At 35.6% G+C, this 52,340-nt stretch overlaps 6 protein-coding genes, 1 non-coding gene and 1 pseudogene across 11 annotated transcripts; 1 reads left to right on the top strand and 7 right to left on the bottom strand.

The window, feature by feature from the left end:
- Positions 1 to 204: 204 nt before the first annotated feature.
- Positions 205 to 2,058, bottom strand: LOC147541707 (transcription factor DIVARICATA-like). Its single transcript, XM_086632246.1, has 3 exons — positions 1,323 to 2,058; positions 534 to 952; positions 205 to 292 (listed from the first exon to the last, which is right to left on the bottom strand). Exons 1-3 carry the CDS (start codon positions 1,694 to 1,696, stop codon positions 258 to 260), a joined length of 828 nt encoding a protein of 275 aa, XP_086488372.1. The 5' UTR covers positions 1,697 to 2,058; the 3' UTR covers positions 205 to 257.
- Positions 2,059 to 4,769: 2,711 nt separating this feature from the next.
- On the bottom strand, positions 4,770 to 8,855 carry LOC147541706 (protein OCTOPUS-like). The gene is made up of 2 exons (XM_086632245.1): positions 6,246 to 8,855; positions 4,770 to 5,674 (listed from the first exon to the last, which is right to left on the bottom strand). The coding sequence occupies exon 1, from the start codon at positions 8,351 to 8,353 to the stop codon at positions 6,251 to 6,253; it is 2,103 nt and encodes a 700-aa protein (XP_086488371.1). The 5' UTR covers positions 8,354 to 8,855; the 3' UTR covers positions 4,770 to 5,674; positions 6,246 to 6,250.
- A 4,268-nt stretch (positions 8,856 to 13,123) lies between these two features.
- SBPASE (sedoheptulose-bisphosphatase) lies at positions 13,124 to 15,598 on the bottom strand. Its single transcript, XM_086638624.1, has 8 exons — positions 15,356 to 15,598; positions 15,140 to 15,265; positions 14,730 to 14,915; positions 14,523 to 14,604; positions 14,016 to 14,237; positions 13,826 to 13,926; positions 13,663 to 13,734; positions 13,124 to 13,554 (listed from the first exon to the last, which is right to left on the bottom strand). The coding sequence occupies exons 1-8, from the start codon at positions 15,473 to 15,475 to the stop codon at positions 13,273 to 13,275; spliced, it is 1,191 nt and encodes a 396-aa protein (XP_086494750.1). The 5' UTR covers positions 15,476 to 15,598; the 3' UTR covers positions 13,124 to 13,272.
- A 360-nt stretch (positions 15,599 to 15,958) lies between these two features.
- Positions 15,959 to 19,350, bottom strand: LOC147541704 (uncharacterized). Of its 4 annotated transcripts, XR_015224392.1 has the most exons (4): positions 18,316 to 19,350; positions 18,063 to 18,160; positions 16,457 to 16,657; positions 16,147 to 16,182 (listed from the first exon to the last, which is right to left on the bottom strand). XR_015224392.1 is itself a non-coding variant. In XM_086638621.1 (3 exons), the coding sequence occupies exons 1-2, from the start codon at positions 19,222 to 19,224 to the stop codon at positions 18,098 to 18,100; spliced, it is 972 nt and encodes a 323-aa protein (XP_086494747.1). In that variant the 5' UTR covers positions 19,225 to 19,319; the 3' UTR covers positions 16,228 to 16,657; positions 18,063 to 18,097. The 4 variants fall into 4 exon arrangements, 2 of the variants coding, with proteins under 2 accessions (XP_086494747.1, XP_086494746.1); XR_015224391.1 differs by having other exon boundaries at positions 15,959 to 16,182; positions 18,063 to 19,319; XM_086638621.1 differs by lacking the exon at positions 16,147 to 16,182 and having other exon boundaries at positions 16,228 to 16,657; positions 18,316 to 19,319.
- Positions 19,351 to 20,542: 1,192 nt separating this feature from the next.
- On the bottom strand, positions 20,543 to 22,938 carry LOC147541703 (ubiquitin-conjugating enzyme E2 variant 1D). Its single transcript, XM_086638623.1, has 4 exons — positions 22,595 to 22,938; positions 21,946 to 22,085; positions 21,116 to 21,241; positions 20,543 to 20,938 (listed from the first exon to the last, which is right to left on the bottom strand). Exons 1-4 carry the CDS (start codon positions 22,626 to 22,628, stop codon positions 20,798 to 20,800), a joined length of 441 nt encoding a protein of 146 aa, XP_086494749.1. The 5' UTR covers positions 22,629 to 22,938; the 3' UTR covers positions 20,543 to 20,797.
- Positions 22,939 to 30,663: 7,725 nt separating this feature from the next.
- TRNAV-UAC (transfer RNA valine (anticodon UAC)) lies at positions 30,664 to 30,737 on the bottom strand. Its single transcript has one exon. It is a non-coding gene; the product is annotated as a tRNA-Val (tRNA).
- A 1,775-nt stretch (positions 30,738 to 32,512) lies between these two features.
- LOC147541701 (protein S40-7-like) lies at positions 32,513 to 33,397 on the bottom strand. The gene has a single exon (XM_086638619.1). It carries the CDS (start codon positions 33,329 to 33,331, stop codon positions 32,657 to 32,659), a length of 675 nt encoding a protein of 224 aa, XP_086494745.1. The 5' UTR covers positions 33,332 to 33,397; the 3' UTR covers positions 32,513 to 32,656.
- A 2,540-nt stretch (positions 33,398 to 35,937) lies between these two features.
- Positions 35,938 to 41,609, top strand: LOC147541700 (sorting nexin 1-like; annotated as a pseudogene). The gene is made up of 11 exons (XR_015223977.1): positions 35,938 to 36,135; positions 36,238 to 36,375; positions 37,627 to 37,762; positions 38,740 to 38,872; positions 39,299 to 39,373; positions 39,740 to 39,899; positions 40,022 to 40,151; positions 40,234 to 40,302; positions 40,532 to 40,611; positions 40,895 to 40,955; positions 41,066 to 41,609. The product of XR_015223977.1 is annotated as a sorting nexin 1-like (transcript).
- The last annotated feature ends 10,731 nt before the right edge of the window (positions 41,610 to 52,340 follow it).

The following is a 52,340-nucleotide window of genomic DNA, read 5'->3' as shown; positions in this document are numbered from 1 at the left end:
ACATAAGAAGACTAAATGGGATGAATAGATAACAGAGAGTGTTCTATAAGTTGGCAAGTGTGACATGCCATCCGATGACCTAGCGCTTTCGTCTAATTCGAGTAACAGGGATTGCCTCTAGTTAATACTTTTTAAACATTTTACAAGTTCATATCGATACTCTAAGGCCGACAAATACTAAAATTTTCGTAAGTAAATCATGTTACCTTGTTCTATATTTCGCCGGTTAGTTGGAGATAGTAATGTTCCAATTAGATTCATGAGATCGTCTTTTTTATATCTTCACCAATCCCTTCATAGTCATAATGGAAAACTAAATCAAGGAGAAAATTTCAAATTCTATTTCATAACCACGGGCAATTTTCAAAGCAAATGACAACCAAAATATAAGAAAGAAACTCCCATGTGAAATATGGTTTAAGAGAACCTCCCATTTCCAATATATTCACAGAAAAATGATAGATAAAACATGGACATAACAATCTTGATAACATTCAATCGTCGTTATCCAATATGAGATCCATTAAAAGTACCTCTGTGAAGATTTTGTCCCTGCGGTTTTATATCGTATGAACCGATCCCATATGGGGGTGGCACAAATGGGTTTTGATTTGTTTGACTGAAATTCATGTTTCCATTGTTATTGGGTTGATTCCAATCAAATAATGCTTTTGGTGAGATACCCATATTAGGTTGAGAAAGAAGGAGATTTGGTTGATCAATAGAATGAGATCTATTTTTGTTGTCTGACTGAGGAGTTGTTTCTATGGAATTTACAATTGTGATATCATGAATACTGGATCTTCTCTTATCTTTCCCTCCTGAAAGTTGCCGGAGAAAGTACTTTTGAGCATGGCTTGCCACTTGAGTTGGTGTCCTAGAGACAACGTAATTCCTCGATATGTTTCTCCAATCTCCTTTACCGTACTTCTTTAGACCCAACAAAAACAACCTGCAATATAATATCCCAAACCCATGTCACAAATTTACGAGAAACCACACTATCCAAAATGGAGCCATAGTTGGCTAACCCGTGCTTTAGCCAGGTCGCCCTACCGATAGTATCATTTAACCAGACTACTCGATAGAAAATGCATGGTTCCACCTCTGTTTTACTATCACTAGATACCGAACACCACTCGGCTATAGTTGAACTTCAATTCAACATCCTTGGAGGCTGGGACCAAACTAATTGCCAAAAGCCTCATGGGTGTCGATAATTGTTTGATGAAGAATCAAGTTTAGATGTTAACATACATTTTTCGACATTAAGAGATACTACAAATTCACAAAGATAAACATGGTTTCTAGGGGAATGTTACCTATGTTCTTCCTCTGTCCATGGAACCCCTTTCTTTCTCTCTTGATCAGAAGCTCTACCCGAAGAAGGTCTCTTCCCACTGGAGCCGAATCCCCACTCTAACGTAAATGAGGAGGTCTTATATCCAGGAATTCGGATCAAACCTGCTTCTATTTGGCTAACATCATATTCTAATTCTTTATATTGTTTTATAACATCTACCACAGACTTTCCGGGGATCATATCTGCAATTTTTTGCCATCGATCCGGAGTATCTTTATCATGTAAAGCTAAAGCACTTTCAAAGAGTTTGTTCTCTTCATGAGACCATCTTGTATTGTTGTTGGTTCCTTCAAGAAACCAATTGGAATAGGATGATGCCATTTCCAACCTCATCTAATTCAAATTACAAATCAAAATCACATGGAAGAAACAGATATGAGTTTACAGTTTGGATATCCATTCACCTCTCTCTCTATATATATGTGTGTGTGTGTGGGTTTGCAATTCAGATATGGAGAGTTGGTTGAAGAGAGAGAGAGAGGGTGGTATGGGTTCTACTAGATTATCACAGGCATTAAATTAAAAACCATTATCAAGGGATCAGAATATCTTTGAAAAGAAGTAGAGGAAGAAACTAGAAGTGACCCACTTTTCCAAAATCAAAGAAAATCTAGTAAAAGAAAGAAGAAGAGATATTTCTTCTCAAAGATTAAAAGCTGAACTCCATATCAGATCTTCAAACAACCATAAAGAAGAATAAATTAAAGCAAAACCCACACAAGTCCTCAGTAAAAATGAATGTTAACTGAAAAGAAAAGAAAAAAAGCAAGAACTAAGAGACCCAAATGGAAAAATGAGAAGGAAGAGATGTCTGTTTTTTTTTCTTTTTACTAAATGAGGATGGAGCAAAGCTGGATGAGAACAGATTAATTCAAATTCTATAACTCTATTCCTTCAAGCTGAAAAAGAGAGATTCTGGGAAGGTGGAGGAGGAAGAATGGCAGACCAAAGAAAGGGGTTGAAAGTGGGGATTTGTGATTGGATGTTATGGTGTTTGTAGGGGCTGCAAGCCTGCAACTCAAGTAAATGCTTTGAATAAATCAGGGGTCACAATCCCACTATAGGCCGGGTGACGATCATTTTTGGCTCAAATGTCCAATTAAGACTTCACCCAATAAGTTCAGTGAAGTTTATTTTGACCACAACCGAGGTAAAAGTTCTCTCTATCGATGTTGCTATAGAACACATCATCACTATTAAACTAATGGTTTGTTATGCATATATCAAACAGATAATGTGTTCAAATTGTACTTAATGTACCAAAGCGAGAGAATCCTCCGTCATAATCAACATCCTCTCAACATTAAGTAAAATTGGGTGGTAATTGTTCGTAAAACAGACCACAAATTAGATAGTTTAGTTCATACAGAGATCCTTGCAACAAAAAAAGAAAATCTTATAGAGATAAATTTACTACACCATATTCTTGTAAAATTATTGACACCCATGTGGTTTTTGGCAATTAGTTTGGCCCCAGCCTCCTAGGATGTTTGAATTATCACAAACCAACCCCAGAGAAGGTGATGGATGGTGAGGGACCTACCACCACTAGGTCCACTGCAACGGCCCCTATTCTAGAGAGGGTGCCTCTAAAGGTCGCCTGCCTTTTTAGCTAAGGCTCGTGTTTCTTCCTGTCACTCTTAACTAGGGATGTCAACGGGGCGGATTTGGGACGGGTTATCTCTTTCCCAAGTCCGCCCCGTTAGTAAACGGGTTTTACCATTCCCGTCCCAATAGCTAATCGGGGTGGGTATTTAATTACCATACCCGTTCCGATTAGAAATTACTTAACCATTACCGACCCGCCCCGCCCCGTTTAACATGAAACGGTGCGCGGCGGGTCGGATTTAAACATAAATTTCATATTTTTATTTCAAATAAGTTAGATTAATCAAAATAATATAAATATTATAAACAAAATTTTATAACATTTTGGTTTTATCAACTATAAACACTACAACTTATTACATAATATAAAATATAAAATAGTTAAATTGATGATATAAGATAAAAAGTTTTAGAAACCTATTGTATATATAATACATAACATATATAATCGGGGCGGGGCGGGTTTTACTACCTAATCCCAAACCCGCCCCGACCCCGGTAAATGGTTTTATCTTCATACCATTACCGTCCCATTTAATAAACGGGGCGGTAAAACCCGTTCCATTAGGGGCGGGTTCGGGAAAAAACCCACCGGTTCGGATCAAATTGCCACCCCTACTCTTAACTTGAGTCCGTGTTGTTCAAGTCGAACACGAATTACACCCAGTCAGAATGCCTTTGGACTTGTCTAGTCTGTTGGAGCACGATGAGTGAAAGTGGACTTGAGTAAAAAGGCGGGGTGTGAAGGCAGGCAACCCCGACGTGTCGTCAGTCTCCCTCTAGTCTTTAGCTCTCTTTCTCAAAGGTAGAAAATTGAAGCACGTTTCCTTTTTGTTACTAAAACACCCTTGAATTTGGTATTATGTATTTGTATAAAACCTATACTGGTAGTGGTCCCGGAACTTTTAACTGTTTACATACATTTTTTAGTTTGTGGAATTCGTCCTACTCCCTTGGATATTGCCTATTGGGAAATGTGCCCTTGCTCTATGATTGGCTATCTAGATTTAATAAAGGAGGTAGGTTTAGGTGGAGTATTTATTTTCCCAAATCCGCCTCATACACAAGCAATTCATTTCAAAATTAACTTCATTCTATAGTAAGGTTTAGATTGGGAAACTGACTTGAATCCACCTTCCATCTTGATTTCCCTCCAAATTAGAATTCAATTCTACTGCAAGTGAATCGAGATAGCATTAATATTAAAGTAAAATCATATGTTTCTAACGAAAGCGCAATTGAGAAGTGTATGTTTAATAGTTTCAATTTGGTTGCACCGATGTATTTACCAATAAGATTTTTAAGTGCGAGCTCTTTAGTACGACATTTCCATAAAATAAAGCAATATGAATATGTTTGAGCCTTTGTGGATTTCAGAAAGAGACGGAAGAGAGTGTTCATATTCTGCCTAATTGGCTTTCCATATCCATGAGTGATTGGACCTAGCAGAACCTGGATGGGCGTGCGACGAAAATTATTTTGCTCTAAGAAATTTTGGGCCATATTTCATGAGATAAACTATTTCACTTCTTTGATATGTATACACATTCGCCACTTGTAGAGAATACGTACCGCCTCTGGAACTACCCTTGAATCAAAACTTTAAGTACTTGATATTTTCTCATGAAGATTGGTAGAAATTACAAGAATTTGGATGTGCTTGTAGGTACCCACATAGCCAACTTCATGGTGCCCATAGGATTTCTAATTTCTACACGCACAACTCCAACTGCTAAGCTCAAACACAGAACTGCCCAAACATTTATACCAAGTAATGCAACAACCACAGCTAACTCCATAAAATAAACATAAATCATTGCCAATTTACTACCACCTAATTTTTCTTATACAATTTTATAGTAGAACCTATTTGCCCCTCAAGCCTCCATCGAATGCAAATAAAATAAACAGAAAGCTTAAAATCTTCCTATTTATAAAGTCCATTATGTCAAGCCCACACCAAGAAAAGATGGACAACTACAAAAAAAAAAGAAGCAAAGCACAGGAACTTCCTCTAACTTGCTACTTTGAGGTGAGAAAAGCTCTTTTCATGCCCTGAATTTTGAAATGCCAATGGCCACAACTTGTACCGGGCAATTGAGAAGCCACCACCAGATGCATCTCTAGTGGCGGTGGTGTCAATTAGTCTGGCCCTGGCAAGCCTTTCTCATGCATCCCCCCAAGGTGCGCCATAGGCCCACCAGGCACGACGCGCAAAACAAACAAGCAAGGTTCGCCCTGGGGCGCCCAAAGGACAAACCTGGCCTGGCCACATTGATGATAGCTAGGTATCTCTGACCTTGTGCTGATGAATCTACACCCTATTATTCTTAGCATCATTCATAATATTATTCTAGTTCACAAGTCTCTTCTTCAAAATTCAGAGTTTCTTCTTACCCAGTTTCTTGTCCTTGACAAAAATTTTAGGTAATCTCGGGCAATAACCATGAGCTTTTCAAGCTATGCAATGGAATGCAGTATATCAACATGCGAATAACTCTGCCATGAATTCTTCAACTACAAACATCCTTAACCTACTTGTCTTTTCGAAGAGCATTTCTTCCTTTCTTTTTGGCTTTAACACCCCCCAACCTGAGAGCAGACTGAAACCCATTTTTAAACTGAAGTAACTCCAGCGACAAAAATGTTGGGGAATTTCAAGCTCCAAAAACCCTCAACCTGAAATGAACTGATGGAGATTTCCTGAAATATGAAGGAAAAGAAGAAGATAAGGACAGGGCGAGGCTGGAAATTTTGAACATTATAACGTAAGTATTTGAACAAATTCGTCTCTTCCTTCAGGACAAATAACTTTTACTTAAAACGACAAAATAGGATTAGGACAAGAAGTAAGAACCCCATAATAGTCATTAAAACAAATCTTTAATTTAAATCAAATAGATTATGATAGATTATGCTGAGTCTGATAAGGCAATTATCGGTAAGGAAATCAAGTAATGTCAATTCAAATTTAAGTCAACGATTTATTAAGAATTTCAACTATTTAAGTTTTCGTTATTTGGAATTGTCCAACTACATGAATATGATCGACACAAACTAATTAATGACATCAACGATGATATAATGTAGGCAATTAAGTATCGAAGGTTTTTATTATTTAACGGGGAATACATGATTAACGTAGCATTCATGATATCATACGCGAGGTAGTAATACGATGTGGTTTTATCCAACCAATAGCAAGTAAATCAATTGAATATATATGTTTAGATAATAGAAATGGAAATCAAAACTTGGTAATATCAAAGAATACCTAATTTAGGCTTTCTCGGTTGAGTATAGCCGAAATACACTCCTCGCGATTGAATGTGAAGTCTTTAGCTTATTCTTTCCCGAGTCACTTCTCCTACTGTTCCTCAATGGGGTTAGGTAAAACTTTAACAAGCCATTATCAAGATTGTTTGGAGAATATCTTGCGCTTCGATTTCTTTCTAATGTGATTTCCTCTCTTCTCTTCTTACTTTGCTCATTTATTTCTCCATTGCTCCTCCTCCTACTCCCAAACAAACCACTATTACTAGATGGACTCCTCCAACTAACACTACTATTACTCCGAAAGACATTTCGATTAAAACCCACTTTTGGATCTCCATTAATCTCCCTAAGCTCAGGCCAAGTCTCTGAGAATGAACGGTCGATCACATTCCCTCTATAATATCTTTCTTCATCGTCTTTGTTACTTGGCCGTCTATGTATAAACCCCCAAATGCTCCAAGCCTTACTCCACCTTCGAGATTTTCTAGACCCTTTTCTATCTCCGCCATCACAATCTCTAAAAACTGAATCGAAGCTCTCAGACCGATCATCTCTGAGTGGATTCGAGGAGTTAGAAATCCTCGAGGATCGGTTAAGGTTATCAATAGTAGTAGGAGAAACCTTTGAATTTGAAACAAATTTCATTTCATTGAGATCTGCATGAATTGTTCGAAGTGAATTCGATCGATCCAAACTCTTTCTATTTATTGAATCTGGGTTGAAATCATTAGTCTGAAGTGACCCACCAGAGAGAGATGTGATAGTAACATTCTCATTGATGGGTTCTTCAACTGGAATTAGATTATCGATTCGTCGAAGAGGTACAGAACCATCTTCAACAACTGAAACCATTGAGGGAATCCTTGGAAACATTTTCCCAATAAGATATCCATCCCAAGAAGCTCTTGGTTCATCCCATGAACCGGGATCGTCGAATGACATTCTACCCACATCAACTGACATTCTACCTACATCAACTGAAGTTCTACCAGCGTCAATGGACATCCTACTGGTATCAATGGACATTCGACTAGCATCAATGGACATTCGACCAGCATCAAGTGAGAACCTTGGATCAGTATCACAAGATCTTCTACCAAACCCATAATCAGCAACCTCTGACTGTGTTTCCCTGAAGTATCTACCAGTTCTTTTCTCGCTCGGCATTTTCCCACCATTTTCTCGCTTCTTCACTTTCTGTTTTTTCCTCCATTTTTGTAGTTTCTTGCTGAAAACTGCAGCTGCTACCCAAAAATTTCCTGCAATTTCCTTCAAATCCCTTCCTCCTCCTCCTGCCATAGGCTTCTGGCATTGGGATTCTAGATCTATATGATCCTTTATTGTCATGATCTCTTGTTTTTCAACTAATATTTCTTCTTCTACTTCTTCAATCTCTTCAACTATCTCTTCGGTAATCTCTTCTTCCACCCTCTCCTCTTCAACTAGGTGTCCAAGTGATGGAACTGGAACAACAATATCATCAGAAGAAACCCTAATATCTTCCTTACTTTCTTCTTCTTCTTCTTCATCCACCACCATCTGTTCTCCCCCTTCTTCTTCTTCTTCCTCCTCCCTTTCTTCCTTCAATTCAAATACAGTAGTACCTTCAACATCTGAAAACCCTAAATTTGTGGTTTCAATTTCTTCAATCTCACCCAAAACTTCATTTGATGATTCTCCTTTCTTATCAGCATCAATACTGAAAAGATTACAAAGAGTAACACTTCTAGCCCTAACATCACAAGACTTCCTCTGAGGTTCTAAAAAACCAGAAAAACCCTCACCTCTTCCACCAGAGAATGACTTGCTCCGCCGAAGCTCAGAAAAAAACGAAGTAGAAGAAGAAGAAGAAGAGGGTTTGTTCTTTCTATTGTTATAACTACTTTCTCTTACTCCATTAGAGCCTCTGAAGATAGCTTTAAGAGCAGAAGAAGCAGTTGAAGATTTTAAGCGAGTTGGGTTTGGGTTGGGTTGATCTAATCCGGCGAGGCGTTCTCTTAAACAAGAAGCACAAAATCCGGTGACTGGTTGGTCGGGGTGACGATCACAGACGGAGAAACTTTGAGGAGGAATAACTGGTTGTGGTGGTATTTCAAGATTATCCATCTCTTTTAACAAATGAAATGAAATGAAATGAAAAACCCTCTTATTACCCAGTTCAATGCTTTACTCACACTTCATGTTCAGATAAAACCCTTAAAAAAAGAGAGAGAGAGAGAGAAGGGGAGTTGGTGGTATAAACCTCAGAAAAACCCTGAAGAGTCTAGTCTGGCAAGGACAATTGATACACACTTCCTTTTCTCTCTCTGGATAGAAAGAAGGAAACAGAGAAGAGTATTGAAATGGATCTTTGGTTCTATCCTTTTCTGTTCTTGGTGATTGATTGATTTTCTTCTTTCTCTTTGTTTTTTATCAATAAGAATTTTGTTTTAAAAAAATTTGGTTTTCTTTTCAATTCTCTCTCACCATTCAAAGATTCCTCCAAAGCAAAAAAAGACCAAAAAGCAAAAGCAATAACAAAACACTCTGCCCCACTACTTCCCAAGTGTTGCTTATCTGCCCGGCCGGCCCCGCCGGGCACAGGAAAGAGCTTGCTCGGCCGGGTTTTGGACCCAGTCCCTGCCAATCCGGATTGAAATAGCGTCGGCCGATCTGGAAATTGGACTCAAATGTTTTGGTTAGGTTAGCAACATCAACATGATCGATCTTCATAATGTTGTTGGCCTTTAGGGCATGTTCTAGTTGGGCTATAGGCCCGGTCCTGTTAGTGTTTGAGTAGGCGGTTATCGAGCTTATCACATCTATGATGTATCAAGTGCCACATGTAACGACATACGTAGATCGTAGTCGACTTCCAAAAAAAAAAAAAAAAAAAAAAAAACATGATCGATCTTCAAAACATTTTTAACTTTGTAATTGATATATATGAACATGATCTTCAGAAGATTTTTAATTTTGTATTTGGTTAGATGCATGTTAGCCATAGTAAGGTTATAATGGGTCGACTTCACCAGATTTTTTGAAACAACTACGAGGAATATCTATTCAGGCATATAAGGGACTTGTTACAAAAGGTTATCTAGAATTAAGTCTAGTTGTGCTTCTTTTGATGTTGTTATTTGTTAAGTTCGTGTACATAGAGAGACTATTTAACATTGTTAACTCACTCACTAATTAATAAGCTAAGCTAGGTTTAAGAGAACCACCTCGGTTGCACGAGAATGGTGTAATGGTCTTCTAGCGCCGTTAGTGGTAAATTGCTCTATACGTTCACTTGAATATTTTGAGTATGAGTTCACAGTTTTATAAAAACCTAGTTGCTATACATATAAATTTGATTATTTTAGAATATAGTGCAGATTAATTTTCAAATTTGTAGTTATGCAAGTGAGATTGTGGATGTATTAATATAATTAAAAAAAGAGTTAATTCCTATTTGGCCCCCTACTTTGTGACCAGCTTCCTTTATAGCCAGCCCCCTTTTTTCCGTAAATTCAAATATGGCCCCCTTTTCTTAACACCGTCAGTCAACTTTTGTGGTCAATACCTTTTTTTCCATATTTACCCTTCTTATTAGAATGATTTCTAAATTCCAAATTGACCCCCTTTTGAATTTGGGTCAATTTCAAAAAAATTATAACAACTTTGGAAGAAACAAGGGGGCTAAAATAGAATATATATAAAAAAACAAAAACACCTCATCCCACCCTCTCTCTCTCCTCCATCTCACCTCCACATCATGTATCTCGCCACCTCATCATCTTCTCCGAATGAAGGTCGCCGGCCGGCCAAATTTTCCGGCGACCTTCCATTTTTTTTCATCTTCTCTCTCTATTCTTCCTCTTATCTCCCTCTCTCTCTCTCTAATCTCTCTCTCTCTCATTTCTCTCTCTCTTTATCACATTTCTCTCTCATTCTCAAAAAAAAAAAAACTCCCTCTCTCTCATCTCTCTATATTCCGGCGAAGGGGAGGAACCCCTTCGCCGGAATAACCAGACCTTGAAGGTCTGGTTTTAGAGGTAAACCAGACCTTCAAGGTCTGGTTAATACCAGACTCGGTCTGGTTTCAAACCAGACCGAGATCTGGCTTCTTCAACCAGATCTCGGTCTGGTTTGAAACCAGGTCGGGATCTGGTTGAAGCCAGATCTCGGCCTGGTTAAACCAGACCGAGTCTGGTATTAACCAGACCTTGAAGGTCTGGTTTACCTCTAAAACCAGACCTTCAAGGTCTGGTTATTCCGGCGAAGGGGCTCCTCCCCTTCGCCGGAATATAGAGAGATGAGAGAGAGAGAGAGTTTTTTTTTTTTTTTTTAGAATGAGAGAGAAATGTGATAAAAAGAGAGAAATGAGAGAGAGAGATTAGAGAGAGAGGGAGATAAGAGAAAGAATAGAGAGAGAAGATGAAAAAAAAAAAATGGAAGGTCGCCGGAAAATTTGGCCGGCCGGCGACCTTCATTCGGAGAAGATGATGAGGTGGCGAGATACATGATGTGGAGGTGAGATGGAGGAGAGAGAGAGGGTGGGACGAGGTGTTTTTGTTTTTTTTATATGTATTCTATTTTAGGCCCCTTGTTTCTTCTAAAGTTGTTATAATTTTTTTGAAATTGACTCAAATTCTAAAGGGGGTCAATTTTGAATTTATTAATCATTCTAATAAGAAGGGTAAACATGGAAAAGAAAGTATTGACCATAAAAGTTGACTGACGGTGTTAAGAAAAGGGGGCCATATTTGAATTTACGGAAAAAAGGGGGCCATAAAGGAAGTTGGTCACAAAGTAGGGGGCCAAATAGGAATTAACTCTTAAAAAAATACCTTTGTTTGGATTTGATGATTTGATTAGACTAACCCACCTTATTAAGCACTAATTATTGTCGGCACACTAACCTATTTTTCCATATTGACATAAAATAATCACATTAGCCTGATAATTAGTCTTACATGCCTACTATTATGCATATCTTTAGGTTTCCATTTACAAAATTTTATCATTAAAGACAAAAATCTTGTAAAATAAATTTAATAATATCTTATAAATATAATATACAAATGAACCCACATCGGTTTATAATAGTTTTTCGTTTACATACTCACATACCCGTACATACCTTAACAACGGTTAAAGTAGTAACTAGATAGGTGTCCAAGTGTTTGATAGTGTTGATTGTTGACATAAACTCTAATGACTAAGAACATCTCCAATGCAAAACTCAAAAAAATCTCTATTCGTCCTATTTGTCGAGTTCCAATTGAGATTTTCACTCATGGGTGTCGAAAATAGAGATCCTCAATTCTTGTATGTCTCCAATGCAACACTCTAAACTCTTTTATTTTACTTACGTGTCATGGTTATTTTTGTAAAAAAGTAATTAGTTATTTTGAAAATATACGAAGACTTAATTTATATTGGTTGAAATTTAAATATTGATGAGTTGGACAATTAGAGGTATCTCAAGAGGACACTCTGAAAATAGAGTGTCCTCTTGAGATATCTCTATTCCACTCTCGACACATCATCTTTGAGATTTTAGTTGAGTTTTGCATTGGAGATGATTTTTTAAGAAAAACTCAGAAAATCCTATGTGACACTCCGAATTTCTAAGATTGAGTTTTGCATTGAAGATGCTCTAATATAGATCAGAATCAATTTCCAAAATAAAGTCAGGTTTTATTTCTTTCTTGTTTTTTTTAAAGAGGGTGTCATGTTACCCTAGGGTTGAACATGTTTGGTGGTAGTGAATAGTGTGGGGATCCCAAAGCTGAAGGAGAGATCAGAGAGCTTCTTGTCTTCCAATAAAGCTTTTTCAGTCTATTATTGTCTTTATTTTCTTTCAATCTGCTTTCACCAGAAGAAGATATAAAGTTAAATCCTAGTCTTTCAGAGCATGCACTTACCAACTAAATATGTTGGTGAGCACAACTAAATATGTTGGTGAACTTTTAGGGCAATTTGGTTTCCTTTTATTTTTTAAATTCTCTCATCTTTCTTCTTTCTCTATCCTCTCCTCAATAGATTCCTTTAGTCAGAATTAGTTTGTCTCTCAATGAGGTTGGTAGGCTTTAACATTGTGGTGGAGTTTTCCCTTTTCTATTTTTAATTGGGAGCGTCTATACATACCCTTCTTTTTTACTCTTGCCCTCGCTGTTACTCTTAACGCCTCCACGGATTGGAGTAGTCCCAAGGCTCTCAGATTGGGACGACCTCAAAACTTTAAGATTGGGTTTAGTCTGTGTTAGATTTGAACAGTCCAAACTATGCCTGATCCGACTGCTCTCGGCCTGCCTTGTCCGTCGGCCGTGCCAAGAGAGGAGTGGGCCAAGAATAAACATATCGGGGGCGTCCATGGAAAAGTTGGGCCAATTCTATATTTTTAATTTTGTGTTCCCAACCTCTCCACCAACATTTTTTCACCACTTTACAAACGGCCATTCAATTGTTTTTCGAATTGTTTGTTCTTCTCCTAGTCCGACCACCACCTCCCACCACCAAAATTTCTCTCTCCTCCCTGCTCCCTCTCTATATATACATGTGGAAAGAAGGAGAGAGATGGGGAGGAGGAAACATAAATGGTGGTATATTGGTAGTGGTGGTGGTGGGAGGAAGAAGTAATGGAGGAGAGAGAGAGAGGAAGGAAATGGAGGAGAGAGAGAGAGAGAGAGAGAGGATGGAAATGGCGGTAGGCCCATATTTCTTATTTACTTTAAAGTTACAACCATGGTTACATAAAACAAAGTTAACCCCCCAATTTGATGTGGGTGGATATGAAAGAAATGGTGAGTGCATTTAACATTTTCCATTACAAACGGGTTTGGGAGTTAGAACATAAATGTGAGCTTCAAGACAGGCCCATTAAGAGCCCAAGGAAAAACAGAAATGTTGTTGGAAAAAGATAAGATGTAGCTTCATTCATCAAATGAACATGAACTTTAAAGGTTTGACAAGGAAACTCTTACAAACAAAGGACTAATACATACTCTTCATATATATATATAGATATATAGAAAGAGAGTGAGCTAGAAAGAAGTTTAAGCAGAAGCTCCAACAGGTGTACCAGTCTTTAGCCTAGAAGACCCATAAAGAGTTTCTTCGAATCGAATGATCTCATTCTTTGATCCATAAGCAACTTGGGTTCTATCGTCAAGGTTAACAACCACCTGATCTAGTACAGATTTGGTTCCATCACTACTAAATCCACCGGCATTTTCGATCAACAAACCCAATGGCGCTACCTCGAATAACAACCTCAGCTTAGCTTTTGAAGTTGGTGATATCACATTTGTGAATATTCCTTTCTCTTTCACAATGATCTGCCATAACAAGAACCAAAAAAAAAAAAAAAAAGATCAATCCTCATAACAGAGTTTCAATAAGTTATCCAAAGTTGAGTAATTCAAGCGGATAAAGTTGATGTAGACCTGGTTTACGTCTGGAACCATTCCTCCGGTGTACCTCAATGTGTACTTCTCTCTTACATAGTAATTGATCAACTGTTCAGAGAGAGACATTTCAAAATTAGATCAAAATGTAAACAACTTGGATAAGCTGATTTAAGAAAGAGAGAGAAACCAAGAACAAGACCTTATCATATTCAGGATTGTCAAATGTGGCTCTCAAATTTCCAGGAGAGAATAGCTTCCCTTCTGCGATTTCGGTTGTTTCTTTAACATGTTGCCATTTACCTAACAACTCAAACATAAAAGGGGACGAACAATTAAGTTTATAGCAATGGGTAAAGGAAAAATTGTAGTTCGAGAAGAGTTCAATAGACCTTCATCAAGAAGTAGGAATTCATGGGTCCCTGGGAAGCCTTTGATAGCGATAACGTAAGTAGTTCTTGGGCCATAAATACCCATGGCAGCTGCAACTTGATCTCTTCCAGTTACACCGATTAACTTATCTCCGGGCCATACTCCAAATATGGTACCAACTGTGAAATTAGTGTCGACGATACTCGACCCATCCAAAGGATCAAATGCAACACTAAACCCACCTGTTATTTTTCCAATAAACCATCATTAATGATAATTCAAAATAATAGAGTCCAGACTGAAGTGATGAGCTTAGATAGTGTTTTCTCCAAGTCGGGTCTGAAATCTGACTCGGGGTTTGAACGGACCAAAGTCAGATTTTAGAGTGTTTGGTTTTGTCTGACTCGTCTAAATGGTTTGATTCAGATTGATTTTGGGTTTATTTGATTGAGTCGGATCCAGACAATGAAAAAGAAAATATAAAACTTGAGTTTATTTTTTTTTAAGGTTTTTGAAGATCAACTAACCTTCAACTGGACCTCCCATATCTTGAAGTTCGGGAACTTCTTCGGAGCAAGCGTATTTGCAGAAGTGAGAGTAAGTTAAGGCCTAGCTAAGCATCAAAGTAGAAGATAAAGTGAGCTTAATTGTTAGTAACAATGCAATCTTGAAAACAAACAAACTCAAACAAGATCAAAAGACACATAAATAAGGAAGAGTCGGTGTCTACTGACATCGAAAAGTAGCTGATTCGCAAGCATATCAACAGCAAGTTGCTCATCGCCGAATGAATTCACACAGGCAGTTCCACCACAAGATGCAGTCCTAACTTTGAAGGCTATAGTCCTCATTGCTTCACCCATACACATCAATACCCTTATCAACCCCTTGTCTTGTGTTGCCTTTGCTAGGAACTCCTCCTATAATATACACATTCCAATCACAATTTGTCCTTCAATGACAGAGTTAACTAGCTTGAACTAATTAAAGTCCTAAGAATCTAAAGCAACTAAGATTTCTTCGAAAACTAGATAGAAATGTGTACAAATTGATTGAATTATGTAAAAACTAAAGGAAGTTTAAATAGAAACTTAGTACTAAATCTACATCATTTTCATTCTTAACACATAATTGGACAATTTACCAGGCTATCTCCGATTTCGCACTTTGTGACAAGTGAAGTATAACTCCTCCCTTTCGTGAACTTGACCGACGATTTCAACATAGTACTTTGCAAAGATTCACCAAAGATAGAACTTGATCTCAATTTCTGCAAAGAATGTCATTTACATATTCTAGTCTCTAGTCAAAACTAATAACATTATACATGAAAAAGAGACAACAATTTAAAGTTGTGTACCCGGGCCGAATTGAATGTTGATCTAGAGACTGAAGTCGGAGACATCATTGCAGTAGATCTCTGTGCCGTCACCTCCGGCAGAAAAGCTCCACGACCCGAAAACATAATTCCTGTCTCCATTGCTAAGAAAAAAAATGTATTGGTAAGAGCTTTTCTTCCTCCTAGCTTGTGAGTTATGTTTTGAGAGTATTAACTAGTAGGAGATAAGCTGCTAAATGAGTTTCTGCCACGTGGCAGCCATTCAGATAGGATGTCATTGGAATCTGTGGTTATAATTTCTCTCCTATGAGATACTTGGCGGGTCCCATTTGGTTTTCCTTGACGTATGCTTTAACGGTCATTTTATTGTGTGTGCCTTCCCTTGTATTCATTTCTTATCCCTTTATCTCTTCTGTTATGCAAGAGTTAACTGAAGAGATAGTTTTAGAAGTTCATTTTGAGATGAGCTGAACCATAGTCGAATAAACCGTAAAATAGAAGGGAGAGGTTTTCTTTTTCTAAATGATGTGAAATATGATTCCTAGTCTTGATTGATCCGAGTTAAATATCAAATATTTGTCTGATTCATAATGTCTAACTCGTCTAAAAAACGATTCAAGTTACTTTTAGATTTATTTGAGACAGACCATTCAAAGTCCAACAAGGAGAAAAATAACTGCCATATGGAGAAGATTAAAAGCTTTGTTCTTTTCCCCTAATAAATAAAAATAGCCGATCAAATTTTGAACTCAACCCCTCTTGAACCTTTTTACTCTCTTGAAGAAAAAAAACAAAGGAAGTGAATAGCTTACCTTTAGTCATCAAAATGATGTCCATTTGCAGTAACCCTGTCAACCAAATACCTAAAACTGTAAGCTCCATCTTAAGAGGAATTCACAGAAGTCTTGCAAATTACTCATTGAATTTTCACACAATCTAATATTTTTTTATGAATAGTGGACTTATGTTATCTTAGCAACAAAAATCGTATCGCTTATACAAAATTGTTTTCGTGAAGTAAAACAATTGAAGAAGCCACAATTTGCATACAATTTGCATACACGTGCACATGCATGTAACGAGCTGCATAACAATCTTCAATAGCACGGAAACTGCACGTACTTTCATAAGCTCGGACGAATTATTCCTTGGAAGGCCATATCAGTGGTGTAGGAGTTCGTTGTTGGACTGTTTTAACCCAGTTTTGATACCTTTTCAACTTGTCATGTCGAAAGGTCGGTCAATCAAGCAGCTTACACTTTGTTGAAATGTGATCTGACTCAGAAAGTGATTCATCTTGATATATGTCAGCTTCTAGATGACCTGAAGAAAATCATTGAAGAGGATGAAAACCGCAAGTCATAAAGCTGAGAGGTCTTCACGCCACATTTACATTTTAAAGTGAATCAAGTAAATAATCAAAAATGATTCAAACAATAACTTGGTTGCAGGACATAATGGGTTTACTTTTCCCGAGGAACGAGCGTATCACGAATTATAGAAGTAAACGCAATAAAAAACGTTAAAGGGAAAGAACTTGGTGCCTAATTATATCTCTATACTTAATTGAAGATTGAACAACTCTTGCTATTGGCTCTATTGACTCGTAAACTAAAGCCATTTTCTTAACATGCATTCCAATAACTATTTTTTTCTCCTTACCTTGATATTATCTCCACGCTTACCTTACACCTACGTTCGCTTCCACATAAACATGACCCAAATAGTTGATTCTATGTGCGTGTAATCTCCTCACTGGTATATATCATGCCAAACCGAAAATACATTGTTTCTATTTATATCTCACTTATCTATACTTCATTGGCCTACTCTTGATATTTACTCTATATTGACTCGTAAATCGATCTTCTTATCTTATGAATTGTATTTTAAAAACTGTTTTTTCTTCTTCTCATTTCCTTTATGTCATCTTACGCCTGCCTTATACCTAAGTTCATGCTAACGGTCAACAACCTTTGGTTGGAGTTGTTACCAAGTGGGCTTCCACCCTCTAGGTCAAGGGTTCGAGACACGGAGTCATACCCCTCAAAGAATGCTGATCTCTCAAAAAAAAAAATTCATGCTAACGAAAATAACCCAAACTGGTGATTCTATGTGGGTGTACTCCCCTCATTTGTATATATCATGCCAAACCGTCTAAAATCTCCATTTGAATCTTGCATTACGGTCTAAACGAATTATGCTTAGGTTGAAACTAGAAGAGAGGCTGAAAAGTTGGTGATTTTGTTCTGATATCACAACACTAACACATGACGCACATCGTTAAATTTGTGGTCATCCAACTCAAAACCACTTGGTAATGAGGAGATGACCTAAACATTATATTATTGGTTACTAGAGTACCATTTCCCAACGTAAGACTATTCTCACACGCCTCCTCACGTGTAACGTTCTTTAAGCCTAACACATGTCATTTTTTGGATAACGCGGAGCACATGTGGCTTTTAAACCTACCGCGCGTGGGCCTAGTCTGATACCATGTGAAACTTGTGGCAACTAAAAAGCAATTGGTAATACACAAACTGAAAAAACCAATCACATTTCATATCTACAAATCAAAAATTCCCTTCACATTCTCAAGCCAAATAATCTCAGACATGATTTTGAAGAAAATGTTAAATGCCATCAAACTTGTTGCAGATCTTGACAGAGAATGCAAAGTACTTGACAAAGAATGTAAAGTTCTAAGGAAAGTAATAGAACTAACCTTGGTATGCCTCCAATAATAGAGGAATTTCCTTCTCATACTTGTTCACATAAATCTCCAAGAATAACTTCTTTGTTTTTGATACTACTGTGGATATGCTAATATTTTCCGAAATTAGACAATTGGTTACTAGAATATGAATAACCCTAAACCTAGGAATAGTCCTCTTCTCCAAGCTATACATGAACACATGTGGGTGTCTAGCTAAACAAGATGAATTATAACCCATTTGTTTGACAAAAAAATCTAGTACCTTAATGATCTTCTTCACCGATACCCTCATAAACCATGGTTGTTTCTTGAATGCTGTTAAAATGTCATCCTCAGACCAACCCCATTCCCTAAAAACATTCAATTTTTGTTCCCAATTAGGTTTACTTATAGCAGCCAATGCATGGATTGCTTGAAGATATGCACATTTTGAAGGATCAAAACCCATTCCTTTAATTTCCTCCACAATCTCTTTAAATTTTTCAGAATTTACTGAAACTAGACATGGTTGCAACATTAGGTAAGTGGAGATTAGGGTTTCAGGAACAGATTGAAGTCGCAAAAGCTCAATGTTAGACACAAGTTCTGTTGGTTGAACAAGTTTTAGAAATCTTGAAGAACTTTTAATAGCAGTAACAACTTTTTCATCAGATTGAAGAATACTCTTGTAGAAATCAAAAGTAGGGATAATTTGTTTATCAAAACTTGCTCTAATAAGAAGAAAAGGATCTTTAGAAAGAACAGTAACGAGATCAAGTCCAGAAAGACCCACAGAGTTGAAAAAATCGAATTTGGGTTTTAGGGTTTTTTGGGGATCGGTTGAAAGTAGTAATGGACATTTGGTAATGATTTTGGCAATGTAGGGTTTAGTAAAACCTCTGGTTTGAAGAAATATGAGAACTGAGTCTGGTTTTGATGAGGTTTTGAAATGGAGTTTTTTAGATGCAGAAATGGCTTTATCATTTTGTAACCCACATGAATTCACTAGATAAGAGACTACAAAAGAAGAGATATTGAGATTCTTGGTAGAGATTTCAAAGGAAGAGGAGGAGATCAATCTAAACCTAATCAATGGAAAAGATAATGGATTTTGAACAAGACTAGAGAGAAGATGATAAGTTGTTGAATGATTTCCGTTAGGGTTTTTTGTCGGAAAATTTGAACGGAACATCGGAGAAAGGTGGAGAAACAACACTCACTAGAAGAGCCGATGAACCATCAGTATACGTAACACTTAAACTGCGTGTTAGTTTAAGTTCTGAATTTTGTGGTGAAGGAAAGTTTTAACAACGCCCCCTATCAATGTTACAGGCGCCTCACTCAAGGCAAATTTGAGAGAGAGAGAGAGTTTGTCGAAGAGGGAGGCGCCTCTAATACTTATAGTCGGTTTCTATAAAACTTCCCAAAGTGAAAGGACATGTACTACCATTAACGACCAATTGAACCAGTGTGTATCAAGTAAATTCATTAGCATGTTCAACAACAAAAAAAGAAAAAGTAAATTCATTAGCATCTTCCACTCCTTTTTTTAGTGTAATAGTTGGACTGTCACTACGTGATCTTGAAACTTTTAAGTCTATTCTACGAGAGTGAGTGAAAACCCGTGTGTCTTTACTATACTAGCTCAAAAATGTAACTGTAATCATTTCTTTTGAAATTGACATCTAATGCCTCCTGAAATAAATGTTTTCTTATATTTGTCTGACATGTTCTTGTGATCGAGACAATTATCAGTGATGGAGAAGAGTTTGTTATCGAGACAATTTAGATAACAGAAAAAGACAACTTGGTCATAAGAGTTGGAGGAAGATCAAGATGATGCTAGCTTCTCTTCCGTTTGGTTTTAGCGGACGTATATCGGATATTTACACGAGTCAGGCAGAGTAAAAATCACTAAACAGAATCGCGAACATTCTTGAAAACCTAACTTCAAGCAATTCAGATTTCAAAGAATAATATTTTTGTTTCTTGGTGTCAAAGTTGACCATAAATTTACCCAACTCCTGCATCATCCATGGTTGTGAAAAGATCAGTATAGGAGTTCTAAAGGGGGTAGAAATTAGGATTTTGCTGCATCTCTTAACTGAGGTAGTTTGTGTTTTCTTCCTCAGTTAGATTCGAAATCTGACCTTGAGATGTCTGACTCACTGAGTAGCGGATTTTGGGTCCATTTGAGCAAACAATTCAAATTTAAATGAGTCAGTGAGATAAAAAAAAAAAAAAACTCTTAAAATTTGAGCCATCGGGAGCGAAGTCCAGTCGTATTCATACACCAAATACCGGTCTAGAATAAGTATCAGCCCAAGAAATACATTTGAGTATGGCTCAAGAGTGAGATGGGTCAGTCTGCTTAATTAATTAATTAATTAATTTTCTTCATCAATCATCATAATATACATACACCAAATACTGGTCCAGAATCACCCAAAAACTCATCGGAATTGAGGTAAAAGCAAAGACAAGAATATACATGTATCAACAGGGAAAGATAGCACAATAACTCGCACTGAGATTAGGACATTAAAAACATAATTCAATTTTCACCTTATAGCATACCTAAAATACAGTTAACACAGAAGTCCAAGAAAATGGAAATGAAACCCAAGGATGTGCAGGTATTTAAACCTGAAATTGTGCTTTTTGGGCTTTAATTTTCATAGGATCCAAACCAACACAGTATACAAACCCGATTATAATATACTAAACTCATTAGTTCATGCAATCAATCTGATCTTCTTGTTTTACTAGAAGCATGTACCTTCAGGTGGCTGGACCAGTTTCCGGTTTTGTGGTGCCGACATCTCCTTCTTCAATTGTACCAATATGTCCTCCATTGTGTAATCCCTTTGCCAATTTGCCAACATTCCGAACTTCTTTGGTTCTACCTGCATAAATTAAGAATGGTACCAAAAGTGCTTTGTCACGATCTGGTCAGTGTTCCAAGGAAAAGAAAATCCACGAGGTTTGGACTATGCTTGTTAATGGAAAGTCTAAAATTTGAATTTGATTTCAATTTGCATCCAAAAATTCGATAAAGTAGGCCTTAGATTTGACAACATTACCACTCCAGTCTCATGGTTCACGCAAGCCATGTTGATCCGTGAATGGAAACGAACACTTGGAGGCTTTTCTGGGTAGTCTTTGTCACAGAACAGCTTCAATTGATATATTCGACCTTCATGCACAGACTGAAATGCAAATATCAGCTCATATATCATCTTAGACAAAGAAAAAGAAGGAAGGGGGCCATGGTTTATAAATCTATCACGAAGTTCCCATATATGAATAGCATAATGAAACTCCGGCTATAATGGAACGAGTGAGGGAATGAATACAACTATTACTAACAAAATGTGTCTTGTCTGACTTGATCTTATGTAAACAAATAAATTTGAGAATAGAATATAATAGACACCAAGGACAAAAATAACCGAAAAATGTAAGCACCTTCTTCCAACTACAGGTGATTTTCTACTAAGTGCTCATTACAAGAGCATACTCAAATCAAACTGTCTTTGATGGTCCACCAGAATGTTTTTAACTTCAAATGAAGGGAGAAAGACCATTTTGATGAACCATCGGTAACAATTAAAGATATATCTTCAAATGATCCTCTAGACTCGGGATCATCAAAATGTTTTCTTTTCTTTTCCCTTGTATCCCATATTCTACTACTTATAATCTAGTTCCTATTGATTAATAAAGAATAGCCTAAATATAAGTTTACAAACTACAGTACATTAAAGGAAATCGAGAAATGACAAAAGTGAGAAACAACAAATAAGAAAACCAGTTAGTTGTTCATACATAATAGCATCACGCTAAAACGAGGCAATGGGGAACTCGAAACAAGCATAGAGAAATCAAAAAGGAAAAGGGGTATTAGTGTTACATTATGGGGACCGATGATGGTACCCGTCCAAGACCGCATATAAGTGTCATCACCATCATCCATTCCATAGCTAACGGTGCCATCTCCAATACCCTTCTCTCCACGTTCAAGCTCTTCTAGCAATCTAAAATTTCGAGGAACTGCAAAGTAATAGAATGACATCCATTCAATAGACTTTTTTCGAGTACATACTTATTAAAATAATGTGCTTCTTCCTAGGGAATCTCTTTTGACAAGTGAGAGCAGAAGGTTAGAACCAATGGATTAGGCAAAGATGGTTGGAAATGAAAAAAGAAAATCGAAATGAAACTTGGAACCATCACTACTAGAGGACTCTGTCTTAAAAGATTAATGGCTCTGAAGGTAAAATGATAAGCATGAACTAAAACCCTAATTCCTAAAAGTGACTCACAAGGCAGCAAATAATCCATATGAGGAAATACCAACGAACTCGTCATCAAAACATCAAAAACCCAAAACCAGGAAAATCCATCACATCCAGTTCAAAATTAAACAAACCCAATTAGGAATTAAGCATAAAAAGAGATGTATAATAACTAAAACAAATGAGATCTAAATTAAAAGAAAACATTAGAATGATCGAGCCGAAGAGAAATCAAAGAAATGGGGTTAGGGATTAGATTCTCACCCACAACACTCGATCCTCCTGAACCAAGCGTCATTCGTGATTGAGGGTATTTAGTAGTTGCTTTTGTTGTTGTCGTCGTCGATCTGATCGGTCTAGAGATATTCTGGAGCTCAAACGGGAAGAGAGATGACTCTTTTTCTTTGATAGGATGAAGAGAGATGACTCGCAAAATATAAAAGGGAAGTTTTAGAGGGGGCCATTCTTGTCAATAGACCCCTCTTTGTGAATTTGGTTCGAGCCCTCCGAATTCACAAGAGCCCATTGGGTATGAATCCACCGAAATTCACTTCAGTAGACTATTTTTGTGAATTCTGTGGACTCGTATCAAATTGTCAATTCAGTGGACTCGCACCGAATTCACAAGAGTGGTCTTTTAACAAGATTGAGGCCTATAAAACTTCTCAATATAAAAAGCTGTATAGAGAGACTATACTAGTAGATAAGAATAAAAGAGGGATAATTTTTCCTTATAATAGGATCCAATTGGGAGTTTAGATTTAGGATTCAACCCTAACAATTTTATAACATGATTTTGTTACAAGAGAAGGTGATTGTATTTGTATCAATGAGGGATAATTTTTCCTTATAATAGGACCCAATTGGGAGTTTAGATTTAGGATTCAACCCTCACAATTTTGTAGCATGATTTTGTTATAAGAGAAGGTGATTGTACCAAATTGGTCGAAATATATACAATAAAGATAGATTGTCCATTTATTGAGAGAAAATATGTGTGGAATTGGATTACATTGTCCTCAAATCTATTTCTCTCCTCTCGTCCTAATATACAGACGGTCAAGTCGGGAATCAAGTAAACAGACGATCAAAAGTGTGCATTGTTGATCTAATATATATTACATAGTTTCTTAGTCTTTTATAGAGTGATCCCTGTAGTCTTTAGAGCGTGCGTAGTATGTAGAATTTGTAAATGATATAATCGATCTATAGGTGATGCTTACTGAGCCATTTTCGGTGGTGCTTCTGCGTCCACTTTGAACGAAACTTTGTAGGCATTTTATATTCTTCAGACACCTTTGATCTGATGGATGATAGATTAATTTGGTGTGTGTTTTTTATAGACACTTTTGGTTTTACCTTATTTTTGATATTTCTTATCTGATGCATCTTTGAGGGCCTTTTTTAGGGCATTTGTTGGCAATGCTTTTACACCATCTTTTACCATTTTTTTATGCTTCTTTTGCAAGACCAATTCAGTGGGACGTCTACATGCAAATTTTTATAAACATTTCATGCGACACATTTGGGAGTAGTGTTGACAATTATTTTGTCGACACGTTGAAGGTCACTTCCTCTACATTTTATGTGATGTTTTTGCAAGTTCTTCTGTATCCTCTTTGTAGGTATTTATAGTGTGACCTTTCCTTTCATGAACTTATAGGTATAGCGTTTATGGGTACTTTTTTCATACACTTTTTGCGACGTTTTTGTGGGGAATACTTTAGGTGACACTGCTACACCATTTTCATTCACCCTAGTCTCATTTTTCAACTACATTATTCTTTTCATGGCAAAATAGTATCATTATTTTTTTTTTTGAGAAAGAATAGTATCATTAGTTACAATTGAATAAGGTTATACTACTCCGTATTAGTTTACAAGGATTAAGGAATTCATAGAAGTGTCCATTAAGTGTTTGATGAATAGTCTCATGAATGTCTTGAAGCTAAAAGTTTGTTCTGAATCCATTTTTTTTTTCTTGATCATTATTCACTAGCACCCATTATTTGGATTTTTAGCATCATTTTATGAGAGTTGAGATTTGATTCATAGACAACCCATTTTTCATTTGAGTTCTATCTAGCCAGCCAGGTAACCATTTCTTATGAGAGAACATTTGGATGAGATTTGATTCCTACACAAATTGGTATAGTTCAATATGAGAGATGATGGTGGGAGTGAGAGAGTTTTAGTTTATGCTCAATATTAATGATAGAATTATATATATATATATATATATATATATATATATAGAGAGAGAGAGAGAGAGAGAGAGAGAGAGAGAGAGAGTAGTACAATATCAATGTATTAATGTAGTGGAATCAAAATAAAAGATGGCATTTAGTGATACAGAGAGAGGTATTGAAGAAAATGGAAGAGGAAGGAGGGAATTGTGATTACTCTCATTATGTATTCACAACTGTCTCAATTACTCTTTGCATTTAATTATTTATTTTTGCTAGAATATAACTCCAATTCAGAATTGCTTCTTCATTTCAATGCATGAACCTACCCTTCCATACCCAATTAAACAAACATCTATTTCCCTCCCTAAACTACTCTCTCTCCTTCTCTCTCTCTCTCATCTTTAGTTTTAATCAATTCCAATTGAACCATCCATCAACTTTTTCTTAATAGCTAGCTCATAAATAATGACACCCTTGTTGTTCTCCTAATTTGATGCCAGTTTTTAATTTTCTCTGTTTTTGTTTTACCAAGACAAAAGTTGGGTTTGATTGACCATTTTTTTTTTTGGGAAAATAGAAAGGGTATTTATGGGTATATAGCCCAAAATAATGTTCAAAAAAGGTTTATGGTTCAATCTTCTCAAAAATAGGTTTTTAGTCTTTTTGTTTTTTGGACTAAAAAGTAAAAACCCTTAGTATGTCAGGCAAAATACCTTATCCCTAAACAAATTTCACAGGATTTTTAACGTGGGGCCAGACCGAATTCAAACGACATATTGTACCGTGATTCTAGGTTAAAAAAAGAAAAAATGATACTCCCTCCGTCTCAAATTAAGAGACGCACTTTCCCTTTTGATTTGTCTCAAAATAAAAGACTCATTTCTTCTTTTATCATATAAAAGTCTCTTATTGTTTTGGAAACAAATTAACACTAGTTGTGACTAAACAAAATGACAGACAATAAGTCAACACTGGAATGCTGCTCACTTGAAAGCAGACTGTAATGCAATCTCGACCTTAAAATAGAAGAGAATAAGCGAATGACTTTGAATGAATAAGTTTCTGGTTTTAGTGGGTATTCCTAGGTGGTGAAAGGGTGAGTTTCGGGGTGTGTCACGTGGCGCACTCGCGTTCCATCATGCTAACACAGTCCTGTTCTCCCTAGGCGACCCTTGACTTGACCAACCACACACCGTGATGCTTGACACATCGCATTTCAATTCGCCATTGGATCTATACACATGTACAAACACAGTAAGGCTCCAAGTGCAAGATGCGAACATGCAAAGTGAGGCATTACAACGCCCTAAACACTCAGTCGTGCACACGTGTACATGTGGTGCAAAACACGCGAAGCACCTTATCATTCTCTTAGTCACTACTCTAATAACGGATGGGTTGTTTACTTAAGGGAACTCTAACTTCTTATAAGATGTGAGAGTATCTACTAGCTCACTTATTTTGAGCTAGTACTACATAGTCTAACATTTATATCCAATTTTAAATCTTGATAACTCATTTCAATTGGAGTTGAAATTAGGTGAACTGTGAGTCTAAATTCAAAAACTCGACAAGATGAATCCAGCGAGCCAAGCAACTCTAGATTTTAGCGTATTTATGTCCCTTAAAAGAGAGAGAAAAATCTAGCTAAGAATCCAGCCTCAACAACCTTTCATATTTGTTATATCTTCAAGATTTATTAAAGTGGATCACTTTCTGTTATCCACGATTAAATACATTGCAATAACTTTATAGGCAAAGAGAGAACAAAAATGATAAGAGAACCTCCTTGCCGCCTACGTAGCGAATAAGACACAGTTATTTTGGTCTTTTCACACTGTGACCAAGGCAATCATCTAGGAGGTGCTTGTATCGGGTTTGGAGAGAGAATGGTCAAAGATCGCTTTCGAAATTTACGTAAATACTTTTCTATGAATCTCTTATATCATATTCCCCACAAGAAAAAAATGTGACAATTACAAAAAAGAAAATGAACTCCCTAATCACAATATGTAAATTTAGTGTTCAAATGCTTAGGACTATGATTGGTATAGATTGTTATGAGAGAACAGGCTGGCCTCTCGTTTAGAATTCCTCTCTTAGGAGGAGTCATTTTCTATTGGAAATGTGATTCTGATACATTTGTACGTACCAAACACCATTTTAAAATACTGAGTCTCCGTAATTTAATTTCATTACGGCGAAGTAAACATGTTGGTAGCCATCAACCCAATACCCATGTAGTCCCATTCAACATTTCACACTTTCTTGTTTTATTATTACTTCATTTATAATTACTTCATTTCCTTTCTTCTTCCTTTTGTTTTAAAATAAAATCTAATACTATAACATAATTTGTAATAGAGAGAAAGTAAATCCATACTCCAAACTTTCATAGGCAGTTTAGGACTCACTTCATTCTACACATGTTTACAGATAATGTGAAACAAAGAAGTAAATCAAAACCCCACTAAGTACTAACAATATTTGATTAATATTATGATATATCATTAGAACTTAAACATCAAAATTAAGCAAACACATAAAAATTCTCCCCCAGCCCAAAATCCCAAAAAGAAAGGTTTTCAACTAAAACCCATAAAAAAAAGTAGAGAGAAGAGAGAGAGAGTAGTAATTGATGGATGGGTTTAGCTAGCTAATTGTTCTTCCTGGTTTTCTTGGTGGTATTATCATGGAGGAAATCAAGCAAAACAGTACTTTTGCATTTAGGGCATTTAGGATCTTCTTCAGATAACATGACATACATAAGACATCTTGAACAACCAACTAAAACCATTGATGTTGCTTCAGGACTACTTGAATATCTAAGAATTTCATCTGTACTATTGTTATTATTCTCTGATGAAACACATGAACTTGGTATTGATATTGGTGATGAATTACCTGAACTATTACTTGGTGATGATAAAACAATTCCTGGGTTATTATTATAATTATAATTATAATTGTTGTTGTTGTTGTCATAAACCCTTGGTTGTGATAAATTCAATTTCAAATCTAGTTTAGGATTCTTCCTCTGTCTACTCATGATTTCTCTCTCCTCTATTAGTAGATTTCTGCATTGCCCAAACACACAAACATAACTCAAATTAGAACAATAATACTAGAGAGAGAGAGAGAGAGAGAGAGAGAGAGAGAGAGAGAGAGAGAGAGAGAGAGAGAGAGAGAGAGTACCTTGAGATGGAAGGGATAGTGGCAGAGATGACAGTAGTAAAAGAACAGGAACTTAGTGGTTGTGGTGAAGTTGTTAGTTCATTTATATAAGGGTATGAAGGGGAAGGAGAGAGATGGGTATTCTTTAAAGCCTAATTTAATTTATGGGGAGAGGTGGAAGATATAAAGAAGTAGAGAGAGAAAGGGTTAGAGAGGATTGAATGGAATTGAAGGATTGGTGGAAGATGAGTTTAAATTGAGGGCAGAAATTGTATTAACTATGGGAACAAATCACAAGATATTGCAGGAGAAAGAAATTTGTTATAGTAGTAAATTTTGCAATTAACAAGTGCAAACTTTTCATTCATTGCTTTGAGAAAGATAGAGATTCAGAGAGAATCAAAACCAAAATAGGCACTACAAAAAAAAAAAAAAAACTTAAATTATGTTTTAGCCCCTAGATATGACTAACTAAACATTTAAACCCCCAAAGTTATAATTACTTGGGAGATTTTATAGGGTCCCCTCATTTTTGTTAAAAGGCCTCCCCTCAGTGATAATTTAGCAAGTAAAATGGTTCATGGGGAGGCCTTTTAACAAAATTGGGGAGGTCTTATAAAACTTCCCTAATTACTTTAGGAGTTGCTTGGGGAGGAAATGCTGCATATGTGATCTACCCTCATACATTTGGTAGGACAATACGATCTTTGAACTTATTAGATTTAGATTTCTTCGTTTTGATTAGCTAAATTTACAAGTCCAACATAATTATCAAAGACGATACAACATATTTAAACGTTTGAATTTTTAAATAAATTTATTTAAGAAAGTGGCGTTGAAATCCTCTCAACCTCCCAATTCGCATGAGGTTTCCCATCTTCCCCGTTAAGAATTGGGGAAGACAAAATCGTCCTCGTTCTACTCTGTTTACACTTCTAAATGAGTTGAACAAACAACGATGATGGTTTAAATGTGTGTTTAATGGTATAGGTGATCGTGGTGCAATTGAATGGTAGAAGTCAATGTATAGAGCTATGCAATTTAAAGGAAAATCTATTATAATCTCCCAACCACCCATCACGATTTTGAACTAAATACCCTAATTTAATACAATATGTCTATTCTAATGCAATAAATCCCAATAGAATAATACAAGCACATTATCTTAGGCTAATCCGAGTGTTTCTACTATTATATAAGAGAACAATGTGAAACAAGAGCCGTTGGATCTTTCTAAAAAAAAAGTTCTAAACATTTTTTAAACCACAGAAGATCGTATGATCAGAAAGACGAAGATAGACGGTAGAGAAGTAATTTCAATTTTGTACTATTAAGAAGGGTTTCTTAATGAGATGTTTAATGGCGATTAATGACAAGATTACTTAATTGACTTTCATTTATACTTAGTGGTTGATACGTGCCATACTAGGTGCTTAGGTACATAATCGAGCAAGCGGCCATTTATGTCAGCCTTAAATTCAGTTTTTAAGAATTATAAGTCTGATTCCAAATAGCCCCCTCATTTATGGCAGCTTCCTTCTTGACTCCATATGTTTTGCAAAATTCAAATTTAGTCCAAAGATTTTGTTACTTAAAGATACCAAGGGATTGTTTGAGATTAACCCTAAAGTATATTAGTGGGTTTGCACTTTTTAATTGTCAGGGTTATCCAATTTTTTTTTTCTTTTAAGCCTTCTAAATTGTGAAGTAGACCAACTTTTATACAGCCGGTTGTCTGACCTTTAATTCGGTTGAGATTTTACTTTAAAGTTAAAATGATCTGAGATGGTTTTTCTTGTGAATAACATTGTAATCTCCAACTTACCAAATTTCTACTGTGCCCTAACTCAACAGGAACACTCAACCAAGCCTTAATAGAATAAAAAATCCAACTTACATTTTTCTTGCACATCCAAAAGTACTTCTAATTCTATACTGCACATTAAGTCATTTTCAATCTCCTTCATAAAAAAAAAAGTCATTTTCAATCGTGTATCCTCTTTCCGCTCTCCGTTTTCTGCCCCTCTAACACACGTAACAGCGACCAAAATCCAAACACGGGGTGAACTCGCAATATAAGTAGCATATTGACATGAATTTCATTGAACAAAGGTAATAGTCATATATATTATATATATATATATATATATAGGTTTGAGATGAAGCAATTGACTGGATAGAGAAAGTAAGAATTTTCTACTCCCATTACATATCAACAAAATTACAGCACTGTAAACAACATACCTGCTCAATTTTCCAAGATCAGTTGCGGGTCGAGCTCGTTTACATTTTCCGCCATTGAATGGGTAGTGCCGTTATCGTATGGTTATTCCCTCCCCATTGTAGCAATTGCTTTCGAAGATTTCTGACAAGTTTGTTCACATAACCTGTCAAATTGTTTATGGGTATGAAAAAATCTTCGAAAGCAGTTGGTACAATGCCCAGGGAATAACATTTCGGCTAAAAAAACTCTAAGGCATGCCCGTAAAAGGCCTAAACCCCCATCCACTGATCCACTACTTGTTTTAGTTCCTTTCCCAAAATAACTCTTGTATATTTCTCCCTGGAACCGACCGACCGACTCCGCATTCACTGGAGTGAGAAAATCAAGATTTTGTTTGGTTGTCAAAATTTATTTAGTATCGACAAATTCCCAATCCATCACCGATATCCATAATGAATAGATCTGACTTCTAAAATGTCTTCTCCATTTTCCTACTTTCTTCTTACTATTATCTTCAAATTTCTAACTAAGTTTCAAAAATTCTCAACAAAAAAAAAAACAAAGAGTTAATTAACATAGTAGTGAGATTTCACTAATTATTGATGGAATATTTTCATGAATTGTTCCTTCATTAATCAAAAAATAAAAGATGAATTGGGTCTAGATAAAGTTCGTGGAACATTGAAAAGTATGAACTCTTGTGCTAGTGATTTCATGTCAATTAGTAAAAAGTTATTTTGGAGAGCTGGTGCTGCCCAGGCTCGAACTGGGGACCTTTAGTGTGTAAGACTAACGTGATAACCGACTACACCACAGCACCTTGGTGACAATATTTCTGTTTCTTTTTATCTAATGCAAAGTACTACGAAAATGTTGGAATCTCACTTGATATACAGGAACACCACGGCCTATACCTTTGATTTTGGAATTTGTAAGAAACATTGATGAGAGAATGTGGTAAGGGAGTAAGACTCTAGGAGAAAGTAACATTTATATCTCTCGCTTTCTCTTGTACATCAGTCGCTCAAAGGAGGAGCTATTACGACCTAGGCGAGAGGGCATTGGTATTCCAATGTGATACAATCTTGCCATAGGATGATAGGAGAAACTATTACGACCTAGGTGAAAGGCCATTGGTATTCCAGTGTGATACAAAATCACAAATCACAAATAGGCCTAATTCTATGGCAGAGTATTCACTTCTAGATATAATATACAAGCAAATGCAGAAAAGTACCTTACTTTAAGAATTCATATTAGAGAAGTTCATAAATGAATTTCAGTGGGGGTAAAGAACAAAAGGTTATGTAACAAGAACACGAGCATCTTGGTTTCATTTCTCACACTCAACTCCCTTCCACTGTACTAAGAAGTCTAACTAGTTTTTTGTCATTGGATGTTCGGTCGAACTCGTAAGGATTTTATTTATCTTAATCAAATGAATCCAAAATCAACCCAAATAGTCATTCATGCGAGTCAAATATCACTAGTTAGACAAAAGCAAACTGTCTGGACTCTAGCTCGTGTCAATTCAGACCTCGAGTCAAATTTCAGACTTGGAAAACAAGTACTATCCTAATACTCTGAATCGACAACCAAGATTTCTTTATCTCTCTCACTCCAATATTGATCAATTTAAAATCGAAACAGGTAATAGCAAACGACACTGTAAGAAAATAATGTTCCCACCATCCCAGTAGGACAACTGCTCCACGAGAAGAATTGACAACAGAGTCGAGAACATCCCTCTGAGCTGCCACCAACAACATTTGTTTCAACTTTCATATAGCAAATTACCTTTTATTCAACCACCAGGATTCAACCTAATCCCTCACTTATCCTTATCACAAATCGACCTCTCAATAGTTCACGGCTTCACACCCTTTAGCGAGGCTGCAAGAGAACCGTTTCTACTACCTTCGATAACTAAAAACAATTCTAGAAATGGTTTTTCTACACACTAACGGATTTGGGCGAACATTTCATGATGATTGTTTCCAGAGATGCATAGACAAACAAACATATAAAAGTTATATTACTTCATTTTTCAATAATCAGAGGAAGCAGGGACTTAATTTCTTCCAAATCTCTAACTACAAACCAAAACTTTCCCGTTCTCTAACCTCATTATAGTTCTTACCACATCTTATTTGTCTACTATGTATAAAAGAATTGCTAATAGAAACATCAATACGTATACCAAATACACTTCGATTAATGCTCGGTTCCTTGCTAGCCTATTTCTATGTGTGAATCTGATTCGTGTCAATGTCAAACATTAAGTTGATCCATTTTCTAGAATCATAGCCGAAACTTTAGTTTGATCACTTAGTATCTCAGACATACCCAATTTGAGCTTCCCACCTGTTGCATTTCTTCGCCTACTAGTGGAAACAAATCTTGAATCCATACAACCATAGCCCATTCAAGAATGTTTTGTTTACTAGTTTACCATACGCAACAACCACGGACAAACAACAAGAAAAAATTAAGCGGTAGGTTTTGACCAACATTTCGGCTAATTTGAGTATCAAGATCCTAACTTAAAATGAACAACATTTTGATATCGGTGATACCTAATCTAACAAGGAAGGATAAGATTAAATTGGTATTATTATGATAAACTGTATATTCATTATCCCCTAATCAAAAACCTAATTTCAATTCAAAACGAAATTAGGGTTTTTCAAAGAAGAACATTCAACACAAAAGTAATAAAAAAAATTAGGTCAAAATGTTTCAATCAAGAAAACCTGTTTGTCTAAACACAGCATTTCTGACCTGACGCAAATCTCTTCCTTTCAATGTTCTTCCAACTCCTTCAAGAACTGAAAATGTTGTTTTCGGTGATCTACCAGATCCTCTTGCAACAATTTCATGCGGTGGCAACATCTCATCTTCTTCATCTACATCATCTTCTTCATAAACCCTAGATTTCTTCATTTTTGCCGCATTTGAAAGTACCGGAACATTAACAGGTGCCGATTGATGATGAATTTTTCCAGAAGGTAATGAAAGAAAGTAATCTCTTTCTCTAGGGCTTTTAGGTTTAGGAATTGATGGAATCATCCTTGACGATGATGAATTGAAAGGGGCAGCAATTAGGGTTTCTTTTTTACTATCATCCGATAAAGCAGCAAGAATACCAAATCTCTCCGGCCGCCGAAAACCTAGTGGTTGGTTATCCCTTTTAGATTCAGAACTGGATTGATGATGATCGGAACGTTTGTTCGATTGAGTGAAATCTCCGGTCCAAAAAACGTCATCTTCATCGAGTTCATCATCAAGACCGGATGATAAAATACTATCTCCATTAACGTTATCTGGTTGAGATCGAGAGAATAAACCGATAAAACGTTCGGATGAAGGAGAATTTCGATTGCGGGAGGAGAAGCTAGAACCGTTTACTTCCATTGTCGCGTAACGGGATTACTAATATCAGTGTATCATCTGACAGAACCAGAGCTGTCAAGTCAGAGAAACGAGAGAATATATATATATAGTTTTTTAGAAGAGAAGGAGTCAGAGTAGTCTATCGTCGCAGATAATTGTTGACGTAATTATATTTACATGTGGGTCCCACACTAAAATCTACCTGTGTGTACGGGGAGTGGTCGAAGACATTCGGAGACATTTTGTAGAGGGGTTGTGCTTCAAGACATTGAGGGACATTTTGTAGATATCCGTGTTATTGGTCGGGATATTAGAAATATCTCTAAACGTCTTTGAGATATTTTAAATGTCCTGAAACGTCCCAAGACATTTTGTCTACATTTTTTTTTTTTTAACTAAGACATTTTGTCTATAGGTCAAAAGTCTTGATATGTCTAGTTGTCTACAAATATGTTGTCTACGAACTAAATATCTTGAAATGTCTACAAGATATTCTGCCTACAAATTAAATATCTTACAATGTCTAAACAAATATTTTATCCATGGATAAATGATCTGAAATGTCTTGAAATGTATACGAGATGTTTTGTCCATGAGAGCCCTTTTAAATCTTTATCCACTACCACTCCTTTATGGGAGGCCCGTTAAAATCCCGATGTTATACCCAAACACTCACAAATCTATTAGGACATGGTCCTGTGCATTTCTTTCTTCACACATAAATCCAAATTTCCAAAACTATTTGAAGAAAAAAAAGTTTTGGCTGATTTTGGTTGATTGAAGCCTAAACTCTAAAATCTCCACCATCAGACTAGAATATATTCGGGCTTTCTGCTATATTACATGTAGCAAACCATCCAGGTTCTCTGGCTAACACACAAACCACACAGTTTCAAATTGGTCTTCACACAGGTTCTCTGAATTGTACTTGTAATTTTTTCTTAGACTTATACTTGTAAGTTGTTTTTTTGTCGTCTTACTTTTATTTTTTTCGTCAGACAAGACACTCAAAGACCTCTCTAGGTCAAACAGATAGTTGATCTGAACACTCTTGAGAAGTCTCAGGCCTGACAAGTCCAAATACGCCACCAACAATGTTGCAAGACACCTGTAGCGTACCTTCACTATGTAGGATACATAGTGAATTGCAATAAACGTCATAAGCTCTATCTACACTACCTTTATTTTAGTCCCTTCAATTGGGAGATATTGTGAGCAAAAGCCAAATTGCGTACTAGGTTTATTGACTGCATCAATTCCAATTGTACTTTGTGCAGTCGAATTAACAGAGGTGCAAGGTTACCTCATCTGCACTAATGTCCGACCGCATATACTTCAACTAACAAAATCTACTTCATATACATTCCAATTGCATGCCTAGCACAGGCAGCACGCGCCTCGAATAACAGTTTCACCTGGTGGCTTTAGCTCGCTGACCTCAATCACTTTTTTTTTTGAGTTAATTCCTATATGGCCCCCTACTTTGTGACCAGCTTCCTTTATAGCCTCCAAATTTCTGTAAATTCAAATATGGCCCCCTATTTTCATGGAAATGTCATAACTACCCTTCCCATTAATATATTTTCAAAATAAAATTAAAAACAAAAACCTAAATTCCACCTCACTTCCCTCTCCACCACTCATCTCTCTCCACGTCACCTCTCTCTCTCCAAGTCAGCGCTCTCATGAAGGTCGCCGGCCGGAAAGGCAACCTTCAAACTTAAATTTTTTTTTTTTCACTCACCTCTCTATCTCTCTCCAAGTCAGCACTCTCATGAAGGTCGCCGCCCGGCGACCTTCAAACTTAAAAAAAAAAAAAAAAAGTTTTTTTTTTCACTCATCTCTCTCTCTCTCTAAAAATTCCGGCGAAGGGGGTTTCCCTTCGCCGGAATCTGGTATGTTCTTCAACAGACCAGAATAGGTCTGTTGAAGAACAAACCAGATCGGCCTGTTCTTCAACAGACCAGTTTGGTCTGTTCTTCAACAGATCTGGTCTGTTCTGTTGAAGAACAGACCAAATCGATTTGTTCTTCAACAGACCAGATCCCGACGAAGGGAAACCGCCTTCGCCGGAATTTTTAGAGAGAGAGAGATGAGTGAAAAAAAAAAATTTATTTATTTTTTTTAAGTTTGAAGGTCGCCGGCCGGAAATTTTCCCGGTCGGCGACCTTCATGAGAGTGCTGACTTGGAGAGAGAGAGGTGAGTGAAAAAAAAAAAATTTTTTTTTTTTAAAGTTTGAAGGTTGCCGGCCGGAAATTTTTCCGGCCGGCGACCTTCATGAGAGCGCTGACTTGGAGAGAGAGAGGTGAGTTGGGGAGAGAGGTGACGTGGAGAGAGATGAGTGGTGGAGAGGGAAGTGAGGTGGAATTTAGGTTTTTGTTTTTAGTTTTATTTTGAAAATATATTAACGGGAAGGGTAGTTATGACATTTTCATGAAAATAGGGGGTTATATTTGAATTTACAGAAATTTGGGGGCCATAAAGAAAGCTGGTCACAAAGTAGGGGGCCATATAGGATTTAACTCTTTTTTTTTTTGACGAAAGGCTGACCTCAATCACTTGGTATTAAAAACGTGACGGGCATCTACGTTTTTAATATGTACCGCCTTTTATTGCCAGAATAAATCCCTCACGCGAGTGAGTTTACCTCCAAAATCAGCAGTCCTTCATCTTCCTTCTCTCTCTACTTTCTCTATCTATCTAGGTTTACATTTGCACATTTCCGCTTCTCCATTTTCCATCCACCACATCGTCTCCGATCAAGAATCTAATTTCATACTCATCTTCATTTCATTTTTGGAGAAGGTCACTCATGATCACTACGGTAATTGATTAACCAACTTCTTATTCGATTAAGTTTAAATTGATTTTCGATGTGAGAGTTGAAAACCTATCTAGTCTAATTAGTTGTATTTGAATTTTGTAGCAAAGAACTCTATCTGTGTCCAATCAAAGCCCTAAATCACCATCATCGTTGCAGCCATTTTTATCAGTTTTTGTAACAGACCCTGTCAAATTACGAAATGGCCTTCAAACTTACATCTCTTACAGAGTTATTACTAAGGTACTTAATCTTTCCTTTCTTCTTGTTTTACAAATTTATTATCTGAATTGAACTTATGGTTCTTGATCTGATTAGCGATAGGATTTTTTGGATAGGTTAACCAAGTTTCTTGATCTTAGTTGATTGTTTTCTCTGCATGTAGTTCAACCCGATATTGCATTCATTCCTGAGGTTTAGGTTGATCTTATTGATCGAGAGTCTTTAATTACAAGACAAAACATGATCAAGAATTTCCTTCTTGAGGTTTAGGTTGTTTCTTCAAACAGGGAGGACAGGCTAGGAGATTGTTAAGCTTATAACAATGACGTGTAATTAGTATAGCATCATACAGTTCCAACCTAGTTTGATGAAGTTCATTACATGGTTGATCATTGATACCGCCTTGAAGTATTCGATCTAATTAGGCGATGATATTATGCTAGTATATAAATATTGATGCAGCTTAGTCCAACGTAAATATAACCTCTCATACGAATTTAGACCAAGGAATGAAATCTTAAAATCTTTCGGTCGAAATGACCGAAAGATTTCCATTTTCATGCCTACCAAAATTTCCATCAAAACCGGAATTTAACTCAGTTTCTCATAACAATGATTTGCTAAGGAAATATGAATCGAAATATTTCCATTTCCATGTCTACCGAAATTTCACTCCTTGATTTAGACTTTGAGTATAGATGGTTTTGGATGCCAAAACTTAGTATCTAAATCAGTGCTCTCCTACTGTCGTGTCAAAATTATATAAGATCATTCGAATGCCAAAATTTAACTACGTAATAATACTCACCTTTCTTCATGATAAAATGATACAAATTATTTTTCTTTGACATGAGCCATGAGCTGGTGCTACCTAAAAACACCTTATCATCACGTTTCTTTCTGTCCTGATGTGGTTTTGAGGTGTATCTTGTGGATCCCATTCCACATAAGGAGAAATTATTCTACCACGTCCAAGTAGGCGGTCGTGGTTGGAAACCCTCAACCCTTGACCTGTTTGGAAACCAAGGCAGAGAATATTAATGGACATCAGCTTAAGATGGTTTTGGATAGTGTGCTATTCCCAAGTGTCTGTCAAGTTTGCATAGAAAATCTGTCTCACTTATATTTCCAAAGATATTCTCACTTAAATACAAAATTTGCAGGAGCTACCTTGATGCAATTGTTCTAAAAGTTGTTTTATCAAGTCTTTACTTTTTGTTGATGATGGAGGACAAATTATTTTATTGTAGTAGAAACTTGTCTTTTGTGCAGACAAATTTCCCTGATTATCAAGGGCCGGAGAAGATTGTCATTCGGCGTTATAGTGACTTTGAGTGGTTACGTGACCGGCTTATCGGGAAGTACAAGGGCATTTTTATGCCCCCTGTCCCTGAGAAGAATGTTGTAGGTAAGAAAACTGGTTACATGACCGGCTAAATGATCCAGTTCCGCTGATGTTTAAATTTCCTAAAATAGCATGCCCGCACTACCACTAGATAGTATGTCTTGTACGGGGTGCTTGGTTGTACAGCATGTGATGCTGTTTCGCTTGTGCTTTCTTCATGATAACATGGCATTGTTTATCATCTGGAACAAATTTTATGTATTTTATTAATTTCCCCTTAAAATTTTGCTTTTCGCAGATTGTCCCAAAATATTAAATCGATAAATAAATTGATAGAGTACAAGAATGAATCTACCCCATTGCTATCGATCCCTATTCAGATCGAGAACGATCCTCCCCCTCATGGTTTTTCTTATTTCTGAAGTAGAAACTGTTAATTATAATAGGAATGTCAACCTTCTTAAAGCAAGTATTACTATGTAAATGATACTTCCCTTCCCTGAACAAAGTGGAAACTACTATAAAATAGAAATAAAAGGGAATCCCTAAATGAATGAAATCTATTAGCTAGCAGTTATGGAGTACAGCCGTGGTGTCTATGGATGTCACAGGCTCGTACATGACCAGCACAGTTCTTGGTTTTTTTTGGTGCACGTTTTAGGATTTCGAAACAATGGAACAGCTACTACATGCAGTTTGTTGGGTATATTGTGACAAGTATATCATTCGTAGCCCTAGGTCATCTCCAGGAGGATGTTAATCTTATACAATCACTGTCTAGGAATTTAAAATTTGTGGAAGCGATTCAGCCAGCTTTATTTGAGTTGTCTTTATATTGGTTTTTAACAGCATGGTAAGTGCTAATATTCTTTTTGGAACTTGGTGAGATCTTCGCAGGCTTACAGCTGCTTCTGGTTTAATTCTGTTTATATTTATTAGCTTTATGGTGATTATGCCAAGCTTAATGGGTTTGAAACATGTTATAGTTGATTCATTTCATTTTCAGTACACTGAATATATTTATTATCCATCCTTCACAGAGAAGTTTCGATTCAGTGGGGAGTTCATTGAAATGAGACGTCAGGCACTGGACATATTTGTAAACAGGATTGCTTCACATCCCGATCTTCAGCAAAGTGAAGATTTGAGAACCTTTTGCAGGCAGACGAAGAGGTAAACTGCTTAGCTGAAAGGTGGAAACTTTAAGCTCAAATTTACAGCAGGCATTTGGGAACGTAAACAACTATGAATTCAAGTGCTGCTTATACTGCCGCTCCATGAAGACTGGTAGAACTTCGAAAGTGATTCAGGTTAAAGGAAATCCCTCTTGGAAAGGGAAGGGGAAAGAGAAAAAGATTCTCCTTTTTTTAGTTTTCGTGACCCTTACTTCAATTAACTTCTGAATTTATCTACTTGTCAAGTTTCTTAAGACCTTATCTGCGATCTCAAAGCAAAACGAAGATTAGTTTTCAAACATCAACCACAATATTTAGACTTTTTTAGGTTTATGCAAATACAACAATCTGAAATACAGTGGCTTCGGATAATTTTTTTAAATTGACTGACAATTTCATATTGGTTTTCGGTTGCTCTTTACAGGCAATGCAGAGAGCCAGGTCTCAGGAGATCGGTATTTTTAAAAAGAAGCCAGCCGACTTGATGCAAATTTTCAAGGTAGTTTGTGCTTGAGTTTTTAGAATATAGCATCCAATTGCCTGAATAAAAACAAAATAAAAAGAGAAAATTGTACTGTAAATTAAAGTATGAGACTTTTAGTACGGTGAGAATGTTCTGAAGTGAAAAGGTTTACTGTTAACACAACAAAAAAGGCGATGAAGTTTTCCTTGCGCGTTTGAAATGCAACGCCTTCTGGATTTCTTCTAAAGATGCCAATTAAATACTTCGTCGTGGACAAGATTCTACCTTAGCTAATTAGAGCTTTTAATGTTAGTGGGGTTTAGAAACGTCATTGTAATAAGAGCTGCAGCCCATTTGTAAACTCCGTAAAGTCATGACTTGAGTTTTCTTGAACTTTTACAGGACGTGCAATCTAAAGTAAGTCACGTTGTCCTCGGAAAGGAAAAGCCTATTAAAGAATCAAATGCTGAATATGAGAAACTAAAGCAGTACGTCTTTGAGCTTGAAGACCACTTACTGGAGGCACAAAAACATGCCTTTCGCCTTGTGAAGAGGCACGGAGGTGAGATGTTGGTTATCTTTTGATCTTCTCTTATTTATGCAGTCCATTCTTGGTTCTGCATATGCACCATTAGTTTGCTTCTCCACAAGATTCACTTTCATTACTTACCTACCTGTTTCCAGAATTGGGTCAGTCTCTATCGGTCTTTGGGAAGGCCGTCAAACTCTTGGGTGCTTGTGAAGGAAAAAATCCAAGGCATTTTCAGATCTTGGAACGAAATCAGAACTGTTATCAGTTAAACTACAGAAAGAGGTATTCCTTGTGTTCATCTTTGATATCCTTTCACAATTTACTGTTTCTGCTTTCTAAATGTGGGTTTCTTTCTCGGTTGCAGGCTCACCACCTCTTAATGACTTTTGAAGAACCTTTGAAATATTATGTTCGTGCAGTGCAGTCTATCAAGGTGAGGTTGTGATGGCTTGCCAGACATGCCTCTGGTTACAAATGGGCCGTCCCGCCACGCCATGACCCTTGATCCATTATGAATCACTTACCTTAGTTGCATGGTTGGAACAGCTTGATATGCACATCATGAAAAATATCAAATTATATGAAACTAGTTAAGTTAGCCTGTTAGTACTTTGAGTTTTCTTGTAGAAGTTTAACATATGCCCTTTTATATTTCTTAACAGGCCACCATGGTAGAGAGAGCCAATGCTTTCAAGCAACACTGTGAACTAGCTGAAGCAATTAAGCAGAAGGAGATAGACCTGTAAGTTTTTACGTTTAAAACTTTAATTGCTTCTTTTTTGTCCGTCCACGGTCGACATTATTATATTTCGATAAGCAAATTTATCAGATAAACCGGACTTTCGTCGTCATCTGAATTTCAAAACTTCAAGAATTTGTACATTACCAAGCTTAAGTTAGAACAAGCAGAATTCAATGAGCTTTTTCCTCCGTTCATTAAGCAAAACCCAGCATAGCAAATTGCAAGTCTTCATATCTTCATTCTTGAATTACTATTGGTTTAATACTTCTTCTCTTTTTCCCAGTGACATACTGATGCTAATAAGATCAGACAAGGTAGGAGAAACCGAGCATGAATACAAGGAGGTGAGTATATCAATCTTTAGTATATTTGTTAATCTATTGTTGTATTATACTCGGACAAAATATTCAGCATTTTAATCGAAATTGATACCGGATTATGTGATGAAATGCAGTTGAAGGCAGAGGGGGTAGAAGCAAGAAGAAGGTTTGAGACAATAGTGAGGTTAATGAGTGAAGAGATGGTGCGATTTCAAGAGCAAAAAACATTGGATATGGGTCTTGCTTTTCATGAATTTGCAAAAGGACAGGCTCATTTGGCAAATGAGATTGCAGATGCATGGCGAAGTCTCCTCCCTAAGCTTGAAGCATGTTCAAACATGAAACAGTGATAAGAGTTCTCACCAGATCACCTTTGAGATTATATTGTAATTTGCATTCAGCAAAAGGTTATATGAATAAAAACTTGGGTTTTGAACTTCTGGAATCTAGTGGTCCACAATGGGGCATCTGGCGGCCTAGAAGCAGTCTGCTACAAACCGTTTAGACAGACGGGGAGATGGTATATCAAGTTACCACTTATATTGGAAATGGAAGAAAAGCATGTAAGAAGAGTATGTAACTTTGCATAAAATCAACATTGGCAATTAACAATGGATTAAAATTACATCAACTAATGAACCAATTACAATATCAAACTCACTTCAAGAAATTATTCCACACCTATACCAGTCATTGCACCATTATTCGGTTTTTTATTCTAATACCCGATGAATTACTCAACGTTTTTAACAAATTAATTTTCATAGCGTTTGGAACTACTTGTAATGGTGTATTATTGAATACCTTTATTAAACCACTTGGTTGGATAGTTGAATTCATTATGCAAAACTCCTTGGAATAGAAGGAAATAAGCAAGAACAATAACAACCAAAATAGAAAGAAGAAGAATCCACCTTAAATATACTACTTGCACTAACGTTTTTTTTTTCAGAGATAAACCTAACTCAGTGAAATCAGGAGTATTAATTGGATACTTCATGTTTTGCCATGATTTGTTGAATTCAACTAGGGTTTAGTTGACGTAGAGGAGATGGCCCAAAAATAACATTCCGCTCATTCTTTTCGCTTTGCCACGACCGGCCCACTTTGAGGGTCAAATTCCATCGTTTAGGTCTCAAAAACTAATTTTTAGTAGTTTTTCTATTTTTAGTAATTGCTTGCAGTTTAAGATTTCTTTCATTCTAGTGTTATATTTTCTTAGAAGTTGCTATTTGAATGTGATTAGGATTAGGAAACTCTAGGACTATATAAAGGGGACTAGTAGTTGTTTTATTCATTCACTTTTATCAATAAAGTTTAAGTATTTTAGTTAATTCTATTAAGTTTAAAGAAAATGGGTTCTAATGGCGATATAGTTATGCCTGTCACACCGACGTATGTGAACTTAAACAAGTGGCCGGAATCTGGTGCAGAATTTGTCAGAACCTTGAATAGGGGGAGCAGCAGCAGTGGTGCTGGTGGTGGTGGTGACGTGCCCATGATGAATGATCAGATGAGAAGATCTTTAAGTAGACAAAGATATCTAAGGAGTTATCCATTTACAACGAAGAAATAAACTATTCTTGAGAAGACAAGGAAGTATCTGGCGAAAGTGTTTCAAAGAAATAAGAAAAACATGAATGTCAAAAATGTAAGTGATAGTAGTGGTGCTAGCAAGAGAAATTAGTGCATGGAGCAGAGAAAGGTGAAGAAAGATTGTTATTAATTTTGTCACTAATTCTTGACGATAGAATGTTCTTTAGAAATTAAGTTAGAATTCTAATTTTGATAAGGAAATAGAGAGAGAGAGAGAGAGAAATAGGATAATCTCATTATATTAGAGAAAACTTTAATGATTAAATTGATTAATGTCTATTTTGGTTTATCACTGTTTCTTATTTTTTTCCTTTTATTATCTCAATCAAACTTCATAGATTTCATCATTTAGTCGACCAATCTAGTTGATTTGATGTGATGAATTCGTCTTTACAGTAACATACAGTAACATACAATTTGATATTTTTTTAGACTTTCTTAATATTAATGATAACTAGTGTGTATCCCGTGCTTATATCAATCAAATATTACGACGGAGAGAGAGAGAGAGCGATTTTTATTGGATATTATTCTTTTGTATTATTATTTTTTTCTTTCTTTTCTCTTAAATTAGATATTATTTTATTGAAAGAGAAAGAGATTTTAATTTCTTTTCTTAACTTTTGGAATTTTTTTTTTATTTTTTTTTCTTAAATTAGTTATTTTATTTCTAAGAATGAAACAATAATTGTTTTTTAAATTGGTAACTTTATTTCTACGAAAGACTTTATTTTAAATTTTGGGAAGGGTTTCTAGACAATATCCTTTAAATCAATTTTATTTCGAGCGAGTTTATGAAGTATGACAATGGATTGCTTAAAAAAAATTAAATTGAATAAGAAAGTTGGAGTAGTTATTTTTTCATTTAATTCTGGCTTAGGTTAGTGGTGGATATCTAACTTCTAACTAATTAAGGGTATAACAGAAGTCTTAGGTCAAGCACAACTCATTCTTAACAGAAAATCTAACGAATCATAGTATAATCAAAGTTATAAATCTAAATAAAAGGAAAGTATAATAACATTCCGGTAATAAAAATAACTTAAAAACACTTACAAAAATTAGAGAGGTTTACATGATTATAAACAAATTTTCCACGTGAAAGTATTCAATATTAAGAACGTCTCAAGTGATCTGTTTTGTTTGACATGTTTGTCTTTAGGAATTATTTGAACCGAGTTGGATGAAGAATACAACGATATAGTAAACTATCAAAATTGGTTTCAGAATACTTATAAGATTTTAGAATTCTGTAAAGAACTCCAAATGATCTTACATAAAAATGAGCTCCAAGCTTCTCCTCCATCCTTTTCTTATTTACAGTCTCGTTGTCGATTTGACAATCTCTCATTTTTCTTTTGTATGAATACTTTATTTTTTAAGTCCTCCTCATCCCGCACACTAAAGTTAGACGGATTAGTTCAATATGAATTCATTTGTTAATTAGCTTCACTGTATACTCCATTTTAAAACCCACCCTAAAAAAATGAACCATTAATAAATCATATACCAAAACCACGAGCAAGGGTTAGAAAACAATAAATAACAAATTGTGTAAAAATAGCTTATTACTACAATTTCATAAAAAAAAAGATAAGTAACATTAAAGCCACAAAGCCATTGATGATTGCAAAGTGTTCAACAAAATATTTTACCATTTTGAAATATTTACGAATCTAACCTCATATACATATAGGCTATTCTCTTCATAAAAAAAAAAATACATATAGGCTATTGATATGAACCTATTTTCTGAACCTATAGCCATTGATTGAGAAGTGTTCAACATGAAATCCATATACCATAGTTATATAGCCAATTATGAATATATTTTTTGAACACAAGTAGATTCAAATTATAAGATTATACATCAGAGCTAACAAAATATTAACGATTGAAAAAAACTAATAGTCAAAACAAACACATTCCCCAGTCATATTGTTTGCTGCAAAAGATGAACATGTAAAACAAATGAGTTCTTTTTTTTTTTTGGAAGTCGACTACGATCTTACGTATGTCGTTACATTTGGCACTTGATACATCATAGATGTGATGAGCTCGATAACCGAGCCACTCAGACACTAAGAGAACCGGGCCTATAGCTCAACAAGAGATGACCTAAAGCCCAACAACATTATTTACACCCTAATAATCCCAATTCAAATAACCAAAGATTCCACTTTCTCTGGGATTCGAACCTGAGACCTCCAGGGCTTTCTGGAGTTTATGTCAACACCTTGGAACCACTTGGGCTACCAAATGTTGACAAAAAATGAGTTCTTTGTTAAACTATTACGTTCCTCCATCACGAATGGAGAATATAGTAAGAACGGCAGGTCAATTAACTGTACAAGAAAAAAAATCTCAATTTATAATAAATTAAATAGAGTAAACCAGAGAGCCCTAAGTATTGAAGTGAAGAAAACCAGAAAACCCGTAAATTTCCAGTCAATTAAATGTAAGAAAATAAAGAATCCTAAGTTGTACAATGGAGAAATCATGAGTTTAACATTAGAGACTAAAATCAGAAAGCAAACTTGTGATGATAAAATCATCAAACCCTAAGCTTAACAACTGAATTGAAAGACCAACAAATAAATTAATACGGAAACTGCATCTTTGTTCTTTGAAACGCCAGAAAAACCTAAACTTGTGATGATATATCACAACTTTCCAAACACAGTTAAAAAGGAGCTACTACTGCAGGAAACCGCATCTTTGTTCTCTGAAACGCCAATTTATAGATTTCAATTTTTTTTTTCTCTTTTCTTTATCTGGGTTAGAGTATTTTTTTTAAAGGTTATTTTGTTTCTAATGACCATATTATAAATTTTGGGAAAGGCTTCTAGACAATATCTCTTATTAAATAAGGATGCTTGTCCCAGTCACCATTTTCCCTTCTGTTTTATATAATAGATTTTATTGAAAGAGAAAGAGATTTTAATTTCTTTTTTAATTTTTGAAATTTATTTTGTTTCTTTTTTCCTTAAATTAGTTATTTTATTTCTAAGAAGGAAACAATTATTGTTTTTTAAATTAGTAACTTTATTTCTACGAAAGACTTTATTTTAAATTTTGAGAAGGGATTCTAGACAATATCCTTTATTAAAAAATGATGTTTAGGTCCCAAAAACTATTTTTAGTGAGTGATTAAAAAAATTAAACAAAAAGTGTTGGAAAAACTCATCTAGATTCAGTGATGATACTGATAATTTTATTAAAGACCAACACCACTTGAAAAAGAAGCAAAATTGTTCAACTACTAACTCAAAAGCAAAACTGACCGACATTACTCTACTTCTGAAATGCATGATTGAAGTTATTTGCCCTAATTCTCTAAAGGGTATTTATTCATGCAATTCAGAACATCACAGACCATAAACCATTAAATAGTAAACACAGTAGAAAACCCCAAAAAAAATTTACAATGTAAACTACGAAATAAGTTAAATTTAACAGAACTTCCTGCAAATCACTTGCCCAACTCACCAAAGCCTCAAAAGATTGACAGAAAGGTAGAACCATAGATACTGAAAATCAAGGAGACCCTGAAAGGAAGACCAAGTTGGCAAAATCTCACTTGGCATGTTTTGTAAATTAAGTACCCGTTTCTAACGGGTTACCGTGCCGTGGCGGGTTAGGAACGCCATGTTTCCTTAATTTACAAAACATTACTGTTATTTTGTTGAAAGTAGTTGTTAATTGATAAAATTAATGATTAAAAAAAAATTTAATCAATGAGGAGATTAAAGTAGAAACTGAGAATGGTCAAATATTTGGTCAATGGAGGACAACTTGGGCCGGGGCGTGTCGTGTTTCCTTTCCTAACTTGTCGTGGTTGACGGGTCTGGGAGCTTAAAATCCCAGACCCGCCACGGCCCGCTTGACCCGTCACGGGTCGGCACGACACGGCACGCGACGTTCCGTGCCGTGTCGTGTTGCCTTATAAACGGGTTGGGCCGGTCCGTTTCTGTGCCGACAAGATCCGTTGGCCACCACTACTCACACATTGGTTCTTAACTTTAATATTTATTGGGTAAAAACTTGTTATAACCGGGCTCTGATACCAGTTGTTGGGTGGTTTTGGGCCTCTTACCTCAAAAGCTAGTTCAAGAGGTAAGACTTCTCCCACACCTGTGAACTCACCTCAATGCTCTTCCACAATCAATGTGGGATTATCCCAACAATAACAATTTTGAAAACGGGTACTTGAAAACGAACGATTTAGTTAATTATCACATATGGTTGTGGCTCGAGTAAAACAATTTACAATTTATAGCCATGTTTAGTAAATAGTGAGTAATTCTACACGATTCTTATTGTTATAATGATCCTTATTAGTGGAAAATATAGTTGTTATAACAATGTTTTAGTCGAAATGAGATGCTTTTGGGAGCCGATATTCTTATAAATACCTGATCTTCTAAGTGAGAAACACTTGATCGCCACCATAGCAGTCCACAGAGAAATGAAATGAACAAACTTTGAGCAATCTTCAGGCGTGAAAAGGCTTGGTGCCTCCTTTCTCTGAGGTCCCTTCTTAGCAACACTTTCTCTGAGGTCCCTTCCTTTCGCTTTGCCACGGCCGGCCCACTTTGAGGGTCAAATTCCATCGTTTAGGTCCCAAAAACTATTTTTTTAGTAGTTTTCCTATTTTTAGTAATTGCTTGCAGTTTAAGATTTCTTTCATTCTAGTGTTATATTTTCTTAGAAGTTGCTATTTGAATTTGATTAGGATTAGGAAACCCTAGGACTATATAAAGGGGACTAGTAGTTGTTTTATTCATTCACTTTTATCAATAAAGTTCAATTATTTTAGTTAATTCTATTAAGTTTAAAGAAAATGGGTTCTAATGGCGATATAGTTATGCCTGTCACACCGACGTATGTGAACTTAAACAAGTGGCCGGAATCTGGTGCAGAGTTTGTCAGAACCTTGAATAGGGGGAGCAGCAGCAGTGGTGCTGGTGGTGGTGGTGACGTGCCCATGATGAATGATCAGATGAGAAGATCTTTAAGTAGACAAAGATATCTAAGGAGTTACCCATTTACAACGAAGAAAGAAACTATTCTTGAGAGGACAAGGAAGTATCTGGCGAAAGTGTTTCAAAGAAATAAGAAAAACATGAATGTCAACAATGTAAGTGATAGTAGTGGTGCTAGCAAGAGAAATTAGTGCATGGAGCAGAGAAAGGTGAAGAAAGATTGTTATTAATTTTGTCACTAATTCTTGACGATAGAATGTTCTTTACAAATTAAGTTAGAAAAGATTGTTATTAATTTTGTCACTAATTCTTGACGATAGAATGTTCTTTACAAATTAAGTTAGAATTCTAATTGTGATAAGGAGAGAGAGAGAGAGAGAGAGAGAGAGAGAGAGAGAGAGAGAGAGAGAGAGAGAGAGAGAGAGAGAGAGAGAGAGAGAGAGAGAGAGAGAGAGAGAGAGAGAGAGAGAGAGAGAGAGTGAGAGAGAGTGAGAGAGAGAGAGAGAGAGAGAGAGAGAGAGTGAGAGAGAGAGAGAGAGAGAGAGTGAGAGAGAGAGAGAGAGAGAGAGAGAGAGAGTGAGAGAGAGAGAGAGAGAGAGAGAGAGAGAGAGAGTGAGAGAGAGAAAAATAGGGTAATCTGATTATATTAGAAGAAAACTTTAATGATTAAATTGATTAATGTCTCTTTTGTTTTGTCACTGTTTCTTATTTTTTCCTTTCATTATCTCAATCAAACTTCATAGATTTCATCATTTAGTCGACCAATCTAGTAGATTTGATGTGATGAATTTGTCTTTACAAGTAACATACAGTAACATACGATTTGATATTTTTTAAAAGTTTCTTAATATTAATGATAATGTTGATAGTGATGATCGATATTAACATTTAGTTGTTTATGTGAGATAAAATTACAAGTGAATAGAATATTAAATTTAATGTGTGCCCATAAAAAAGGGTGGACTACCAAATAAGGCATTAGCACAGATACAATCTATATAATGAAAACGATGGCTGGGACAAACATTCTTTTTTAATTATGCATATTGTCTAGAAGCCCTTCTCAAAATTTAAAATATAGTCATTCGTAGAAATAAAGTTACCTATTTAAAAAACAATAATCCTTTCGTTCTTAGAAATAAAAATTCTTTTTTAATAAAGAATATTGTCTAAACAATAGTCATTTCCTTCTTAGAAATAAAAATCATTTTTCAATAAAGAAGCCCTTCTCAAAATTATAAAGTTACCTATTTAAAAAATAATAATCTTTTCATTCTTAGAAATAAAAATTCTAATTTAAGAAAAAAAGAAACAAAATAAATTTCAAGGGTTAAAAAAAGAAATTAAAATATATCTCTCTCAATCAATAATAACTAATTTAAGAGAAAAGAAACAAAAAAATAATACAAAAAAATAATAACTAATAAAAATCTCTCTCTCAATAAAATATAACAATACATTTCGTAACATTTGATTGATACAAATGTCCTTACTCTGGAGCACGGGAAAGTAATAGAGACTTTGGACGAAAGAAGAAGTAATGAAGACCCAACCATGACCCCTAGCCGGCTAGCCCAATGGTCAAATCTTCTTTTCTGAAAACAAAACATCAAAGAAATATTTCCCGCCAATTATCAGGAATTGGAGCCAGAATTCGGAGAACAGAGAGGAGGAAGATTTGTCGGAATCTTGATCCAACCAATCAGTAACATCATATAATATCAGGAATCCTCTTGGGATTTGGATTCCTGTCATGACCCAAATTCCCTAAATCCAATAACCCATTTATTTAACTAAATAAATTACTGTCCGTTTTATCCTCTGTTTAGGATTTATCAGTTTCTATAACTATAAGCTTTGTTTTCATATTTAAACACATACCCACAACTCAATTTCAGCAGAAAGAAAATGGGTTCTGATTGTATCTTGAATTATGCTAATGGCGATAGAGTTCTTCTGCCAATGAGACCGACCTATGTGAACTTATACAAGTGGCCGGAATCTGACGCAGAGTTTTTGAGAACTTTGAGTAATGAGAGCAGCAGCAGCGGTGCTGGTGGTGGTGTTGGGAACGTGCCCATGAATAATGATCAGATGAGAAGATTTTTTAGTAGACAAAGATATCTAAGGAGTTACACATTTACAACAAAGAAAGAAACTGTTCTTGAGAGGACGAGGAAGTGCCTGAACAAAGTGTTTCAAAGAAATAAGAAAAACATTAATGTCAACAATGTAAGTGATAGTAGTGGCAGTAACAACAATGGTAGCAAGAGGAATAAGTGCTTGGAGCAGAGAAAGGTGAAGAAGGATTTGTTTCTATGAGTCCAAGGTTGTGACTAATTCTTGTTGAATGAATGTTCTTCAGAAATTTAGTTAGAATTCTATTTATGATTATAAGGAAATAGAGAAAGAGAGAAATAAGATAATGTAATTATATTAGAACAAAACTTGAATGATTGAATTGGTTAATATCTCTTTTGGTTTATCTAGTGTTCCCTATTCTTTTCCTCATTATCTCAATCAGACTCGTCTTAGTCAAGGATAGAATGGTCACCTATTCTTAGAGGATGACTTTTTAAGTCGAACTTATATTTTGTTCTAGCTTTTCTCGAGTTGAAACTTTATATATTAGTTAGAGAAATTATAAATATCAAAATTAATTTGGTTAGGTTGAACCTTTGGATTCTTTTGTTGTTTATGATGACATCTTTATCGTTGTTTACTTGGCATATATATATATAATTTTATAAGAAAAAACTACTCAAGTACTAGAAAGAACTTGTGGAATGAGGGTGATTAGGTGGATTTGATGATCTAATTGTGAATTACTATTGGATCAACCCTCTCAAACTCTGAGTAGATGTATCCATGGATGGCAACTTGCCCTTAAGTTGGCCCAAATAGCAAAAAATAGTCCTTGAAGTAACAAAACACACTAAACCTTTATAAATAAACTGTATACCTTAAGTTATTGCAATGGAATGTCCAGAGCAGAATTTTAGTTGTATTATTTCGTAGTTTTTTTTCACGGCATCCCCATCCAAAATCTATTTCTACTACACAAAGTTTTAGTTTTACTCAAAAAACTATAGGACAAAAGTAACTAACTATACTAATTTATATGATGTCTTAAATTGTTGTTCGACAACAATTATCGGTTTTGTTTTCCGTATTTCTCTCCTAACAAAGTACTCTCTCACTTTCCTCCGTCATCTTTCATGTTTGGTAATCAAACTTCATGGAGTCCATCTTCTCTGGTCGACCATTGGTTGATTTGAGTTGATGAATTTATATTTACATTAACAAGTGATTGAGTTTTTTTAGGGTTCTTCTCTTTTGAGAAATCTTTTACTTATTACAACACATTATGAACTATCATATTGCAGTATGAATTGTCATATTTCAAAACCTTCTTTTGTAAATCTTCACAATTTATTATATACTATTATAATGCATTATTACAAAACTTATTTTGTTCTTCAACTTCGTATAGAAAATCTTTTTTCTTCATAAACTATTATAATGCATTATTACAAAACTTATTTTGTAAATCTTCACAATTTATTACAAACTATTATAATGCATTATTACAAAACTTATTTTGTTCTTCAACTTCGTATAGAAAATCTTTTTTCTTCATAAACCAATTTTTTTTCTCTCAAACTCGTTCATAGAATGATAGAATAATGCATCATTAACCAGTAAAATACAATATATTTGTTCATAAGAAATTATAAAAATAGAATAAATTCTTATTTATGTATGAAAACCAAAAAAACTAATGAGAGAAAATAAATAGAAACAAATTTCATTTATTAGAGAATAGAGAAAAGGCGACAATTGTAAGAAGAGAAGAAGAACAAATAAGTTTGTCAATACAAAGAGGGTGGATCGATAAGGTTTTAAAGATATATTTGCTTTAAGAGATATTGCCATGATTTTAACTCGATCCTCCCTTATCTAAAATCCTAATTTCTTGCATCAAATATTAGATAGTTTACAACATGAACCTTATGAAAATAAATAAAATGTTACTAATCACACAAAATAGAAATTTGGGAATCCTGAACTTTCAGACCAAGTTAGTTATGTGTTTTCATGTTATTATATCAACTAATATCCTAATTATGAGGGAAGTTGAGATCTTTTTTTAATCAACCGTAAATAACTGCCACAATTCAATTCATACTCAGTGTACTTGATCAGTCACCGTCATAAAAGTTACTAATTTTTGTTTAGTGACCCAACTCTCAAATGCTTCTTCTTATATATAAATACCAACCATTCGAATGAGTACCCATATTTTCATTCAAAAGTTCACAAGTAGAGGTAATTAATTACTATCTAACAAAAGAAAGGAAGAGATTAGAAAGAGTATTCTTCATCAACAATTCACAGGTAATTACTCTATATAATGATTCCTTGTTTCTTTATGTTTTCGAATCAAATATCCATTTCATTATCTTTAACAATAAAAAGTATTAGTTTCATTAAATCCGTAGTTAAGTAACAGATTATGATTTAAATTTTACAAAACGATAAATTATTTTTATATGTATATAGAAAATATATTTTGTTGTCTTGGGGTTTTCCCACAAACTCTGTTCGCGATTACATTGAATTAGGGATTATACATTGAATTAGTTCGTCTAAGTTGTCGGCGAGACTTTACTTCCCTCGTTGGTCTCGGCAAAAACCAAAGTTTTGTGTCCATTATTCAGCCCGGTCAATTCAAAATCACAAATTTCTTTGATCTTAGTCTGCTTGTTACCGGCTAACCGGACGAACCTGCTCGGTATCGGGTCGTCAGATTTCAGACTGGCCACCA

Source organism: Eschscholzia californica, unplaced genomic scaffold (genome assembly GCF_041429995.1).
Source record: "Eschscholzia californica isolate CP2 unplaced genomic scaffold, dmEscCali1.0.p SCAF_4, whole genome shotgun sequence".
Taxonomy (NCBI): Eukaryota; Viridiplantae; Streptophyta; class Magnoliopsida; order Ranunculales; family Papaveraceae; genus Eschscholzia; species Eschscholzia californica.
Note: the sequence above shows the minus strand (reverse complement) of the source record. Positions and strands in the feature narration are given on the sequence as shown.

Coding starts and splice junctions, on each gene's coding strand:
- SBPASE (XM_086638624.1), bottom strand. CDS start 15,475: ATGGAGACAGGAATTATGTTTTCGGGTCGTGGAGCTTTTCTGCCGGAG. Junction 14,605..14,729: donor CGAATCAGCTACTTTTCGAT/GTCAGTAGACAC, acceptor ATGCTTAGCTAG/GCCTTAACTTACTCTCACTT. Junction 14,238..14,522: donor TATGGGAGGTCCAGTTGAAG/GTTAGTTGATCT, acceptor GAAAAATAACAG/GTGGGTTTAGTGTTGCATTT.
- LOC147541707 (XM_086632246.1), bottom strand. CDS start 1,696: ATGAGGTTGGAAATGGCATCATCCTATTCCAATTGGTTTCTTGAAGGA. Junction 953..1,322: donor TGGACAGAGGAAGAACATAG/GTAACATTCCCC, acceptor ATTATATTGCAG/GTTGTTTTTGTTGGGTCTAA. Junction 293..533: donor GGGACAAAATCTTCACAGAG/GTACTTTTAATG, acceptor ATGACTATGAAG/GGATTGGTGAAGATATAAAA.
- LOC147541703 (XM_086638623.1), bottom strand. CDS start 22,628: ATGACGCTTGGTTCAGGAGGATCGAGTGTTGTGG. Junction 22,086..22,594: donor AGGAGGATCGAGTGTTGTGG/GTGAGAATCTAA, acceptor ATTACTTTGCAG/TTCCTCGAAATTTTAGATTG. Junction 21,242..21,945: donor CCATCATCGGTCCCCATAAT/GTAACACTAATA, acceptor TTTGCATTTCAG/TCTGTGCATGAAGGTCGAAT.
- LOC147541701 (XM_086638619.1), bottom strand. CDS start 33,331: ATGGAAGTAAACGGTTCTAGCTTCTCCTCCCGCAATCGAAATTCTCCT.
- LOC147541704 (XM_086638620.1), bottom strand. CDS start 19,224: ATGTTCCGTTCAAATTTTCCGACAAAAAACCCTAACGGAAATCATTCA. Junction 16,658..18,062: donor ATTATTGGAGGCATACCAAG/GTTAGTTCTATT, acceptor GATTTTCTTCAG/GTCATCTAGAAGCTGACATA.
- LOC147541706 (XM_086632245.1), bottom strand. CDS start 8,353: ATGGATAATCTTGAAATACCACCACAACCAGTTATTCCTCCTCAAAGT.